Source organism: Phaseolus vulgaris, chromosome 10 (assembly GCF_051622355.1).
Source record: "Phaseolus vulgaris cultivar YP4 chromosome 10, ASM5162235v1, whole genome shotgun sequence".
In the NCBI taxonomy this organism is placed as follows: Eukaryota; Viridiplantae; Streptophyta; class Magnoliopsida; order Fabales; family Fabaceae; genus Phaseolus; species Phaseolus vulgaris.
The window spans coordinates 42,732,467-42,804,555 of record NC_143507.1 but is presented as its reverse complement, the minus strand read 5'-3'; the positions used below and the strand labels follow the sequence as shown (position 1 = coordinate 42,804,555).

General features: G+C 28.8%; 6 protein-coding genes and 2 pseudogenes across 23 annotated transcripts; 3 read left to right on the top strand and 5 right to left on the bottom strand.

Moving 5' to 3' along the window:
* The first annotated feature begins 23,835 nt into the window (after positions 1-23,835).
* On the top strand, positions 23,836-25,793 carry LOC150024829 (disease resistance protein RPV1-like; annotated as a pseudogene).
* A 1,700-nt stretch (positions 25,794-27,493) lies between these two features.
* LOC150024828 (uncharacterized) lies at positions 27,494-29,297 on the top strand (annotated as a pseudogene).
* Positions 29,298-32,403: 3,106 nt separating this feature from the next.
* LOC150024827 (toll/interleukin-1 receptor-like protein) lies at positions 32,404-34,388 on the bottom strand. Its single transcript, XM_090296187.1, has 3 exons — positions 33,805-34,388; positions 33,586-33,678; positions 32,404-32,545 (listed from the first exon to the last, which is right to left on the bottom strand). The coding sequence occupies exons 1-3, from the start codon at positions 34,386-34,388 to the stop codon at positions 32,404-32,406; spliced, it is 819 nt and encodes a 272-aa protein (XP_090152313.1).
* Positions 34,389-37,576: 3,188 nt separating this feature from the next.
* LOC137819713 (disease resistance protein RPS6) lies at positions 37,577-43,276 on the bottom strand. Of its 2 annotated transcripts, XM_068623658.2 has the most exons (6): positions 43,101-43,276; positions 41,421-41,814; positions 40,529-41,130; positions 39,927-40,379; positions 39,652-39,800; positions 37,577-38,363 (listed from the first exon to the last, which is right to left on the bottom strand). In XM_068623658.2, exons 3-6 carry the CDS (start codon positions 41,104-41,106, stop codon positions 38,191-38,193), a joined length of 1,353 nt encoding a protein of 450 aa, XP_068479759.2. In that variant the 5' UTR covers positions 41,107-41,130; positions 41,421-41,814; positions 43,101-43,276; the 3' UTR covers positions 37,577-38,190. The 2 variants fall into 2 exon arrangements, with proteins under 2 accessions (XP_068479759.2, XP_068479757.2); XM_068623656.2 differs by lacking the exon at positions 41,421-41,814.
* Positions 43,277-47,242: 3,966 nt separating this feature from the next.
* On the top strand, positions 47,243-52,002 carry LOC137819709 (disease resistance-like protein DSC1). 17 transcript variants are annotated; one of them, XM_090296694.1, is made up of 8 exons: positions 47,243-47,428; positions 47,520-47,550; positions 47,743-47,828; positions 47,892-47,961; positions 48,128-48,754; positions 48,829-49,927; positions 50,024-50,335; positions 50,571-52,002. In XM_090296694.1, exons 5-8 carry the CDS (start codon positions 48,171-48,173, stop codon positions 51,822-51,824), a joined length of 3,249 nt encoding a protein of 1,082 aa, XP_090152820.1. In that variant the 5' UTR covers positions 47,243-47,428; positions 47,520-47,550; positions 47,743-47,828; positions 47,892-47,961; positions 48,128-48,170; the 3' UTR covers positions 51,825-52,002. The 17 variants fall into 17 exon arrangements, with proteins under 17 accessions (XP_090152820.1, XP_068479752.2, XP_068479751.2 ...); XM_068623651.2 differs by having other exon boundaries at positions 48,122-48,754; XM_068623650.2 differs by lacking the exon at positions 47,520-47,550 and having other exon boundaries at positions 48,122-48,754.
* Positions 52,003-52,316: 314 nt separating this feature from the next.
* LOC137819711 (disease resistance-like protein DSC1) lies at positions 52,317-56,285 on the bottom strand. The gene is made up of 4 exons (XM_090296695.1): positions 55,366-56,285; positions 54,081-55,170; positions 53,683-53,997; positions 52,317-53,588 (listed from the first exon to the last, which is right to left on the bottom strand). Exons 1-4 carry the CDS (start codon positions 55,920-55,922, stop codon positions 52,377-52,379), a joined length of 3,174 nt encoding a protein of 1,057 aa, XP_090152821.1. The 5' UTR covers positions 55,923-56,285; the 3' UTR covers positions 52,317-52,376.
* Positions 56,286-60,409: 4,124 nt separating this feature from the next.
* LOC150024826 (uncharacterized) lies at positions 60,410-62,942 on the bottom strand. The gene is made up of 4 exons (XM_090296698.1): positions 62,804-62,942; positions 61,349-61,983; positions 60,766-61,221; positions 60,410-60,637 (listed from the first exon to the last, which is right to left on the bottom strand). Exons 2-4 carry the CDS (start codon positions 61,957-61,959, stop codon positions 60,547-60,549), a joined length of 1,158 nt encoding a protein of 385 aa, XP_090152824.1. The 5' UTR covers positions 61,960-61,983; positions 62,804-62,942; the 3' UTR covers positions 60,410-60,546.
* A 3,657-nt stretch (positions 62,943-66,599) lies between these two features.
* On the bottom strand, positions 66,600-67,826 carry LOC150024825 (toll/interleukin-1 receptor-like protein). Its single transcript, XM_090296186.1, has 4 exons — positions 67,816-67,826; positions 67,286-67,741; positions 67,050-67,157; positions 66,600-66,660 (listed from the first exon to the last, which is right to left on the bottom strand). Exons 1-4 carry the CDS (start codon positions 67,824-67,826, stop codon positions 66,600-66,602), a joined length of 636 nt encoding a protein of 211 aa, XP_090152312.1.
* Positions 67,827-72,089: the final 4,263 nt, after the last annotated feature.

Genomic DNA, 72,089 nt, shown 5'->3' with positions numbered 1-72,089 from the left:
ATAAATAAAATACCTAAATTATTTAAAATTATAAATAAATACAAATCCTAAATTATTAAATGTTATACTTAAATAAAAATTTACTATAAATAAAATCTTAAATTATTTAAAACTATTAACAAATACAAATCCTAAATTATTGAATGTCATACTTAAATAAAAATTTACAATAAATAAAATTTATAAATTATTTAAAATTTTAAACAAATACAAATCCTAAATTATTTAATGTCCTACTTAAATAAAATATCTAAAATAAATTAAATTCTTAAATTATTCAAAATTTTAATTCAACATAAATAGAAAATTAGAAAATATTTTATTTCCTATTTAAATAAAAATATTAAATAAATAAAAATTTTAAGTTTTTCAAAATCCTAAATAAATAAAAATCCAAAGATTTGTAATATCATTTGAAAATCAATAAAAAATATTAAATTAATCAAAATTAGAAATAAGTCCATATCCTAAATTATTAATTTCATTAGATAAAAATCTAAAATTAATAAATTTCTAAGTTTTTTAAAATCCTAAATTATTTTATTTCCTACCTAAATAATAATCTCAAAGAAATAAAATTTCTAAAATTACTTATTGTATATATTAATTTTATTTCTTATATATTAATATTTGCATTTTAATTTTATTTTTGTTTTCTTATTTTCTTATTTGCACACATATAATTATATAAATTATATTTTATACAAAAAAGTGAAAGAAATTGCGCAAAATAAATCAATAAAACTTAGAGCGGAATGAAATAACTTTATGTTAAATGACTTCAAAGAAGATAATAACATTGTTTTTGAAGCAGATGTTAACATAATAAATAATGAAATTTGACTTTTAGGAAGAGTGTTTTTTTACATAACTGCTTATTGTAATTACTTTCCTTTAAATTTGGTTTGTTTGTTATACTTACATTATTAATATTTGATTTGTATTTTATACTTATATTATATTAACTGACTGTTTATCGTTACTTATTTTCTTCAAACTTTGTGTCAATTTGTTGATACTTTAATAATTTATTTATTTATGGTGTATTATTTATGTTTATGCATTGTTTATATTAATTTTAGTATGTTGATTTTTATTTCTTATATACTAATATTTGTTTTGTAATTTTTTATTTACATTTACACTTATATATAAGTTTATATTTAATATTTAACTATGTAAATTATATTTTTTATACAAAATAGTGTAAGAAAAATCATAAAATAAATCAACAAAACTTAGAATGAGATGAAAGATTTTTTGTATGTTAAATTACTTCAAAAAAGTCATTACAGATGTTAACATTTAAAATAATAAATTCCTAAATTATTTAAAATCCTAAATAAATACAAATCCTAAATTATTTAATTTCATACTAAAATAAAAAAATCACAATAAAAAATTATTTAATATTCTAAACAAATACAATCCTAAATTATTAAATATAGTACTTAAATAAAAATTTAAAACAAATAAAATACTTAATTTATTTAAAATTATAAATAAATACAAATACTAAATTATTGAATGTCATACTTAAATAAAAATGTACAAATAAATAATTTTTTTAAATTATTCAAAAGAAAATTCCTAAATTATTCAAAATTTTAAACAAATAAAAATCTTAAATTATATAATGTCTTACTTAAATAAAATATCTAAAATAAATATAATTCTTAAATTATTCAAAATATAAATAGATAATAATTCTAAATTATTTAATGGCCTGCTTAAATGAAATTTTGAAATAAAATAAATTTTATAAATTATCCAAAATCTTAAATAAAATTTCTAAATTAATCAAAATTCTAAATAAATTCATATCCTAAATTATTTAATTTCATTCTTAGAAATCTAAAATTAATAAATTTCTACGTTTTCTAAAATTTTAAATAAATACAAATCCTAAATTATTTTATTTTCTTTTAAATAATAATCTCAAAGAAATAAAATTTCTAAAATTACTTATTTATATATGCTCATTTTTTCTTATATAATAATATTTTCATTGTAATTTTTTTTTATTTTCTTATATATATATATATAACTATATAAATTATATTTTTATAAAAAAAAAGCGAAAGAAAACACGCTATATAAATAATAAAACTTGGAGTGTGATGAAATAATTTTATGTTAAATGACTTCAAAGAAGAAAATAAAATTGTTTTCTAGAGATTAACTTAACCAATAATGAACACTGGTGCAGATAGACAAAATCTGTAAGGATCTAGAAAATAACCTTAGAGTAGAAGTGGTATATTTTAAATGATACCTGAATATTTTATTAATAAAATGAAAATGACATATAAATAGAAAATTCAGTTATTCACCATCTTTTCCTTTCTCTCCCTTCTCTCTAAGATTCTGATCTCCTCGCTCTAAAATTCAGTTTGACGATCAGAGTATACCGTTAGACTCCTGGCAGCGAAGACTACAAGACTGCCCGATCAGAATAAGTTCAGTTTTGTTCCTCTTCTTCCTTTTCTCCCTTTCCTGTAAGATTCTGTTATAGAGTCTGCCGTTGGACTCCTGTTAGTGAACCTATAAGTTTGCCGGATCAAAATATCATAGATAGAGTAAGTTCCTTCTTGGCCCCTTTTTCTTTTGAGTTAATTTTGATCTTATTAGATTTTGTACAGGTTAATTTTAGATTTTGTACGGGTTAATCTCTGTTAGTGAGCATTAAAGTTTAGGTAAGGGAAGCTAGTCTTATCATTGTTTTTGCTTGCAGGATTGTCTTTTTTGAAGAGTAAAGTAATATATTGACTGAAATGGTTGATTTTGAATCTTTTATATTGATGTTAAGGTGAATAATTTGTTGAAACTGTTTGTGATTGAGAATTGAAAGTGTTTGAATGATAATATAAATGAGTTGAACTGTTCTTTTTGAATGTTTTGTTGAATTACTCTGATGAGAAGTGGTTGTGTGATTTCAGATGATGATTGATTTAAAGAGCATATATTTTGAATATTTAATGATGATTCAGTTTATGAACTAAAATTGTCTGTGACAATTTTTAAAGTAAATTATGAGTTGATTATTTTGAGAGCTATGTTGATTGTAATCTGAATTCTAGTGTTTTTGAGATAAGTGATCAAACTTTAATTTTCATGTTGTGGCTTCCTCATCCTTTTTATTAAATACTGTTGGATATAGTTGTAGTTGGAATAGTTGTAGTTGGAAGATAATTTTATTTCATTATCCTTTTATTGTCTCTCTTTTGGATAGTAAAACTTGATGTGATTTAGATACACTTTGGAATCCTTTTGATTCAAGACATTTATATGATTAGTGAATGAATTGTTGGGTGTTTTGGAAATTCTAAATTGTGGAATGATTTGATTGTTTGATGGGGGAGATTTTAATGTTTAGAATATATTTTTAATCAAAACATAGTATTTTCAGAAAAAAAAATACCGTGTTAAGATTGTTTAGGATGTGCATTGACTAGGGATTCGTCTAGAAGGAGATATCCTGACTCTCCTGAGATAATGAAATCATATAGATGAAGTTATTCAAGTAGTGAGAGTCGAAGGGGAGGTTCATATGAATGGGTAAGTTGTTTGAAAGATAACTAACTTGACCTGTTATATGAGTTAACCCTGTCATACTAGGAGAGATATGATATTGAGATTCTTTATGCGCATAACTGTGTGGATTTCACAGTGAGATAGTATGACAGGTGCAGACCTCTGAGTTTAAGTCAACGCACGAGTCTTCCGGAAGTAGAGTCAAGAGTCTATGTGTTATGAGTCAGTAGAAGTCCGACATATGAAATATGAATTTTATGAATGTAATAAACACTTGATGGTTTGAGAAATCGTATGAGAATTGATGAATTATGCTTATTAATTTGAAATTTGAATTATATCACAACTTTTTATATAGATAGCTTACCCTGTTATTTGTTTGTGTTTGTTTCTTTATTTGTGATGATCGTGTTTTACACGGGAGCATATGAGAGCTCCTTAGTGAGCAGCTGGAGAATGAGATAGTTCTATTTGAATGCTTTGTTTTGTTGTTAAAACTTTTGATGTATATATTAAATCTCTATGAAGAGAGATATTTCTTTTGAGATACACATATGAGAAAGTAGTATATATATTATTCGTAATTAGATATTGCTTGTTTTACTTTTATTTGATTATATATGGGTAAAATTTAGGATGTTACAAAATCACTACGGTTATTTTGTATTTATAAAAACGGCTAATGTGGCTATATAGTAATGTTTTTTCAAAATTCTAAATAAATAAAAATCCAAAAATTTGTAATGTCGATAAACATCAAAAATCAATAAAAAATTTTAAATTAATCAAAATTTTAAATAAATTCATATCTTATATGATTTAATGTCATTAGATAAAATCTAAAATTAATAAATTTCTAAGTTTTCCAAAATTTTAAATTATTTTATTTCCTGCTTAAATAATAATCTTAAAGAAATAAATTTTTAAAATTAGTAATGCAAATGTCTATTTCTTATATATTAATATTTATTTGGTAATTTTATTTATTTATTTTGTCATTTACATTTATATTTATATATATATATATAGTTATATAAATTTTATTTTTATATATGAAGGAAAACGTGTCAATTAAATCAACAAATCTTATAGCGGAATGAAAGAATTTTTGTAGGTTAAATGATTTCAAAGAAGACAATAAGATTGTTTTTAAAATAGATGTTAACATACCAAATAATCAAATTAAAGCTACTTGTCTCTTAGAATAAATTACTTTTTTATATAACTGTTTATTATTACATACTCCCCTCAAAGTTTATGTCAGTTTATTAATACCTTAACAATTTTTAAGTGTATTATTTATCTTTATGCATTATTTATATTAATATGTTTAATTTATTTATTTATTCGTATGATGTTTATTTTTTATATAATAGTATTTGATTTATAATTTATTTATTTATTTTCTTTGAAAGAATGCGTTCAGACAAAAAAAAATAAAAAATCATCATTTACATACTATTCATTTATATTGACAGGAATTATTGTAACTTGTACAGGGCTAGTATATATATATATACCCGTACATATATATCCATATATATATATATATATATATATATATATCCAATCTATTTCAAGAATTAACACTATTTTTAACTTAAAACATGAAGCTTAGGTATTAAGTTTGTGAATTTTTTTTTATATATTTCCTCTTTTTAATTTCTACAAATACATAAATATATACATTTATTAAGTTGCATATATATACATACATATACATCCATATGTCATCGCTGAAGATTGGTTTCCAAAGGCACACAACCTCACTGTACCTAGAGGGACTAGTCATTTAACCTTGGTTCAATGTTGAGACTGTTATAGTGAGAACAGATTTTGTTGTAATTTAAATACACATGGTGTCTGATTTAGTACCATGATGTTGGTCTATCCAAGGACACATATTCTTGCTACCTTCACCCACTTCTTCACCTCCAATAATACTAATTCCAAACCCTAACCCTTTTTTTTACTACCTAAGTACAATCCAAAAACAGCAAGAAGTAGCTGAAAAACATCTTTTTATCAACATATATTTGGATCCCCCAAGCAGTGCTGAAAACTGCAATTATTCTGCAATTTCTCCAGCACTATATAAATTCCCTCTTAGCAGCTGATATGCTCTTGCTACTACCTCAAGCTCCCAAAACCTTTCCCTTAAAGACCTCTATTGATGCTCACAAATCCCTTCAGAACTACTAAAAACTTCTGCATAACCTTCATCAGTGGCAGCACATCTGTATGGGACTTCTGAAACAATGAAGTAAAAAATGAAAGCCAAACATCAATTGTCATGTACTCACAGTGGCCTACTTGATTCACTTTCTTTGGTAACACTCACAGTGGACTATAGAAGTTGGGACTATAGATGTTTGGACTATGGGTTGGGAAGAGAGAAACAATAGAAGAAATGTGATAATATTAGAAACGCGAGAAGAATAGCAGTAAGGCATTGTTGATCCTTCTTCACCTCTGAACCTTAGCTATAAGGGTTGTGGTGTGGAAGGTTGGGTTGAAGTGTTCCTTGCTCACTCACTTGCTCACTCACTTGACCTAAACCCACACACATACCACTCTTCACTCTCTCTCTCTCTCTCTCTCTCTCTCAACACACAATTAATTGTGAAATTAAATTATATAATATTGCAATTAAAAAAGAAGAAAAAAACCAATCCACTCTGTTCAATTTCATTCCCCTTTTACGTATCAAGAAATTTCTAACTCACCATTCCCTTTTACAGTATAATTTTAATATATTTTAAACAAAATAAAAATATTACAGATAACAATAGAAAAGATGAAAATCTATTTTTTTAAGAAGATAATTAACTTGATTTTTATTATGTAAAATTCATTTTAAATTAATCAAATTTCTTTTAGTAAAAATGTGTGTTTGGTATACTGTGTGATAGTAATAAGGTGTTATACAATTTTTTATGGCAACCAAGTGTGACAAGGACATTTGGTCGTTTGGTGTATCATTGTGTTATGACACTAGCCCCACTCAAGTCTCACATGCAAAAACTACTTAATAGAAAAGCAAAACTTTTCTATGTATGAAAGATAGAAGCAAAAACTATTTAATAGAAAAGCAAAATATTTTATGTTTGAAAGATAGAAAAACAATGATTTGTGCAGAAAGTAGTAAAATGAGTCCCTTGGTAGGTCTTTCCCTTATTTTATCTTATTCCTTTCTTTTGTCCATTTCTCACTTGGATACAGTTGCCAGGTACAAGTGAACCCTCATTATTATCTTGGACCTCTGCAACGGTCTTTGACACATCAATCAATAACTATGAACACCAATTCACTTCTAATTACTTTTCTCATCTTTCTTAAGTTCTTAGTTTGGATTAAGGCTGGAGTTTTCTTTTATTTATATTGCTATAATAATATCAAACTCATCAAAAATGGTTTTCGTTTTACTTCTCAAAATAAATATTTTATAAGATCAAAAGAATAAATAATTTTAGGACAACCTAATAATAATTTAGTAAAAAGCTTTACTTTTTAAGCCATTTTTAATTTCAAAATTAGTTTTCATTCACTTATGTTCCTTTCAAACATGTAGGGTGATTTTCTTTATCTCTTCTTTATCTAATTACAAATTTATCTTTAATTATATATTTTTTTTAATAACTTGTCAAACTATCCAGAATTAGGGTTGCAAAGACACATGTTATACATGAAAGAGAGAAAGAGAGAAAGAGAGCCAAATTAGTCTGTGCGCCAATGAGACTTGGTGGATCCCACCGTTTTCATTACGTGTCCTCTCTCGTTGTGCCTTTGCCGCCGCCAATCACGCTCTCTCTCCACTGAGGCTCTTTCTTAAGTTAGTATGCAATATAATATAGACATCATATGTCATCGCTGAAGGTTGGATTCCAAAGACACACATCCTTATAAATGATTCGGATGTGTGGTACATTACAGAGATCTTAAAACAGATTGCATAATTATAGTAATATAGCTAGAAGTAAAAAAAAAAAAAACATAGTCTAGTGGCTTTAAAAGAAGCTACAAAACACTCAATTCCAACCAACTCAAACCCAGATAAAAGAAAGTTCATCATCTCACTTTAATCTTCAGTTTCAACCTTGGTTCAATGTTGAGACTGTTAATTATAGTGAGAACAGATCTTGTTGTACTTTAAATACACATTGTGTCTGATTTAGTACCATGATGTTGGTCTATCCAAGGACACATATTCTTGCTACCTTCACCCTCTTCTTCACCTCCAACAATACTAATTCCAAACCCTAACCCTTTTTTTTACTACCTAAGTGCAATCCAAAAACAGCAAAAAGTAGCTGAAAAACAAATCTTCTTTTTATCAACATATATTTGGATCCCCCAAGCAGTGCTGAAAACTGCAATTATTCTGCAATTTCTCCAGCACTATAGAAGTTGTTGCAGAAGGGTTTGGACTATAGACTCCTTGTTATTCCATCACTTTGGGACTATGAGTTGGGCTATATATAGAAAAAAAGAACATCTGAAGCACTAAACTTATAAGAGTGAAGAGTGGTATTGAGAGAGAGAGAGTGAAGAGTGGTATTGAGGAGAGAGAGAGTGAAGAGTGGTATGTCACAGAGAGAGTGAAGAGTGAAGAGAAAAGAGAGAAGAGAGAGAAGAGAGTGAAGAGAGAAGAGTTACTATATATAGAAAAAAGAAGGTTTTTTTTTTTCAATCAGCAATAGTAATAAAGAATAATATAAATGGGAATTGGAGTGGGCAGGTGAGTTGAGTTTCGGATCCCAAAGAGAATAATAATAATTTCAATTTCAATCATCTTTAAATTTAGTAATGTACAAAATAATAGATAAAATTTATTTCTTGATGGTAAAATGATTTTTTTGAACTGGATGTCAAATTCCATAATAATATTTAACAATTTGTTCTTTAGAACAGTATTTTGAATTTTGTTTGAGTACTTACTTCAAAGACATTTGTTTCTATAACTAATAATGAACTTTGAGAATATGAAATTCTTAAGTATAATAATTTGTTTTTTAAATTTATTTGATTTAAATTACTTCAGTCAGCTCAACATCCATGGAGGAATTTCTTTTTTCTTAATCTTCTATATCCATGTTTAAAATAAAATCTATTACATAACTAAGACATCCTAAACATAGATTTATGTAATAGATTTTATTTTAAACATAGATTTATGTTTCCTTATATAGAAGATTAAGAAAAAAAAATCCTACAAATAAAATATGAAAGAGACTGAAAGAAAAAAAATTAAAGAGACTGTGAAATAAATATGAAAGAATTAAAGAGAAAATAAAACTTCTAGAAAGAGACTGAAAGAAAAAAAAAATTCTAGTATTAAAAGCCTTTATCAAAGTATTAAAATGGATATAATTAAGGCAACGACTAGTCATAAATTTGACATAAATTTGATTTAGTTAAAATATTACATGAGGCAAAGAAAAAGACACCCTTATAATATCTTTTAAGCACAGTGAATGGAACATAATTTCATTAAGCTTAAAAAATGCACCTAATTAATGAATTCTAAAATATTATGAATGATATTTTTATTCAATATAAGTATTTTTCTGTAGTACATTTAGGTCATTTATGCAAAAGAGATTAAGAAAATTTCAAAGGTTACATTTTTAGGATATGCAATAAATATATATTTATATATATATATATATATATAACAGTTCAGTAACTCCTATCAAGAGGTATTTAGAATTTGTGGAAAAGTCTTTCCTAATGGAATTAAAGATAAAAAACAATGAAAAAGATGTTTTGGATGTCTTAATTATGTAATAGATTTTACTTTAAACATAGATTTATCTTTCCTTATATAGAAGATTAAGAGAAAAAACTTGTGTTAATTGTACATTATTGTTATTATTATTCTCTTTAGGAATCCAAACTCAACTCAGTTGCTCCTCTTATTCCTCTCTTTGGGATTAAAAAATAAAACCTGCTCCCTCTTCAGCCTACCACAGCATGATGGAAAAGTAAACCTAAACCCCACACACTCCTTCTTCTTTCACACTCTCTCTTCATTCTTCACACTCTCTCTTCATCTCTCTCTCTTCATTCTTGACACTCTCTCTTCATCTCTCTTTTCACTCTTCACACTCTCTCTTCATCTCTCTCTTCACTCTGCACACTCTCTCTTCGTCTCTCTCTTCACTCTCTCTGTGACATACCACTCTTCACTCTCTCTCTCTCTCAATACCACTCTTCACTCTTATAAGTTTAGTGCTTCAGATGATCCTTCCCTCTTCTTCTTTCTATATATAGTCCCAACCCATAGTCCAAAGTGCTGGAATAACAAGGAGTCCATAACCCCAACCCTTGTAAAGTTTCCTTTCCGACTTTTCCTTTGTATACTGCCCTTCTTTTCTTCACCACCTACTAACTATTTCAGAATTGCCTCTTTTGGCTAATCATCATTTTTATATTGTTAGTTCTGTGTGAAGAAAGATCACCAATGCCTTACAGTTACTCTTCTCGCGTTCTAATATATTTTTATATTGTTAGCTTTCAACCTGGCTACATCAATCAATAATTATGAACACCACTCGTCTTTCTTAAGTTGTTAGTTTGGAGTTATTTAAGTAGCTTTATTAATCATAATAATATCAAACTCATCATAATATGTTAATCTATCGTGGATCTTTTCCAAAACACAGGGATAGTGGAAATGAGTTATGAATGATAAGAACAGCTTGAGATTTTTTTTAACATGCAATCAAACAACATGTCCTTATTACTTTTCCACCTTGCAATTCAATAATTGTCTTAGTCTCCCTTTTCTACTCAGAAAACAAGTCTCTCTACTAAACTAAAACTAAAACAGACTCTTGCAGTCACAACACAACATTGAAGCTCTTTCAAGGAATTACACAGTACAAGTTAATGAACCTGGCAATAAGATAAAAGAAGTAAAACTCTGAACCAAACACAAAACAAAAACATAGTCTAGTTGCTTTAGTGGCTTTAGGAGAAGCTACAAAAATTACACCAGCACTCCATTCCAACGAACTAAAACCCACATAAGAAAGTTCATCATCTCACTTTAATCTTCAGTTTCAACTTTGGTTGAATGTTGAGACTGTTATAGTGAGAACAGATTTTGTTGTACTTTAAATACACATGGTGTCTGATTTAATACCATGATGTTGTTCTATCCAAGGACACATATTCTTGCTACCTTCACCCTCTTCTTCACCTCCAACAATAGTAATTCCAAACCCTAACCCTTTTTTTTACTACCCAAGTACAATCCAAAAACAGCAAAAAGTAGCTGAAAAACATCTTTTTATCAACATATATTTGGATCCCCCAAGCAGTGATGAAAACTGCAATTTCTGCAATTTTGTCCAGCACTATAGGCAACCAAGAACAGCAATTATGCAGCCAAAAACAAATTTTCCAGCACTATATAAATTCCCTCTTAGCAGCTGATATGCTCATGCTACTACCTCAAGCTCCCAAAACCTTTCCCTTAAAGACCTCTATTGATGCTCACCTTCAGAACTACTAAAAGCTTCTGCATAACCTTCATCAGTGGCAGCACAGCTCTATGGGACTTCTGAAACAACGAAGTAAAAAATGAAAGCCAAAAATCAATTGTCATGTACTCACACTACACTCCTGGTATTGCATTTTAATTTTATTTAAAGGCATTCAAATTCAAAATTTATAAGGATTCATCAATGTTTAATTCTCCACCTTTATTAGTATCAAACACTCTACAAAACAAATGTTTTAAAGTCTACAAAAAAATTTATCAGATAAAAAAACACAATTGTTATATATTTCTGCGAGGATTATCTTACCAATACATCCAATAACTGGAAGATCTTCGGACTCTAATTGTAGCAATGATTCTGCATGTTGAAACTGTGTACCAATTTCATACGCCTCTTTAGAATTAACTTTATGTCTGAGATTCAACACCATTGACGACACACATTTAACAATCTCTTTAACAAGCTTAGCATCATCCCTGCAAAATTCAAATAATATATATCAACTACACCTCAATTATAATTATTTTGAAAGTTCAAGTTCGAACTATACAAAGAAAGAAACATAAAAAGTTAGACATTTTTTATTGAGGAAAAAACTAACCGAAAAGTAGATGAATGAAATCCTGCTAGATTAGCAGATTCCTTCAAAGCAAATCTCCAGGTTTGTACAGTGGTCACATTGTATTTTCTTTCATGAGCAACAAAGGCCTCTCCATAACTTCCCCTCTGATGTCGTACATCTGAAGGATCTACTTTGTAGAAAATAGGTAGCAACATGTGTCCATATTTTCTACTACACTCAACAATTTTCTCAAGTTCTAACAAACACCAGCTCGAAGAAGCATAGTTTTCTGAAAATATAATCAAATAAATAGAGGATACTTCAATTGCTCTTAGAAGTGCATCAGATATTTGATGTCCTTTGGGAATGTTGTAATCTACAAAGGAAGAAATCTGGTTTAGAGAAAGGGCCTCGATCAAATGGCTAAGAAAACCTTCACGAACATCTGGACCTCTAAAGCTAACAAAGACATCGTACTTTGATTGAAGGGTGTCACTGGAACAAGCAGAAGATGTCAGTGGACACCACAAACTATTTTCTACTGTTGCCTTTGCCGGGAAGAGAGAAACAAATAGAAGAAATGCTATTATATTAGAAACGTGAGAAGAATAACTGTAAGGCATTGGTGATCTTTCTTCACACTGAACTAACAATATCAAAATTATGATCAGTCAGAAGAGGCAATTCTGAAATAGTTAGTAGGTGGTGAAGAAAAGAAGGTCAGTATACAAAGGAAAAGTCGGAAAGGAAACTTTACAAGGGTTGGGGTTATGGACTCCTTGTTATTCCAGCACTTTGGACTATGGGTTGGGACTATATATAGAAAGAAGAAGAGGGAAGGATCATCTGAAGCACTAAACTTATAAGAGTGAAGAGTGGTATTGAGAGAGAGAGAGAGTGGGTTGGGACTATATATTGAAAAATACTTATATTGAATAAAAATATCATTCATAATATTTTAGAATTCATTAATTAGGTGCATTTTTTAAGCTTAATGAAATTATGTTCCATTCACTGTGCTTAAAAGATATTATAAGGGCAAATTTATATGTATTTTTCTTGCCTCATGTAATATTTTAACTAAATCAAATTTATGTCAAATTTATGAGTAGTCGTTGCCTTAATTATATCCATTTTAATACTTTGATAAAGGCTTTTAATACTATAAGTTTTTTTTTTCTTTCAATCTCTTTTTAGAAGTTTTATTTTAAATGGATGAAAGTTTTTCTAAGGCGGCATCCAATGTTAATGAAATGGAAGAATCTCAATAATGTTTATGTTTAATGTTTTTGAATTAATGTTTATGTTTATGTTTAATGTTTTTGAATTAGGTATTTTTAATGTTTTGAAAGAGGAAGAATAGTGATATTTGATATTTATCTTAATGTTTAATGTTTTGATATTTGAAAAGGAAGAAAAAAAAAATTAGGTTTGATAGTAACAAATATATAAGTTTAATTTGACAATTTTTTAAAAACAAAATATAAAAAAAAAATGCGGGCCAGCTCTTATGCGAGGCGGGTCGGAAATTCTAGCCCGCAATAACTTTGCGGGATGGGCCAACCCGCCCCACATTTTTGCGGGCCAAACGCAGGGCGGGCTGGCCCACTTTGCCACCCTATTGATAAGGACTTTTAATACTAGAAGTTTTATTTTCTCTTTAATTCTTTCATATTTATTTTTATTATATTTATATATTTTTTAATTAAGTTTACTTTGGTTTTAGAGACTTCTTGTAATAAGTTTAATTATTTTAATTTGAGGGTATAATAAAATCAAAGTATATATCTCTTTCTTGACTTTATAATTTACTGTATATTTCTTTCATGTTTATTAGTTATATTGCTTGCCCTATTTTATTTATCATTTTGAACAAACTCATTTAATAGTTATAAAAAATCATTTTTTAACAGTGATTCTTCCAATTTATCCAATATGAAAATTAATGTAGAGATTTGTTCCCTAATTAACATGCTAAACGTTTCAAGATCTGATCAATCATATAAGTTAAGACTTGCACAATAATTTTTGTCTTTACTGTTTTTATTATCTTCAAAAGTAAAATTATGTAATTAAAAAATCACTTCAATTCTCTGGAAATTTGTAAGATGTTTCTTTTAAACCATAATTGATTGACCCATTTAAAATATTTTTTATTTTATTTTATTTTATTATAGCTAATTTTTTGTTGTTGTAACCTAAATTTAGCTATTGTACATATATATTAAAGTTGCTACAACAATTTGTTCTTGAGTTGTAATTTCAACAATATTTAAGACTAATTAATTTTCTTCTAAATTACAGAAATTATACCATCAATCCTTTAATTGACCCATTAAATATTATACTTATGGTTGTATATCAACCTAAACATGTTTTAGCTTTTGTAGGCACCCAGACATGTAAAATTGCTAGATATAATATACCACTACAAGAAAATAATGAAATAGAAACCAATTTTTTAGAGATCAAAATAATTAGTTACAATAGTAACTAAATTAAAGACCATTTTGGAAACTAAAACAAAAATTGGTTTCTAAATTAGTTTCTATTATTTTCTATTTCATCAATTTTCTTGTAGTGTACCTTGTTAAAAATCTTTTTTTTTCTATTTGAATGATATGATAAGTGGGTCTTGGATAATAACTTTTTAATTTTGGTAATTTTTATTTTGAAAATTTATTTTATTTACATATAATTCCATTTTTTCTAAGGTGTTCACAAATAATTATAATAAACTTAAATTTTCTAAACTTCTTTTAATATTTTCAATGTCTAATTCAACATATCAATCCTAATGTTAGGCTTATAGCACTTTCGGGAAACATACTTTAGTTTATATATTGGTTTAAGGAGACATTAATGTCATTTAATTTTTGAAAAACTCGATATATCTAAGCAATTTTTTATTTTCTATTTTATTTAACTCTTTTTTACATAAGGCCTAAAACATTATTCGAATAATTTAGTTATTGATGCAATTTTTTGGTATATTTTTTGTTTACAACTTTTTGTTCTCCACCTATATGTTTAAAAGGGTTGTTCCTATAAAGGATGATGATATCTCTTTATTATTTTACTGTTCAAAGTTTTCTAAAGTGTTAAAATTTTGTTCCTATAAATGATGATACTTTTCTATTATTTTATTGTTCAGAGTTTTCCAAAGTGTTAATTCTAAAGAGTTTATTCTTTTTCATTATTAATAGGTTGATTAAATTATTTATTGTACAACAATCTAAAAACCAGTCAAAATAATACATGTTATTTTTCTTTTCTCCTTAAGTCTTGATAAAATATCTTAAGATTAAGAAAAACTATTTTTTTTTGGTCTTTGTTATATTAAACTTCAAAACTATCTGTGTTTCATTCTTTATCTATAAGTTGGTATCTAGCAAGAGTATTTGTGAAATAGTGGATAAATAAATAAGGAAGAAATTCCATTTTACTAAGCACTTGAAATCTAGATTTACTTAGTTTATTTTTTGGTAATGGACTTATAGCCTTAAAAGATTAATTAATTTTTTTATACACAATAATAAATTAATATAAATAATTTGAAAGAGTCCAATTCTATCATCTAAAGTTTGGTCAAAATATTTTATATTTAGTTTTATTGGTTTGAAAGTGTAGTCTTCAATGTCATAATTTATTATTAAGATGAAACTTCAAATCTGGTCAGAAAATAACAGCAATAATACCTATAGTCCTACATCTAAGTTTTATCCATAGTTATCACAGTGAAACACTAAAAAAAAATTCATTAAATAAATTATTTAAAAAAAAATAAAAATAATTAATTATATTTTTATTATTGTTAAATAATTTTTAATTGGTATCTAATTAATTACCAGTTATTTAGATCTTAAATTTAATAAAAAAAAATTAATAGTTAATTAAATATTAATTTAAAAATTATTTAATAATAATAAAAATTAATTTAAATACCAAAAATTTTAATTTTTAAAATATCTATAATTTAATCAATATAAATATAATGAATAATTATTTTTATTTTTAAAATTAGTTTTTATTCCATTTTTTTTTTAATGAAAATAATGTAAAATTTTAAGATGCAATGCCCGTTTCCTCCTTTACTTTCTTCTGTTCAAGTCATAGATGCACACTTCACAGCTGAGATAAAAAAAGGGCAATTTCTCCCTGCACCACATCAATTCCAACATACACCTAACCTGTCTCTCCGAAATGACGAAAATAATTTTAAATGAAAAAGGGTGTAAATAAAAATTACTCCCAGAAGAACCTGTTATCCAGAATATTCTAGATTTGGATATCTAAAACACATTTTTGAATTCTGAAAATTTTTATTCAAAATGTATTTTTAATTTTGTGTTCCAGATTTTTTCGTCTGGAATGTTTTTTTTAATTATATTTTTTATTCTGGATTTTTAAATCTAGAATAAAAGTAATTTTGGAAATTAAAAAAATGATAGGGTATAGGTAAGAATTGATCTGGTGGTGCAGGGAAGAAATTGTCTAAAAGAAACTATTATTTGGAGGTGGGATTGTTACAACAGTTGGGTGACAAAAAACATAGGTGCTCCACTTGTAAGTGATCAATCCTATGTTGCTTTTGGATGTTTCATCAACTCTGCTCATTTTTCCCATTCAACAGGAAAATCAATGAAATCACAGGTAGTGTCTTCTAACAAATTTTGTCTTCAGTGGTGCCTTCTTCTCTCTGTCAGATATCCGAGCAGGTGCATTGGAATGTGATTTGAATCACACACACAATCTCTCAACATGGCATATGTAACAGAGAATATGAACAATGTTGATGTATCAGTCAGACAGCAGAAATCAAGAAGAAAGGTGGGTTTTCTGACCTTTTTCTTAACCACATCTTCATCACGAAGATTATGACTAAGACCGCAATGTTGTGGGTAGTGCCTTGCACTAGTGCCCCAGACCAGAACATACTTGACATCCTTTACCAAACTTCTGTGAATATGGTTGCAGAAATCTTCTGCAGTGCAGCCTCCTCTATCCTAAAACATATTTTGCAAGAGAAAGTGATATCTCTATTATATATTGTAGGATTAAAAAACAAAGAAGCCAAAGGTTTTCAAGCTAGCTATAAATAGAATAAGGGACACAGATTATGCAACATACAGCAGAAAGAACCACAGGATCAGAGAAATCAGGCTGCTGGCCTTGTGGTTTAGTGTAAATTCTAACCAGACCCATTTCGTCCCACATCCTTGCAAGTAGTCTGTCTAAGTTCAGCTGACAAAAAGACAAATTTGTGTTACAAACATTAGTAGCAACATGCAATAAAATGGTGAAAAAAAAAACAGAATTGCTAAAGCCTTATGGTGTCTCATTCTTCTTCGGACAGTGAAAATAGTGAGCAGACACACTAGCATTGTGGTATGCTGGTGTACCCTTTGCATGGTAGGAGGCCTTTTAAAGGAGTGAAAAGAAAAGGGAAAAATGAGAATATGTAAAACTCACATTTATTATTTATTCTGTGGAACACAGGGTAGGAAACACTATGGATTAATATTATCTGATGTAATAGGATAGAAGAGATGTGCAAGTGACAGTGAGAAAAATTGAATAATGAAAAAGGCAACTAGTTTAGTTCTAGGAGGCCTGTTGGTTGTTTTTTTTTATCAGAAAAAATAAATAAATTAAAATAAAGGGTGTCATAATCCTTATACATAAACCTACTCCTACTAGATCTAGCTTACAGCTACAAAAACACAACAATCTACTTCCAAAAAAAACTCTTGATTGCTGCCTGCAAAATTGATCCCATTATTATACACTGAGTGCCAACCCCTCTTGGGAGTAACCTTGTAGCTTGTCCACGGCTTGATATACCAGCACCATCACTTGTATTGGTTCCACAAACATTTCACAATTCTGCCCACTAGCGAGCCATTACCTCCTGCTTCCTCTACGAGGCTTTTGATTTTCTCTTCCTAAGGATCCAAACTGCAGTGACTTTGAGCATTTGAAAGAGTAGTAGCTGCTGTATTAGCTTATGACCAAGCGATCCAACATCATGCAGCAGCTACTCAAAGATTAAACACCAATGCCTAAGCTCCTCCATTGTACCTCAGATAAGCAACTGATACACAGCTCTTAGTTATGGCACCTTAATGCACGAATATTATGCTTATTTGTGGCTGAGCCTAATCCTGAACTGGGAATGATCTGCTTCTCAGAAATTGGGAAGCGCAGGCTTACTCCCTAGAGAAGATGCACCAGAAGGTCCAAACCTCTAGCTCCCAATCCATGAAGCACTTCACTAGTCACCTGTTCAGACCTGAATTAAATCTTCCATCTCCAGCAAAATCCTGTTCAAACCTCTATATATATTTCTGATCTTCCTTCACCAGCAGTTTCCTACTCAGTCTTCTAACAGGCTAAGTACTCAGTTAGTTATTATCAGAAGCTGTTGGGTGTCTTAAATGATAATGTTTGAGCCAACACATTCTTAGCTACTTATTATCTATAGCTTAAATAATAATTTACTGCATTGACAAACATGTCACTTTATCAACTAGAAATACTACGAAGAGTGAGAGACGGCATTAGGAAATTTAAAAGAAACTTACTTTGGAGGGATTTTGATCATGGGTTATTTTTTTTCTTTTTACTGGGATCCGTTTACAAAAATAAATTTATGCAAGTTGTGTCAATTCGGCACGACTTAATATGCACAAATTGTCCTAATTAGACACGACTTCTGTCATGTCATATTAAGTTGTGCCAACTTGACACGACTTCTGCCACTTTTTTTTTTAAATTTTATTGTTTATATTGGATAATAAGTTATGTAATGTTAGAAAATAATTTGATACATAATTTTCTAAAAGTGTCAGTTTTAAGGAATAACAAACTGGATTATTGGTCTACTTACATGAGACCAAATTTCTTACTTGACCCCATCATGCATCGACATCAATCAGGAAGACCTAACACTCAACGCATTCGTAATGAAATGAATGATTCAATTCCAAATAAGCAAAAAATGTAATGGAAGGTCACAATAGAAGCAATTGTCCGCATAGACAAGCTTAATAATAAAATTCAATTCAAGTTTGATTATTAGTTTCCTCATTTTCTTTATCTATGTATTTATTCATTCATAACACTCTTAGAACAATCATTTTTTTTATCTATGTATTTATTCATTCATAACACTCTTAGAACAATATTTTTTTTTATCTATAAAATATTTATTCATTCAATTTAAACATGATCCATACACTATTGTTTATTTATATGAATGTACTATTCAAACATCTCAAAAGCGATAGTTTTGAAATATTGACTTAGAATCCACGTACAAAATTCGATTCAGATTTGTTAGCAAGGACATCAACCTTTTACATTTTATTAATATTTATAAAAAAAATTAAAAGGATCATATATATAAACATTGAGGAGACTTTTATTTATTTGTTAATTGTTTATTTCCTATAATTTTATATAAAATAAAAATCATGTGAATAATCCTATATAGAAAAATTTCACTTTGAAACACTGATACTTTTTTATTATTTTAATATATTTTAAACAAAATAAAAATATTATCGATAATTATCTTTTTAAGAAGATAGTTAACTTGATTTTTATTATCACTAGAAGAAAATCATTAGTGATAATTTTAAAGACTAAAAAAATTATTAGTAAATTAGTTTTTATTATTGATAAATAGTTTATAAATTAGTATCTAATTAGCTAACAAGATTTTAACTACCAATTATTTTAAATGTTAAATCTGGTAACAAAATCTTTGATAGCTAATTAGATACCGATTTAAAAATCACTTATTAATAATAGAAACTAATTTAAAAATCAATAATTTTTTTAGTTTTTAAAATATCTTTAATTTAGTTAATATAACAACTAATTGTTTTTTTTATCTAAAATTTGTTTTTATTCAATAATTTTCTTGTGTATGTAAAATTCATTTTAAATTAATAAAAGAAAGTAAGAAAAGTAACCCACCTCATAAATATTAGAACTAACGCAATGGTCAATAAATTAAAAAAAAAATGAGAGGAAACAATAGCCTCAAACTTTTTTATTTTTTTTAAATAACAATATCTTGAGATAATAAGTTTGCATGAGGATATTTAAGCTTTGAAAATATTTTTGGAGTATTCATGCCGAAAAGATTGCTAATGATGAATGGTCTAACAATAGTTTTGTTATTATCCAAAAATATCACAAGCTTTATTAAAAAAAATAACAACATTCAGCTATTGTTTTGTGCAAAAGTATAATCAAGAAAATTCATAGTTTGAGATGTTCAAGAGATATCTTTCCCTATCTTGATCGTGTTGTATACATTTAGGTTAAATGATTGGTAGTGTGATTGTGGACACTTTCGAGTTTTTTACTTTCTTATCCTCAAGTTATAGTTGTTTATTCATTTTATCATTTATAGCTAATAACATTTGCTGACCCCTATATACAATCTCTACAACATTCAAAATACTTGAAAATTCAATTTTATATAGTTCGAAATGATGATTATTAGTCTATTCATACGAGACAAAATTCATACTTGACTCACACATGCAGTGCAAAGAGTCAAGAAGATTATCCCCTATTCATTCCTAGAATAAATTGGATAAACCAATTCAGAACAAGTCAAAAAAAATCTTCTTATAACAATGAAGGTCACAATAAAAGAAATTATTCATTAAAATAATAATATTTATTTAATAACATTATCCACTTTCTTACTTCAGTCATTATTTATCACTATAACATAATCATACATATAATATATTCCATTCCATGATATACATAAAAAAGAAAAGTTCATACAAAATAATTACTATATTATTATTTTTTTAAAATAGATTCAAACACATTACAATTTTTTATAAAACAACCAAACTTATTATTCTAAAATTGACTACATAAATTTAATTCATATTTATAAACTATCTACGATATTGTATTATTACATTTACTTTTTAATTATTAACTCATATTAGTTACTATTTTACTATATAAAAAAAAGTATCCAAACGCATTATTAAATTATTTGCTAAACAAATAAAACACATTACTAAAAAATTGTACACATTATTTTTTTAAACAACTCACTATTTTTAATTCTCATCATCATGTTTGTCATTGTTAATATATTATAATAATCAAATTATTAAACCATATTTTAAATTAATTAAACAATTTATTCTAATAATTACCATTTTCTCAATAAATAGTAATACTTTTTTTTCATCATCTTTTGTACATTTTTTATTTTTTAAATAAAAAATTATCAATATAAAATAAATTTTTAAAAAATTAACCGAAATTGTTAAAAAATATAGATTTTAGTGGAAAAATAATACACAAAATCATCATACCTATATACTTGTATTATTCATACACCAAAGTCATCATATATCTGACAATTTTAGTTTTTTTTAAAAAAAAAAAATAGTTTAGGTAATTGATTAACTAAAATAAAAGCTGTCCTCGGTTAGCACAATTTCTTCAATTCATTTTTCACAACCAAAGTTGTCATTGTCTTTGACTATTTCTTTGTTTTGTTTTTTTTGTTAATGAATTCATGATCTATAGTATAGTGATGTTTTCTGAAAATGAAGTTGTAATACTTAAACACAACTTATACAATTTTATAACTTTTTTTTTTTAAAAAAATTTGTCAATTATCATAAATTTAATACAAAATTATACACCATTCTTATAAAAAAAAATTATAATTAATGTTGAATACATCTTGCTACTAAATTAAATTATTCTCAAGAGATAATAGTGCATTAAAACTTTAATCTAAGATTGTAATTATATTGATCATTTGAAAATTTTGAAAAAGTTCAAGCAGACAGAATTTCTTTTAAATAATATAAGAAAATAAAAAAATTCAAAATATTTAGCGATTACTTATTACACGTTTATTATATCATCAATCTTAAAGTGCCATTCATGCTAATTCAGTAAAAAAAATTATACATTTGAGATCAGCAACACAAGACATAAAAAAGGACGTAATACAACCCAAAAGTAGAAGACATTTAGTTTTGGTGAAGCTCATTTGATCCTTATAACGTTATTTTCGTAAATTTATTTTTATTTTTTTAAAATATCTAAATATGTTTTATATTTATGTAAATAGTTTTTATTTTAATTATTGTGTTTATTTTTTCCACTTTTAAGTCTTGCAATGTTTATTGTGAACTAAATTTGATTTGAGTGCTTGAAACCAAACAAATTATCAAGTCAAATCGATTAAATAATTATATATGTAAATAAAGGTTGCTATATTTTTTATTTTATGAGAAAAATATTCATTAAATTTATTGATAATTATTTTCTGAAAACATAATAATCAATCACCTTTTATTGGAATTTTTTCACCATTGCATTTTTTCAATTTAAATACGAAACTTTGTATTAGAAATTGAGCCGATCTCAATCAATTACCTCGAGGTAAAAGTTGTTATATTTATATAATCTAAGAAAAGAAAATTGTTTTATTTATTGTTACATAAAACATGTTATTTCTATTGAATGAAGGCGAAAACTATATTATGAATTTTAAAGCATGAATATGACTTTCAAAATAGTTTGCTTTGTAAACTAATTAAAAAAAATTATGCATATAACTTTAAAGTGATGTAATATATACTTTTCATGATATTATTATAGTTTGGTACTAATTTTCTGAATATATTAATTATGTTTTTTACTCTTGATCACTGTAGTTGAAGTTCTGGCTTTGGCCTTTGTTAAAATGTGATAGTATAAAAAAACTAGTGAAAGTTTAGCTAATATGTATAAAAATAAAAATTATAAAAAGTTAATGAACTAGAATAAAAAGTTGTAAAAATGCATTCTATAAAAAAACCTGTTTATCTTGAAATATTCAGAGTTTACTATTTGAAATATCAAATAAATAATAATTACATTATTTTAATTATTTACATCAAAGTAGTTATAAAAACATAAAATATTTAAGCACGAGCAAAATTCACGGTAAGATGCAATCGTGACAACTTCTTCATCAAAATAAGTGCAATTCATTTTACAAATCTAGTATGTTCCAATCAAATCTAAATGGAAAAGATTTTACTGACATCTAAAAAGTAAAATACATATATTTTACAAACTATTATAATAATATAATAATATTTTAAATTAAAAATCAAATTAAATATAATTAAATATTAAATTATTTGTTTGCCAAGTGTATGTTAAATACTGTATATGATGTCAAGATATCATTGTCCAATTTAGCATATGATTATATATTAAATTTTATTTATCTGACTCAATTACCGACCTAAGCACCATGCCGGTTCTAAAAGCATTAATTTAAGACTCGGTCAGCATGGCGTGTGAAGCTGCTTCCATGGATTCATGATGTTCTTGTAAGCACCGGAAAAGTCTTGTCTTGATAGCTCTTTCGTCTTAGGTTTTGGCATATAACGGGATATCTCTAAAAGGGTTTTTGGTCCAAGTTATTAGGTTTTGGTATTAAGAGATTTAGGATAGTTAATATTATGAAATATAGCAGAGGTGCGTGTAGGGATACATCACGATTGTGACATAGATGTTAAATAAAACAATTTCTAACGTATTCTTTTCATCTTCATAGTTAATTAAAGATACCATGATACTAATAGTTTTAGACATTCTTTATGTTAAAGTCAAACTAAATATTGAATTCTCCACGTTATGTGTAAAAAAACTGAAGCACCACAGGCCTACAACATGTTAAATTATATATTATTGAATATAAGAGTACGCGGTAGTTTAGTTTTAAATTGCAACAAAAATTCCAAGGGGAATGTGAGGACAGAAGATCAAAGCAGCGTCAACTCCTCCTACATTGCTGAATCCATCCTAAGGAAGAAGCTCTTTCAATTCATCTGAGAGCTGCGGTGATGCAGAACCAAAAAAAAAAGACCAAAATCAGTAATCCCCTAACTATTGCTACAAGCTAGAACTGGTACAAAACCGGAATCAAAACCATCCAGCTTAAAGACACTGCTTAGCTGTGTTCGGTCATAACTATTGGGCAGAACACCACCTGTGTTGGATCCATTGATGAGACAGAACAACTGCTGCATAATTTAACCAAACCATAGATAGAACAGAACATCTGCTGTATCGAGCTACATAACAGCTGCTGTAGGTGATCCAATTGGTCTACTACATAAGTGTACCTGATTTTCTTTTGACAGCACCAGCAGCAGTAGAATAAGCTTCATGATGGTAATCCAAGTGGTCTATCACACAAGTGTACCTGATTTTCTGTTTTTCTTTTGATAGCAACAGCAGCAAGATTATAGACTCCAATCACAAGTAAATCCCCAACCTGTGAGGGAGTTGACCACGGCACTGTCCAGTTACAATCTCACCAAGGCCATCAGGTGCTTTCAGTTTCTCCAAGATCATCATATATGGCTAGTATTGCATTGATGTCTCTGCCAGCACAGAATTTCCTTCATACGTAGGTCTGGTGCATTTTTGGTGCTGATCTTACGCTCCTAATGTTGTTTTTTGGCTAACATAAGAGAAGAATCGGGAAGACTTGGAATAATCTCTTTGAAGAAGAAGCTTGTCTCAACATTATTAGGAAGAGAAGATTTGAAAATTGACGCACCCAATGGATTGCCTCAATATATTGAGAGAAGGCTTAGTCGTATGAAAGTTCTCATCATTCTTGATGATGTCAATGATTCAGATCAACTGGAAATTTAGCCGGAACATATGATTGGTTTGGATCAGGTAGCAGAATCATCATAACAACCAGAGATAAGCAAGTACTAGCTAAAGAGTTTGCTAATATATATGAGGTTGAGGCATTAAACTTTGATGAATCCTTGAGGCTTTTCAATTTGAATGCCTTTAAGCAAAATCATCTTCAAAATGAGTACCATGAGCTTTCAACGAAAGTGGTCAACTATGCCAAGGGGATTCCACGAGTTCTTAAGTTTTGGGTCACCTCCTTCATGGAACAGATAAAGAAACTAGGCAAAGCAAATTAGAAAGACTCAAAAAAGTGAAAAACAGAAAGGCCCATGATATTATTAAATTGAGTTACAATGATCTCGATCAGGATGAAAAGAAGATAATTTTAGATATTGCATGTCTTTTCTATGGACTAAATCTGAAAGTAAAGTATATAATTTTTTATTGAAAGACCATGATTATTCAGCGGTTGCCGGCTTAGAAAGATTGAAAGATAAAGCTCTTATCAGTGTTACTCAAGAAACAGCTTGGCAGATTGCTCGAGAAGAATCAATTGAAGATCCTAGAATTCAAGTTCGACTATTGGATCCTGAGGACGTTTATCAAGTACTAAACTATGATAAGGTAAAAGATAAATATACTAAAACAATGTTTTATTTTTTTTAGGAAAATAGTTTATAACGATGTTTCAAAATTTTCTACTACTTTTTTGCAGGGTGACGAGGCTATCAGAAGCATAGTCATCAACTTGTCAAGAATCAAAGAAGTGCAATTAAACCCTCAAGTATTTGCAAGGATGAACAAACTACATTTTCTAGATTTTTATAGTAAAGGGTCTTGCAGTTCCCTCAGGGATCAAGGAGGCTTGTATCTTTGGCAAGAAGCACCAGTAAGTATTTTGTACCTCTACTTTATTTTGAGCTTGAACTTAAATTCATTGAATCCAACAGATTTAACTTACTTCCTGCCACACAAATTGGTTTAGGAACTTCTGGTATATATAAGAACTAAAATTTAAAACGAGAACAAGGACCAAATCATTATGTTAACCATGGTTATCAAACTCTAGGGTTAACCTGTAAACCCTTATGAGTTAGTTTAAGAGTCTACCGGTTCCGGTAGGTCACGAGTGAACTTATGAGTAAACTCGTTTTTGGGCAAATTCGGATTAGACTCGGAACAATTCGGTTCCGGTGTAAACTCGCGGAGTTCGAGTGAACGAGTTAGGAAAAAAAAAGTTGAAAACGACCCACTAATGGGTCGTTTCGCTTAGTGTCGAGATTTGTAGGGTTCGTTCCAACCTGGATTCATCGTGGTCGGCTCGCCTCGTCGTTGTCTGGTTGTGCCTCACCGTGGTTGGCGTTGATAACTTTGTCTCGCCTTCCCTCGTCATCGCCTTCGTCTCGCTGCCGGCCGTCGTCGTCGTCGCGTTTTGCCTTCATTTTGATGTAGGCTCTGGTTCGCGAGTTTGATTTGCGATTGGGGTTTTGTTGTGGGTTTCGTGAATGGGGTTGGTTGGGTTGGGTTGGGAAAATCTGAAATTGAAAATGAAATATTTGGGTTTATTTCTTTTGGAGTTATCATGCGGTTCTGGAAAGAAAAATGTTTTTTTACATCCAATTTTTTCTTTCCTCCAAATTATACATTCTTCTTTTAAGTGTTTAACTAAGAATATTTTTGTAAAATAATAAGGTATAAGATGAATGTCATTTGGAATATTAGGTGTCAAATTATCAGTATTCTTTAAAAAAAAAGTACTCACAACTAAAAATACTACGAAAAAATAATAAATATTGGACGGAATAATGGAATTATTGTTCTAGAGAATAAAGAAAATGTAGAATATTAGTCTATTTTATGAATCTATTAATTTTAATATTGTAAAATTAGTATCAGAAATATTTATTTATTTTTATTAAACTTTTTTATAAAATAGATTTTATGAGTTTATTTATCTCTTTCGGATCTCTCTTAGAAATCCTGAGAAATTGGATCGAGGTGGCTGCATTTCCGCTAGAAGCCTTCTAAGCAATGTCCATTCTTTGTTATCTCTCCTTTATGACACTTCAACTTGTTTGGTTGGAAATTAATTTTGTTTGTTTGGATTGGATAATGGAAAGTTGAGGTTGGTGAAATTTGAGAATTTGATGAAGTAATGTGAAAAAAGTTTAATATATGTTAAAATAGATTTATAGATTTTTTTTATTGAAAATTAGTGATATGATAATTGTGAATTTTTTTTTATAAATATGTAAAATATAAATTTACAAATTTATTTTTTTATATAAATTTAAATTAACTAATATTTTATAAAATTATTTTCAGTAGTATGGTTGAATAATTATATACAAAAGTACAAGTCCCTTTAGAACAAAAAAATTATAAATAATGTGAAGATTGTAATTGAAATTTTAATTTTTAATTAAAAACTAAAATTAAAATTTATTTAATATATAAAATTAAAATTAATTATTTTATATAGTTTTTTATATAATTAATATTATTTATTATTATATAATTTTTTATATAAATAATTATAATTATAATTATTTTTATTTTTATTATTATTAATAATATTATTAAGTATTTGATACAAATAAAATAAAATAAAAACAATTAATAATAATGATAATAATATCATTTATTAAAAATATTTAATTTACATTTATTGTCATGATTTTAAAATTTATTTTAATTAACATTATTATTTATAATTTTGTTATTATTATATAAATTAATTTTAAATATTGTTATTATTTTAATATTTATATTAATAATATACTTTATTGTTATAAATATATAAAAATATTTATATTATTATTATTTAATTTATTATATAAATTTTATAATATAATTAATTATTTTTATTAATTTATGTATAATATAATATATTTTATTTTATTAAAATTATATTTAACATTTAATATTTATTTTTATTTTTATTATAAATATATTAAATATTTTTGAGTATCTAAAGTCTATTTGTCTATTTGAGATAAAATTAAAATAAATTGAAATGGTTTTAATTATTTTTTATTATTGAAGGTAAAAATATAAGTGTGTAGGACTTATTTAACTTTTTCAACACACATAAAAATCATTCATTTTTTTTATTTTTTTTACACTCTTCCTTTCTCATGTTTCAAACACGGGTATACTTTCAAATCCGTCTATGAACAAAGATTTATCAGTGTCCTCAAAGAATATGGTAAAGTTGAATTTAGAACTCATTAGGATCAAACAACTACCTTCATCCTTTGGACTTCAAAGCAACTTCCAAAAGCTTTCTCCATCACTTGAAAATAGATCTCTGTATCAGTGTCACTTGAGACTCTAATGTTCCCTTCCACTGCTTCTGAACAACTGAAGGAAAATAAGAAAAGAGTTGCTTTCTGAAACTGCTTGAAATTGGATGAACATTCTCTCACGGCTATTGAGTTGGATGCACAAATTAACATGATGGAATTTGCACACCAACACTTTTCCCAATTTGGTGATGCTCAAAGTACCTATGTGTATCCTTGAAGTAAAGTTCCTGAATGACTGGTGCATAAAACAACACATCATTTTTTATATTTTTTTTCAACAATGAATTAATAAATTAAAAGAGACACTTAATGGATGTATCAACCTTTTTACACACTAATCTTTATCTTAAAGAAAACAACAACAGAATTATTACACATTAGGACCAATCCTAACAGTTTTGCTTGTTATAACTAAACCCGCATACAATTTTGCTTGTTATAACTAAACCCGCATACAATAAAGAGACTAAATGTTTATAACAACAACCAAATGCTTTATACCAGCTACACTCAACATTTTTTTTTATCGGCAAAAAATAAAATAAATTAAAGGAATATTTTAGGGATATCCCAAACCGTATAGAAGAAAAAATCGCTTTTGAGCTTAAAACAAAGCACAAATATCCTAAAACCCCTCCAACCAATTTAAGTTTTACACAGTAATTCCCTTAAACCACAAAGAGAAGACCAAAAAAGTGAAGGAACACTTAAATCCAAACTCCACTTCATAAAAAGCTTCCTCATACCTCCACCTGCACACTTATCCTACATGAATTCAACACATCCCCTAAGATATATTTCTAAACGAGATTAAAACCCCTTGAACTAGTATCCACTGTACCACACCACATTGAGAATTTTTCATTCCAACACCATTGGGAGATGACTTTGAGTGTGGTGCAGACCTCAACAATCCAGCAGCTTATGCTCCCTGCAGTCTCAGCAGCTTGACAATGATATTGAGTGAAGCTTGAACTAGAAAGCTTTGTGTAATGTGCTTTAGCTTCGTGAGGATTTGGCACTGCAGTCCCATTCTCCGCCCTCACAAAAACTGCACCCAAGGATGCACTCTTGAAAGAACCAACACCACCTATACCAGCACCTACATGGTTCTACTGTACTTTTCCCATGTTCACATCTTCAGCACCTACACTGCAACATATAATATTTCCTTCCATTCCATCCTGTCATCACCTGCAAAGCTCATTGGCTTAAATACATCTAGCTAAACCAGCAAATCAACCTTCGTCCCTGCTTATAATTCTATGTTTGGACCAGCTTGAAAGTTCAGTAATGAAACATGCAAGTACTAATAATTCCCCTCAAGAGCCAAGGTTTGCTGCTAGCCTCATGCTGACCTCCTTGCAATTATTGTTACCCTGGAACATCTTCTTACAGCTACTTATAAAAACCTGCACCAAGACAAACACCTTCCACATAAAACAACACATGATGACTAAGTGATTAATGATTTCTCTTCTGTTCTTTCTCATAATTCCTCACACGTAGACTTCATTTTTGGCTTTGTTGTTCCGGAAGTCCCATTTGGAGGTTTGGTTCTGGAATTTAAGATTAGTACTGTGTTGAAGGGGTGAAACTATCCATATCAATGTGTACATGAGCAAACCACTTCATGTATTAAATCAGATCATGTGTATCTAATGTATAACCAGACATGTTCTTGGTATCTGTCATGTCAAACATGAGCCAAGGTTGAAAATTAAGGTTGCCACGAACCCTCACATCCAAGTACATACCTTAATAACTAAGAATTTTTGGGATCGATCAGATTAATATTAAGACTTTCACAATTCTGTTCAAAAACCAAAATTTGGTGATAGTATTTGAAATGTCACAATTTTATTAAGTTTTTTTTTACTTCCTGCATTCTTGTTTTTGTTGGGAATTTTAATATTTAGATTTTAAATTTGATGGTAAAAACTTTGTAACTAATTGGATATCAATTTATAAATTATTTATTAATAATAGAAACTAATTTAAAAATCAATAATTTTTTAGTCTCTAAAATGGTATCTAATTTAGTTATTATAACAATTTATTATTATTTTTTCTAAAATTATTTTTATTTAATAATTTTATTGTAGTATAAATTGACCGATTTCACATATCTATTTTGCTCATCTTACATATAATCTTAAAATTATTGGTCTCATTTTATTTTTTTAATAAAACCTTTTACCTGGGGAGTTAAGATTCCATACAATATAAAAAAAATCATGAAATAAAAACTAATTTTAGAGAAAGAAAAATAATTAGTTGTTACAGTGACTAAATTAGAGACCATTTTATAACCTAAACAAAATTTTGGTTTCTAAATTAGTTTCTATTATTGTTAAATAGTTTCTAAATTAGTTTATATTTTTGTTAAATAGTTTTTAAATTGGTATCTAATTAACTACCAAAGTTTTAACTACCAATTATTTAGATTTTAAATTTAGTAGCAAAAACCTTTGTTGATAATTAGATACTAATTTAGAAACCATTTAATAATAATAAAAACTATTTTTTTTTTATTTCTAAAATATCTCTAATTTACTTACTATAGCAACTAATTATTTTTTATCTTAAAATTTGTTTATTTTTCATGATTTTCTTGTAGTGATAATTATAAATTAAAATTTTGATTTAATATATAATGGGTGAAGAATTAATGAATTAAAAACACATTAACTCTTTAATCTATTGCTGATTAAAAAAACTCTTTAATCCTTATAAACTAAATATTTAATATATCCCAGTAAAAACAACCATGCAGAAAGTCCAGAAACTAACTATTATTAATTATTAGCCAATTCACATTTTTATTAGATTAAAAGATATATAATTTTATTATTTTTATGAATAATTAATAAAAAATTTATTTTTTAAAATAATATTCAATTATTTATTATAAATTTAAAAATACAATTTTACATTTCAAGTTTTTGAAGCAAAACTATATGTTTACAAATTGGTAAAAAAGTAAAAAATAAAATAAAATTTGAACATTTAAAATTAAAATAAAATTTACACAATATTCTAATATCTAATGAATGGAACAACAACAACCACTACAAGAAAATCATGAAATAGAAACCAATTTTTAGATACAAAAATAATTAGTTGCAATAGTAACTAAATTAGAGACCATTTTAGAAACTAAAAAAAATTATTTCTAAATTAATTTTTATTATTGTTAAATAGTTTCTAAATTAGTATCTAATAAGCAACCAAGGTTTCAACTACCAATTATTTAGTTTCTAAATTTGGTATCTAAAACCTTGGTTGCTAATTAGATACTAATTTAGAAACTATTTAACAATAATATAAACTAATTTAAAAAAAAATTCTAAAATTGTTTATAGTTTAGTTACTATTGCAACTAATAATTTTGGTCTCTAAAAATTGATTTTTATTTTATAATTTTCTGGTAGTGAACTCTTATTACTTTATTGGGTTTGTATGTTTGACTGAGAAATGACTGCTTAAGTATTGTAATGAGAAATTATTCTGTGATTTTTCTTTTTATTATCAAATAACTAATTAATTTAAAGTAACCCTTATAAAAAAAATCAACAATCTTACCATAATCGCTACAAGAAAATAATAAAATAGAAACCAATTTATAGAAACCAAAATAATTAGTTGTAATAGTAACAAAATTAGAGACCATTTTAGAAACTAAAAAGAAATTTGGTTTCTAAATTAGTTTATATTATTTTATATTATTGTTAAATAGTTTCTAAATTTATATCTAATTTGCAACCAAGGTTTTTGCTACCAAATTTAGAAACTAAATAATTGGTAGTTAAAACCTTAGTTGCTAATTAGATACCAATTTAGAAACTATTTAACAATAATAGAAACTAATTTAGAAACCATTTTTTTTTTAGTTTCTAAAATAGTCTCTATTTTAGTTCTTTTGTAACTAATTATTTTGGTCTGTAAAAATTGGTTTCTATTTCATGATTTTTTTTTTGGTAGTGCATGTTACAATTCAAGGTGCAGAATAAAGCATAAAATTCTGCAGTATTCTACATTTCAAATATGCAGAAATTGTTCTGTGATATTCTTTATTTTCTTTGAATAATATGAACAACTTTTATGGAGGAATGAAAAAGAAGGGAGGAGGAGGAATAAATACAGTTAGTTATATAGAGTATCTGATGATTAGGCACAAGGAAGATAGTTTCATGTTTAGGGTTTAGGAGAGAGAAATCTGAGTTACAGGTAATCTCCAATCTCTTTAGGATCTTATTCATATTTTTTGTGTGTTTGTGTAATAAATTTTTATAAGTTTTTGTATATCAAGAATTTATATTAGCGATTTTTTATAATAATATTTTTATTGAAAAAAATTAATAACAAATTTGATAACACATTTCTTTCTTTTCTGTAGAATTTTTTTCTTTAATACTCTACTCATTCTTACAAGAACACAAACCTCAATAACAACAACTACTAAAACTAAAAAAAAAATAGGACATTTGGAATACTCATATCTCCCAATTCTATATACTTTGAACAAAATTGAGTTATTGTGTGGTTTTTAGGGTTTATTCTCCAGTATAAATTATTGGGATGTGTGTGTTCAACAGTACAAAGATCTTAAAACAGACTGCATAATTATAGTAACATCCAAAGAGCTAGAACTAAAACTCTGAAGCAAACAGAAAACAAAAAAAAACATAGTCTAGTGGCTTTAAGAAAAGCTACAAAAATTACACCAACACTCCATTATTCCAACCAACTGAAACCCAGATAAGAAAGTTCATCATCTCACTTTAATCTTCAATTTCAACCTTGGTTCAATGTTGAGACTGTTAATTATAGTGAGAACAGATTGTTGTCTACCTTCACCCTCTTCTTCACCTCCAATAATAGTAATTCCAAACCCTAATCCTTGTATGGGAGTTCTGAAACAACCAAGTAAAAAATGAAACCCAAAAATCAATTGTCATGTATGATTTACTTTCTTTGATAACACTCCTGGTATTGCATTTTTTATTTTATTTAAAGCCATTCAAATTCAAAATTTATAACATGTTTAATTCTCCACCTTTATTAGTATCAAACAGTTTACGGGTTATCATGGATAACAGCAGGGCAGGATTATCATCATTGGTTGGTTAGGTTTGTTTTGTAAGTTGAGATTGCTTTATAATATGTCTTAAGGTACTTGGCAAAGGTATTTATGCAGACCTTAATGCTGTCTAGGATGAATAATACATACGAAGACTAAGCTTACTCTATCTCTGATGGTTTTTTGTTTTGTAAGTTAGGTAGTAGGTTTTATTTAGTAGGGTTGAGACACCCAGTGTTCCTTTATATTTAGATAAAAAAAAAAGTTCACCGGGTTGCAGAAGAGTCCATTCTGCACAGAGGGTTTTCAAATAGGATGTCTTCAGAATTCAAGACTTAGAGGATAAATAGGGCTTGTTACTGCACTTTGCCGAGAGGAAGCATATGGTTTTCATGATGCAGCCCACGGTCATACGTTTTTAGCAGCACTATTGTCGGAACTTTGTATCAATAGTGCTACTTTTGGGAAGGGAAAGGGGGTTGTATATATAAGGAAAAGTAGTTATAGGTACTGTTTTGGTTTTGTCTCATAAATTGCCACTGCTGGAAAATAGTGCAGAATTTGCTGCATAGATTCATCTTGCAGGTGCAGTGCTGGGAGAGCTAGGCTTTTATGTTCTCTTATAATGCTTTTGGATATGTTGGATTGTAAGTTTGGTGATGAGATTTTTTGGTATCTATAATGCTTTTGGACATGTTTTAAAGTTTAAGTACAGTGGATATAGAACATGTCTAGATTTTAGTTAGAAAATTAAATTAAGTTAAATTCACTTATAAGTTAAATTCAACTAGAGATTAAGAGAATATTACCAATACCTTTAATAACTGGAAGATCTTCTGAATTTATATGTAGCAATGGTTCTGCATGTGAAACTGTGTATCAATTTCAGAATTAACTTTATGTCTGAGATTGAACACCAATAACGACACATATGTAACAATCTCTTTAACAAGCTTAGCATCATTCCTGCAAAATTCAAAATAATATATATCAACAACACCTCAATTATAATTATTTTGCAAGTTCAAGTTCGAACTATACACAGAAAGAAGCATAAAATACTAGACAATTTTGATTGAGGATAAAACTAACCGAAAAGTAGATGAATCAAATCCTGCTACATTTGCAGATTCCTTCAAAGCAAATCTCCATGTTTGCACAGTGGTTAGATTGTATTGTTTTTCATGAGCAACAAAGGCCTCTCCATAACTTCCCCTCTGATGTCGCACATCTGAGGGATCTACTTTGTAGAAAATAGGTAGCAAGATGTGTCCATATTTTCTACTACCCTCAACAATTTTCGCAAGTTCTGACAAACACCAGCTTGAAGAGGCATAGTTTTCTGAAAATATAATCAAATAAATAGATGATACCTCAATTGCTCTTAGAAGTGCATCAGATATTTGATGTCCTTTAGGAATGTTGTAATCTAAAAATGAAGAAATCTGGTTTAGAGAAAGGGCATCGATCAAATGGCTAAGGAAGCCTTCACGAACATCTGGACCTCTAAAGCTAACAAAAACATCGTAGTTTGATTGAAGGGTGTCACTAGAACAAGCAGAAGATGTCAGTGGACACCAGGAACTATTTTCTACTGATGGAATTGCCAGGAAGAGAGGAACAAATAGAAGAAATACGATTATATTAGAAACACTAAAAGAACAAATGAAAGGCATTGTTGATCTTTCTTCACCTCTGAACCCTAACAGCACATATAAAAAAGATGATATTAGCTACAAGATATCTCATAGAATTCAGAGAGATATGTTGCAAGTGGTGACTGCACAGAAAATAAATATATATTTAACAAAGCTGGTAATGAATGATGACATTTTGGAGTTGATATAGGAAAATGATGGTTTGAAATATTGTTACACTTTACATCCCACTAAATATTAATATTTTAATTTTTTTAATTTCTTTTAATTTTAAAAATTATTTTAACATTTTATATTTTATCTAATATTTTATTAAAGATATTTTTTTATTTTTAATTTTTTTTATTATAAATATTAATATTTTAATGTAGGTGTAAACTTGATATATTAACACTGTTTACTCACCCAACCTACCTCGACTCTAAACGGTCAAACTAGACATTTTACATCATAATAAATCAATATTTTATTTATTTTTATTTTAAATTTTAATTTAAAAGTATTATTATATTATTATAAAAAATATCAAATGTATGTGTTTTTTTGCCGTATTCATAGTGTCCCAAAACAAAACAAAACATTTCTAGAACGTATATATTCGTCTCAGCAATGACCCCCTCTTTTAATTAATTAATTCTTTGCGAAGGCAAAGTCCAAATTTTGAATAAAAGAGTTTTGTTAACAATGCAACAACAGTAGATAATACTATTAAATAACCCTTTATTAAAAATTTATTTGTTTGTTAAGTATATGTTTATACTCTTTCAAGGTATAAGGGTCCATTTTAAATTAGTCAAAAACTATGATCTTAATATATATATATATATATATATATATATATATATATATATTTTTTTTTTTTCATATTTAACAAGAATTTTTGTTTTTAATATAGAGTAATATTATTGAAACTAACAATGTATTATATTTAGTCCCATCAATAAATATAAATTTATATATTTATTTTTATCTATATAAATAAATTTTGAGCTAAAGTGTGATTGAGTTCATAAAAAACAATTTAATTAAAAAGGTGAAACTTCAAACTATTGAAAAAAACATGTTAAGCATAATAGACTAATTATTTAAGTAAATATAAACAATATTTTATTTATTCTATTATAATTTTATTAAATATATATAATGTATTATATTTATATATTTATTTATTTTTGTTAATTTTTAATTTATAAAGTTATTCAAAAATAAAATTGTATATCAATTATGGTTTGTACGCTATATTCAATAATATGAGTTATATTCAAAAATATTTTTTAAATAAATATTTTGTACGCTATATTATATATCTTTAGACTGAATATTGAAGAATCACACTCAAATATATATGTATAATATATGAGAAATTGTAATAAAATGTGGTATTACAAAAATATATTTTTAAAGAAGAAAATATATTTTCATCTTAAACATAAAATATATACAAAGTATATATATATATATATAATTCAAAATAATGAAATATAAGATTTAGAAATACATAAAAGAGAAATATGAAATATAGTATAATATTAAATGTGGATAGAACAAGATTTAAACATTCCATTATCATTTTATATCTGATTCAAAGTTTAAATGAATTCAAATTAGAGTTGAGTCCTGCTGAAAGAAGTATTTTATAGATGTATTTTATTTATTTTCAAACTAATTTAGAAGATTCTGAAACCATGAAAATAGGAAACTCTTTTCTACATGTAAAAAAAAATGTGAAAAAAAATTAAAGATGACAAGAATATGATTTACAGCAAATATTAATAGTAATATTCTTCATATTCGTGTTTTTAAAATAGAGTAAAGTATATTAATTTTGTTTTTAATTTTAACAATAATACATTCTATACTCCTTTGATTTGAAATAATATTTTTCAGCAAAGTTTGAAATAATTTTTTACTCTCTTGAAGTAATGGTGTTAAGTGGTGTTAATAATTTTAATAGTAATGATGAAAGAATTTCAAGTTATTTTATTTGTTAAGTTAATAAATAACGTGGTAAAAACTTAAATGTTAGAAAATATGTTGATTTAAGTTTGAAAGGTGAGACTTTCATATTATGATCCAATGCAATACAATAAAATCATCAAATAGAAACCAATTTTTAGAGATCAAAATAATTAGTTACAATAGTAACTAAATTAGACTATTTTAAAACTAAAAAAAAATTGATTTCTAAATTAGTTTTTATTATTGTTAAATAGTTTTTAAATTGGTATCTAATTAGCTACCAAATTTTTAACTACCAATTATTTAAATTTTAAATTTGGTAACAAAAACTTTACTTACTAATTATATAACAATTTAGAAATCATTTAATAATAATAGAAACTAATTTAGAAAAAAAATTTATTTAATAAATGATCTCTAATTTAGTCACCATAATAATTAATTATTTTTTATGTTTAGAATTAGTTTTTATTTTGTAATTACTAATAGAGAAGCAATATAAAAGTAAAAGTATGAAATTTTTCAACAGAGAGTACGTAAGGCTATCAACATGATAAGGTTATATGATGAAAGTTCCATGGTGATCTTTAACGTATTAAAAAATATAGTTAGAACGCTATTTTATTTACATAAAACAAAGTCAAAGTGCAGGTGAATCCAGGGAATGTGCTTGCAAGTGTGAAACTTCCGTACACTTTCCTCTTCTTCAAAACTTGTGAAGCAGATAACATCTGCAGCCTTGTAGTGGAAGGCAATCAGAATGAGACTCCAAACTCATACAAGTAGAGAAGATAATAAATACATTAATTTGTCACTAATAATTCTATTAATACTAAAAAAAAATATTATATACGGAATAATTCTGTATATGTCCATCATTCCCTCTCGTAAAGCGAAATTATGACAATTTTTTTTTAATCATGTTATAATTATTATTATATTTATTTGTTATAATTTATTTTTTATAATATTTTAATAAAATTTTATATTTTTATTTTTTAAATAAATTTATATTTTTTTATTTTAATAAATGAGGTTATATTTTTATATATTTTTAATCAAGTAATACTTAATTATCTTATTTTATTTAACAATGATTATATATTAACTTAAATATAATTATATTTATATTTTATTATTTATTTAAATATATTATAAGGTTCATAATTACAATTAAATAATTGTATACTATATGATGTTAATGACAAACTTCACTGCATATTTTTGTAAGACAACATTGATAAATCTAATTTCAAAGAGAATAATTGCATTTTTCTCTTAATAAGCTTAAATACTAACATGGGATATTTGGAAATATACCTTCTTTCAACATATGTGGAGAACAATACATGATAACTAATTTTGTTATAAACTGACTAAATTATAAGTTTCAAACTTATTTTTGAGTATTGTAACCAGTTATAACTAAAAGCTTACAAATAGATATTGATTCATTATCCTCTATATTTATGCATTTATACATAATACCAAAATAATTAGTCACTATTTAATTAAAGTAGAAACCATTTTATAAACTAAAAATATTATTGGTATCTAAAATAGTTTATATTATCAATAAAAATTTATAAAATAATTTTTAAATTGGTGTCTAACCATTAGCTACCAAGGTTTTAATTACTTACTACTTTATATTCTAAATTAGTTTCTATTAATCTTTTAGAGACTAATTTAGAATCTAAAATATTAGTAGCTAAAATCTTGGTACCTAATTTAGATACCAATTTAGAAATCGTTTTATAAATTTTTATTAATAATAAAAACTAATATACAAATCAATAATTTTTTTTTTCTAAAATCGTATCTAATTTAGTTAATATAGTGACTAATTATTTTTTTATCTCTAAATTTTATTGTTATTTAATGATTTTTTTTTTAAGTACATGTACATTTCTATGCTTTTGCACTGCCAAAACCTTTCCCTTAAAGACCTCTCTTGATGCTCACAAATCGCTTCAGAACTTCCAAAAACTTCTGCATAACCTTCATCAGTGGCAGCACAGCTGTCTGGGTCTTCTGAAACAACGAAGTAAAAAATGAAAGCCAAAAATCAATTGTCATGTACTCAGAGTGGCCTACTTGATCCACTTTCTTTGATAACACTCTTGGTATTGCATTTTTATTTTATTTAAAGGCATTCAAATTCAAAATTTATAAGGATTCATCAATGTTTAATTCAGGACCTTTATTAGTATCAAACAGTTTACGGGTTATAATGGATAACAGCAGGGCAGGATTATCATGGGTGGTTAGGTTTGTTTTGTAAATTGAGATTGCTTTATAATATGTCTTAAGGGTACTTGGCAAAGGTATTTATACAAACCTTGCTGCTTTCTAGGATAAATAATACATAGGAAGACTAAGCTTACTGTATCCGATGGTTTTCTGTTTTGTAAGCTAGGTAATAGGTTTTATTTGGTTCTTATATAAGAGACATCCTTAAAATGTTTTTTTATATTTATTTTACTTTTTTTTATAAAAAGAAAAGAATAGTAGATGCTTTTGAGAATGTCCTCAATCATGCAGAAGAGTCCATTCTGCACAAAGGGTTTTCAAATAGGATGTCTTCAGAATTCAAGACTCAGAGGATAAATTGAGATTTTTTTTCTCAGTAAAAAATTAATTAATTTAAAAGGATATTTAAGGTGTCCCAATCCTATAAAAAAAACAACAATCCAACCCTCATACTTACTAATAATATTGAAGAATTAAGCATAAAAAACTCAATATAAAAAAGTGCATAAAAAAGATAGTTGGTTACAAAAAGTGCATAATTAGGGTTGTTTCTGTACTTTGCCGAGTTCTATTTCGTGATTTTTTTTAGTGTATGGTTTCATGATGCAGCCCACGGTCATACGTTTTTAGCAGCACTATTGTGGGAACTTTGTATCAATAGTGCTACTTTTGGGAAGGGAAATGGGGAAATGGGGTTGTATATATAAGGAAAAGTAGGTTATAGGTGCTGTTCTGGTTTTGTCTCATAAATTGCCACTGCTGGAAAATAGTGCAGAATTTGCTGCATATATTCATCTTGCAGGTGCAGTGCTGGGACTGCTAGGCTTTTATGTTATCTTATAATGCTTTTGGATATGTTGGATTGGTGCAGTGCTGGGAGATATATCTGAAATGTTTATTTGAATTCATTTATTCATTTGTTGATAAAATAAAAACAGTTTACAAAACACATGTTTTAAAGTTATAGTGGATATAGAACATGTCTAGATTTTAGTTAGAAAATTAAATCAAGTTAAATTCACTTATAAGTGAAAATGAAAATAATTATTGTAAATCAAGAGAATCTTACCAATAACCGGAAGATCTTCTGATTTTATTTGTAGCAATGGTTCTGCATGTGGAAACTGTGTACCAATTTCATAAGCCTCTTTAGAATTAACTTTATGTCTGAGATTCAACACAGATTTAACAATCTCTTTAACAAGCTTAGCATCATTCCTGCAAAATTCAAAATAATATATATCAACAACACCTCAATTATAATTATTTTGCAAGTTCAAGTTCGAACTATACACAGAAAGAAGCATAAAATGTTAGACAATTTTGACTGAGGAAAAAACTAACCGAAAAGTTGATGAATGAAATCCTGCTACATTTGCAGATTCCTTCAAAGCAAATCTCCAGGTTTGCACTGTGGTCGGATTGTATTGTCTTTCATGAGCAACAAAGGCCTCCCCATAACTTCCCCTCTGATGTCGCACATCTGAGGGATCTACTTTGTAGAAAATAGGTAGCAAGATGTGTCCATTTCTACTACACTCAACAATTTTCACAAGTTCTAACAAACACCAGCTTGAAGAGGCATAGTTTTCTGAAAATATAATCAAATAAATAGATGACACCTCAATTGCTCTTAGAAGTACATCAGATATTTTATGTCCTTTAGGAATGTTGTCATCTCCAAAGGAAGCAATCTGGTTTAGAGAAAATGCCTCAATTAAATGGCTAAGGAAACCTTCACGAACATCTGAACCTCTAAAGCTAACAAAGACATCGTAATCTGGTTGAAGGGAGTAACTGGAAGAAGCAGAAGATGTCAGTGGACACCACAAACTATTTTCTACTGTTGGCTTTGCCGGAAGAGACAAACAAATACAAGATATGCCATTATAATAAAAACGCGAGAAAAATAACAGTAAGACAATTATAAGGAGCAAAAAACTCACTAAACAAAAGAATGAAATTCTGATAGATCAGCAGATTCACTCCAAGCAGATCTCCAGCTTTGCACAGTAGTGAAGGAATAGTTTCTTTCATGTTTAACAAAGGCATCTCCATAACTCCTCCTTTGATGCCGTACGTCTGAAGGATCTAATTCGTAGAAAATAGGCTTTACAATTTGTCCATTCTTTCTCCTGCACTCATAAATTTTCTCAAGTTCTAACAAACACCATCTTGAAGAAGCATAGTTTTCTGAAAATATAACCAAAGAAATTAATGATTCTTCTATGGCTCCAAATAGTGCTTCAGATAGTTCTTCCCCTGTCTGAATGTTATCAACTGCGAAGAAAGCCATTTGCTTCTGAGAAAATTCCTCAATCAAATGGCGACGAACATCTACACCTCTCAAGCTAAGGAAACCTCGACGAACATATATACCTCTGAAGCTAACAAATACATCGTACATTATTTGAGAAGTTTCATTGGGACAAGTAGAAAATGTTACAAACACCAGACAAAGGATGAAAACATATTTGATTCTATGAGAAACTCGGAAACACATTGGATTGACTACACTCTGCATCTTAATTTCTTCTTCTCTCTACACCTTTGCAATATAAAAAAAACAATTATCAGCCACAGTATATTTAAAAGAAAAAAACAAATTTATGTAAAATAATGTAATTTTAAAATGGCAAATTCTCCCATCACCCAATCAAAAATGACGGGCACCCAATTACTTTTGTGAAAAGACTAGACTAACCTTAATGAAATGAAAATTAGTGTGTTTTTTAGTCTTTTAGTTTCCCCTGCACCCAACATATTGTAACCCCTTCGTTTTCAATATTTTTGCCGCTTTTTTCTCTGTGTCGTTTTCCGTTCAGTAGCAGCGTTTACCTGTGTCGAAGACCAACTGAACGGCGACGTCGATTGTGGTGGTGTTGGTCAGTGAGGCGGCATCGAATGTGACGGAGTTGGACGACGAGAGAGAACGAAGCTACCGAGAGAGACGACACACAAAAAAGTGAGTTTTCTCATTGACATTACCTTCCGGATATAGCGGAATGCCTTTATGCGTTGCAGATAATTTGATATAGAATTGTTTTTTTTTGTTTTTGTTCTGGATGTGGATTATCGGAAGTGTGAGTTTGTGCTGCGAATGCCTATGTCTTGAAGTTTTGTCACTGTTTTGGATGTGGGTTATCCAGAAGTGCAACTTTGTGTTGTGGATGCATATGTTCGGAAGTTTTTCCAAAATTCTTAGTGTATTACACAGAAAACGGCACGTCCACTACCAGCACCAACCAAAAAGAAGAGGAAAATCAAGTTTTTTTTTTTACCCTACACCTTTATCAAAATAAAGAAAATAAGGGTAAAATTGGGTTTTAAAAAGTTCATCGGGTGCAGGAAGCAATTGATCGGGGTGCGGGAAGGAATTGCCTTTTAAAATTAGTCCATTTAAAAAAAACATATCAAACACCTTCCTCTTTTACTGGAAAAATATAAACAATCACTAATATAATTTTGTTGTTCGTTTATGTCATGAAAAAAGAAAATGAAAAAGTTAAAAATAAATAACATTATGGCATATAAAAAACAAATAATTATATCAGTATAATCATTTATCAGAAGAAAATAAGAATTTTGCAATCATGCAAAGAAAATGAGAATTTTTTGAACCTGCAATCAAACAATAAATGATTATGTCATGTCCTTACTTTTCCACCTTGCAATTCACTATTTGTCTTATTCTCCTTTTTCAATTCAGAAAACAAGTCTTTCTACTAAACTAAAACTAAAACAGACTCTTGCAGTCACAACACAGCATTGAAGCTCTTTCAAGGAATTACACAGCTTTCAGGCAAGAGACTAATCTCTCTTTTTTCCCTTTTCATTCACTTTGCATGCTGCTACTTCTCAAGGATCTGCTATTCTCATAATTTATATTTTCTCTCAATTTGGCTGAGAATAATCACAGCTTCTTGCAACTATTAAGTTGAGTCCTTTATGCGGTTAATTAAGAGAGATTTATGAGGATTTCTTGAGGTTAGACTTCCATAAGTATCTTCTTCATTCTCTTACTTCAGCTCAGTTACTCTATTTCTCTATTTCTTCTACTTATTCTTAATTATCAACAAAATATAAGCACACCTTCATTTTTTTCATTTTAAACTTAGTTGTATTAGTTACAACCTTTTACATAAAAAAACAAATGATGACATTTTTAGTGTTAATTATAAACTCCTCTGCTTCAGCATGCTTAATTGGTCAGAAATCAGAAGCACTTCAGAGGGTTTTCTTGATCTTTTAGTTGATCACTTAGTCAGTATAGTCCTATATATATATATATATATATATGAGCATTGATGAATGGTGAGATTCAAAAAGTTTTTCTGACCATACACACACAATATATTAAGGAAGAAATTTGATGTACTTGGTAGATCTACCTTTTTGTTTTCATCATGACTTTGTCCAACACTGAATGACTAATTTGAAGATAATGAGTTAACCAGAAAAGGAGGCGAAATTAAGAGAAAAGAGAAAGAGTGGATTAAAAACCTCATTATGACTGACCTGGAATGAGTATTTCTGAATTTTCAGCACTCGGATGAAGATTGTGTAGGTTCCTTTGAGGGAAGATGAGTTGAAAGAGCTTCTTCCTTAGGATGGATTCAGCAAAACAGGTTTTGTAGGAGGAGTTGACTGACTCTGCTTTCGTCTTCTGTCCTCATCCACACACACGTCTTGATATTTTGTTGCAATTTAAAACTAAATTACCACATACTCTTATATTCAATAATATATAATTTAACATTTTCAATTATTACAAATAAATTTAAAGTCGTCATCCTACTACAAGAAAATTATTAAATAAAAAGTAATTTTAGATATAAAAAATAATTAGTTGTTATATTGACAAAATTATATGTTATTTTATAAATTAAAAAAATTATTGATATCTAAATTAGTTTTTATTATTGATTAATAGTTTCTAAATTAGTATCTAATTATCTAGATTATAGCTATCAATTATTTAGATTTTAAAGTTGGTATCTAAAATCTTGTATCTAATAAATGCAACACTATTTCACTCTTACATTTTCCTAACTGTAAAGTCAATTCACAATTCACATCTTTTCATGGTTGAATATAAGCCAAGATAGAAAATGTTAATATTCAAATAAAATGAGAACAGACATAATAATTTAACCTTTTTTTTTAAACTTTTTGCATTAGTCTTCGGATGGACAAATTCAAGTAATAGGAAGCAATAATAGAATATACAAATATGCATATATTTAAATAATAACACAAAACACAATTTATTAAACCACTTAAATAATTTAATGGACATAAAGTTAAAATGCTTTGAAAGAGTCAAGAAGATTATCCACTACTCATTCCTATAATAAAATGGATAAGTCAATTCAGAACAAGTAAAAAAAAATCTTCTTAAGATCACAACAACAAAAAATTATCCATTAAAATAATAATATTTATTTAATAACATTATCCATTTTTTTACTTCATCACTAGTCATTCTTTATCACTATAAGTATTATCAACATAATCATACATGTAATATATTCCACAATTTAAATGATATACATAAATAAGAAAAGTTCATACAAAATAATTACTATATTATTATTTTTTTTAAAATAGATTCAAACACATTGAAAATTTTTATAAAACAACCAAACTTATTATTCAAGAATTGACTACATAAATTTAATTCATATTTATAAACCATCTACCATATTGTAATATTACATTTACTTTTTAATTATTAACTCATATTAGTTTTAATGGACTATTATCTTAGATAAAAAAAAATAAAAATAAAATAAAAAAGATAATAGTCCATTAAAACTTTAATCTAAGATTGAAATTATATTGATAATTTAAAAAGAATTTAAATTCATAAAATTTCTTTTAAATAACACACTATCAGAAAATCATGAAATAAAAATCAATTTTAGATAAAAAAATAATTAGTTAATATAGTGACTAAATTAGAGACCATTTTAGAGACTATTTAACAATAATATAAACTAGTTTAGAAACTACAATTTTTTTAGTTTATAGAATAGTCTCTAATTTAATCATTATAGCAACTAATTATTATTTTTTCTAAAATTGATTTTTATTTTATGATTTTTTTTTAGTGATATAAGTAAATAAATAATTCAAAATATTTAGTAATTACTTATTATACGTTTATTATATCATCAGAAAGTTTGAGAGTGTCATTCATGCTAATTCAACACTTCAGTAAATAAAATTATAAATCAGCAACACAAGACATAAAAAAGGACGTAATAACCCAAAAGTAGAAGACATTTAGTTTTGGTGAAGATCATTTGATCCTTATAACATTATTTTCGTAAAGTTTAATCTAAATATATTTTATATTTATGTAAATAGTGTTTATTTTAACTATTGCATTTATTTTTTCCACTTTTAAACCTTGCAATGTTTATTGTGAACTAAATTTGATTTGAGTGCTTGAAACCAAACAAATTATCAAGTCAAATCGAAGGCGAAAACTATATTATGAATTTTAAAGCATGCATATAACTTTAAAGTGATCTAATATATACTTTTCATGATATTATTATAGTTTGGTACTAATTTTCTGAATATATTAATTATGTTTCTTATTCTTGATCGTTGAAGTTCTGGCTTTGGACTTTGTCAACATGTGATAGTATAAAAAACTAGTCAAAGTTTAGCTAATATGTATAAAAATAAAAATTACAAAGTTAATGAACTAGAATAAAAAGTTGTAAAAATGCATTCTATAAAAAACCTGTTTATCTTGAAATATTCAGAGTTTACTATTTGAAATATCAAATAAATAATAATTACATTATTTTAATTATTTACATCAAAGTAGTTATAGAAACATAAAATATTTAAACATGAGCAAAGTTTGCTTGGAAGGACGAAATTTCAGAGGATCTGAAACACGGTAAGGCGCAATCGTGACAACTTCTTGGTCAAAATCAAGTTCTATTCATTATACAAATCTAATATGTTCCAATCAAATCTAAATGTTAGCATGTGATTATATATTAAATTTTATTTATCTGATTCAATTACCGACCCTAACCACCAAGCTGGTTCTAAAAGCATTAATTTAAGGCTTGGTCAGCATGGCGTATGAAGCTACTTCCATAGATTCATAATGTTCTTGTAAGACCGGAAAAGTTTTGACTTCTATTTCATCTCGGTAGTTGACACCTAAAATATTAAAAAGTGGACATTGAAGTTTTCACCTATTTATTTATTTTCCATCAATTAAAAATTAAAGCATTTCATAGTATATAAGTGGTACAAACTTCATTCATATAAACTTCTTGATATGATATCATAGTTATTTAGAACATATTCTAATTGAATATAGAGTGTTCTTTAATTTATTTAATTCTTTGCCGAAAAAAAAAAATCCTAATTGAATATAAATGGATTTACTTCTCACTTTATAAGTCGATTTTAAGTGAATATAGGTGGATTTTATCAGTTTATTACAAAGTGGATTTTAAACCTAACGCAACTCCATAAAACCGACTCATGAGGTGAGGTTTACATCCACTTATATACAATGAAATGTCAACAATCTCTAGTCGGTGTGGGATCTCCAACACACCTCTCATGTCGAGAGTGACAGCTTGTGTGTGGGATAATATATTATGAGTGGTCCGATAACGGTCCGATAGCGGGTGACTTGATAAGCTCAACAAACACTCGCTAGGATAGGCTCGAAATGGTTCTGATACCATATTACAGTCAATAAAGATGAATATTCTTTGTCTGATGTGGTGCATCAAATGGAGCGCACGTAATAGCAATGGAGAAAGGAGTTTCTGATGAATCCTAATTGCAAATGAAAAAAGAGACAATTACTTAAACATAAAAGTGTGAAAAGAAAATACAAAAGAAATTTTTACTTACTTATGTATATGAGAATAAAATACATGGTGTATAAGAAAAAGACTAAGACTAGAGGGGTCAAACAAACAAACATGTTAAACTTATTTATGGAGTAGAGTTGAACTTTTGGAAGTGTTATTTTTTATTATTAAATGATGTTTTAATTTAGCTATAAACATGTTGGGTCACGTATGTTCGGCCGGTTGTGAGGTACACTGTGTGGACGTGTACCTTTCTGTCATACAGTACAGATAGCATGCTAGAACCCTAATTGTTTTTTTTTTAGTGGTAGTAGTAATTGACCAAACATTTGTTTTTCAAATGCAGTGTAACATTAAATAGATATTTTATTTTTGTATTTGCACACTCCTAATTGCTTTCTCTGGCCACAACCTCATTGAATACATAATTTAGATTATTTGATGAAACTTTGAGTGATTAATATGTCCCATCTTCTAAGACGAAATGGGAATGAAGACTTATGTTAACGAATATAGCAGAGGTGCGTGTAGGGAGACATCACGATTGTGACATAGATGTTAAATAAAACAATTTCTAACGTATTCTTTTCATTTTCATAGTTAATTAAAGATACCATGATGTAATGAAACGAGGAGTTTGAGACATTCTCTTTCTTAACAAAATCAAACTATAGTATTTAGTTTGAATGGATGGGTAAGATATAATACAAAATGGGTGAATTCTCATGTGTAAAAAACTGAAGCACCACATGGCTACAACATGTTAAATTATATATTGTTGAATATAAGGGTACGCGGTAGTTTAGTTTTTAATTGCAACAAAGTTTCCAAGGCGCGTGTGGAGACTTTCACTGTGTGTAAGGACAGAAGACCAAAGCAGAGTTCGTCAACTCCTCCTACAAAAACTCCATTGCTGAATCCATCCTAAGGAGGAAGCTCTTTCAATTCATCTGAGTGCTGAAAATTCAGAAATAGTCATTCCAGGTCAGTCATAATGAGGTTGTTTAATCCACTTTTTTTTCTTAATTTCGCCTCCTTTTGTGGTTAACTCATTATCTTCAAATTAGTCATTCAGTTTTGGAGAAAGCCATGATGAAAACAAAAAGGTAGATCTACCAAGTACATCGAATTTTTTCCTTAATATATGGTGTGTATGGTCAGAAAAACTTTTAGAATCTCACCATTCATCAATGCTCATATATATATATAAGACTATACTGACAAAGTGATCAATTAAAAGATCAAGAAAACCCTCTGAAGTGCTTCTGATTTCTGACCAATTAAGCATGCTGAAGCAGGAGTTTAATGGTTTGATTTCAATCTGTCACGGATTCCAGCCAATTAAAAGCAAGAAGAGGCTTAATTTGGAATCTTGCTGGTGCAGGTATTTTCATATGATATATGGTTTTCTCTTCATTTGGCAGAGAATAATTCGAGTTTGTTGCAGATTTTAAGTCCATTTCTTTAAGCTGTTAGGAGTGATTTAAGCAGTGGATTAATGCATTCACCTGTTTGAGGTTGGAGCTGCATAACTCTTCGTCTTTTATTCTTTACTCTTGTACTAGATTCTTATTCTTCCTGTACCTATTCTCAATAACCTTTTTGCTTTAGGAAAAAGCTTTTGATCTTTCCATTTGTGGATTTATCTTGTTGCTGATCACTTTTCTTTTTATAAAGGTGTAGAGTAGACAGGAAGAAAGATCCAGCGTATATTCGATCCAATCAAATGACATATTCTTATTCTTCCCGAGTTTTTGATAAAATCCAACGTGTTGTATTTGTTTGTCTCTTGCTGGCAGCGTTAGACAATAATAATAACTCTTCATATCCAGTGACAGATTTTGCTTATCCCAATGACTCCCCTCAGATAAAGTACGATGTGTTTGTTAGCTTTAGAGGCACAGATATCAGGCAAGATTTCCTTAGCCATTTGATTGAGGCGTTTTCTCGAATGCATATTAATGCGTTTGTAGATAACAAGATTGTCAAAGGAGATGGACTGTCTGAAGCACTTGTTCATGCAATTGAAGGATCACCAATTTCATTGATTATATTTTCACAAGACTACGCTTCTTCACATTGGTGTTTGTCAGAGCTTGTGAAAATTGTGGAGTGCAGAAAAAAAAATGGCCAGATTGTACTACCTATCTTCTACAAAGTGGATCCTTCACATGTACGGTATCAGAAGGGGACTTATGAAGATGCCTTCGCTAAACATGAAATAAGATATAGTTTGACCACTACACAGACCTGGAGATCTGCTTTGACTGAATCTGCTACTATTTCAGGATTTCATTCATCAACTTTTCGGTATGTATTTGAGGTTATGCATTTTATCAACTTTTCTGTATGTGTTTGATATTTACACATTTTTTATCACACAGGGACGAAGCTGAGTTTATCAAAGAGATAGTTAAATGTGTGTTGATGAGGTTGAATCAAGTGCAACAAGTTAACTCAAAAGGGCTTGTTGGAGTTGGTAAACGAATTGCACATGTTGAATCATTGCTACAATCAGAAGGGCCTGATGTACGAATTATTGGAATATGGGGCATGGGTGGTATTGGTAAAACAACCATTGCGCAAGAAGTATATAATAAGTTGTGTTTTGAATACGAAGGTTGTTGTTTTTTGGCTAACATAAGAGAAGAATCGGGAAGACTTGGAATGATCTCTTTGAAGAAGAAGCTTTTCTCAACATTATTAGGAGGAGAAGATTTGAAAATTGACACACCCAATGGATTGCCTCAATATATTGAGAGAAGGCTTCGTCGTATGAAAGTTCTCATCATTCTTGATGATGTCAATGATTCAGATCAACTGGAAATTTTAGCTGGAACATATGATTGGTTTGGATCAGGTAGCAGAATCATCATAACAACCAGAGATAAGCAGGTACTAGCTAAAGAGTTTGCTAATATATATGAGGTTGAGGCATTAAACTTTGATGAATCCTTAAGGCTTTTCAATTTGAATGCCTTTAAGCAAAACCATCTTGAAAGTGAGTACCATGAGCTTTCAAAGAAAGTGGTCAACTATGCCAAAGGGATTCCACTAGTTCTTAAAGTTTTGGGTCACCTCCTTCATGGAAAAGATAAAGAAACTTGGGAAAGCCAATTAGAAAGACTCAAAAAAGTGCAAAACAGAAAGGTCCATGATATTATTAAATTGAGTTACAATGATCTTGATCAGGATGAAAAGAAGATATTTTTAGATATTGCATGCTTTTTCGATGGACTGAATCTGAAAGTAAAGCATATAAATTTTTTATTGAAAGACCATGATTATTCAGTGATTGCCGGATTAGAAAGGTTGAAAGATAAAGCTCTTATCAGTGTTTCTCAAGAAAATGGTGTATCGATGCACAACATTATACAAGAAACAGCTTGGCAGATTTCTCGAGAAGAATCAATTGAAGATCCTAGAAGTCAAGTTCGACTGTTGGATCCAGAGGACGTTTATCACGTACTAAACTATGATAAGGTAAAAGATAAAATCATATACTAAAACAATCTTTTATTTTTTTTTTAGGAAAATAGTTTATGACAATGTTTCAAAATTTCTACTACTTTTTTGCAGGGTGACGAGGCTATCAGAAGCATAGTCATCAACTTGTCAAAAATCAAAGAACTGCAATTAAACCCTCAAGTATTTGCAAGGATGAGCAAACTACATTTTCTAGATTTTTATAGTAAAGGGTCTTGTAGTTCCCTCTGGGATCAAGGAGGCTTGTATCTTCCCCAAGGGCTTGAATCTTTATCAAATGAACTAAGATATCTTCGTTGGACCCATTATCCTTTGGAATATTTGCCTTCAAAGTTTTCTGCTGAAAATCTTGTTGAATTGAACTTGCCATATAGCAGACTGAAAAAACTTTGGCAAGAAGCACCTGTAAGTATTTTGTACCATTACTTTATTTTGAGCTTTAACTTAAATTCATTGAATCCAACAGATTTAACTTACTTACTGCCACAAAAATTGGTTTAGGGACTTCTGGTATATATAAGAAACTAAAATTTAAAACGAGAACAAGTAGAAGGACCAAATCATTAATGTTAACTAATCCAAAATTTCCCACTTTCATTAGCTCATGCAATATTGTCTTCATTTGGTTTAATTGCTACAGAATCTTGTTAACTTAAGGGTCCTTATACTTCATTCATCAACAAGACTAAAAGAGCTACCAAACTTTTCAAAGGCCACAAATCTTAGAGGGATAGATCTCCGATTTTGTGTAGGGCTGACAAGTGTGCATTCATCAGTTTTCTCTCTCAGAAATCTTGAGAAGTTGAATCTAGGTGGCTGCATTTCCCTTAGAAGCCTTCGAAGCAATGTCCATTTGGACTCCCTTCGTTATCTCTCCCTCTATGGATGCATGACACTAAAGGATTTCTCAGTGACCTCAAAGAATATGGTAAAGTTGAATTTAGAACTCACTAGTATCAAGCAACTACCTTCATCCTTTGGACTTCAAAGCAACCTCCAAAAGCTTCGTTTGGCATACACTTACATTGACCACTTGCCACCAAGTATGAAGCATCTTACAAGGCTGCGACATCTAGATCTAAGACATTGCAGAAAGCTTCGAACTCTACCAGAGCTTCCCCCATCACTTGAAACACTAGATGCCCGTGGATGCGTGTCACTTGAGACTGTAATGTTCCCTTCTACTGCTTGTGAACAACTGATGGAAAATAAGAAAAGAGTTGCTTTTTGGAACTGCTTGAAATTGGATGAACAATCTCTCACGGCTATTGAGTTGAATGCACAAATTAACATGATGAAATTTGCACACCAACATTTTTCCCGACTTGGTGATGCTCAAAGTACCTATGTGTATCCTGGAAGTAAAGTTCCAGAATGGCTGGTGCATAAGACAACACATGATGACTACGTGATTATTGATCTCTCTTCTGTTCTTTCTCATAACTCCTCACAAGTAGGCTTCATTTTTGGCTTTGTTGTTCCAGAAGTTCCATTTGGGGGTTTGGTTCTGGAATTTAAGATTAGTACTGGTGGTGAAGCTAGCCATATCAATGTGTACATGGACAGACCTCGTCATGTTATTACATCAGATCATGTGTATCTAATGTATGACCAGGCATGTTCTCGCTACCTAAACAGTCGTGCCAAACATGAGCCAAGGTTGAAAATTAAGGTTGCATTGGCATCGCGAACGCTCACATCCAAATACGTACCATTACAGCTAAGAGCTTTTGGAATCAGCATGATCAATACTTCAGACTTTCACAATTTTGTTCAAAAAGTAAAATTTGGTGATAGTATACCAAATGTCCCAATTCTATTAAGATTTTTCTGTACTTTCGGCATTCTTGTTTTGATTGGGACTTATAATATTTATGTCAGAAGATTGGTGTAGAAAAAGAATGTCCCTCTAACAATAACTTTGAAAAGAGAATATAACACTAGCATATTTTGGGATGAGAATAGAGAAGGATTAACAGCAGCTTTTTTACTTCACTTTATTTTGTGAGAGTACAAGTTAATGTATCTTTTGAATTTTCTGAACTATTTTTCTTACTTTCTTCAGACATTCATTCATATCTCTGAAATGTTTATTTATTAAATTAAGAGGTTTTATAATTTATAATGCATTTTAACGAGCAAGCATTCTTTAATTATATTGAATTCAACAAATGTTTGAATATTTTCAATTTCAAAACAAACCCATATGAAGTTTACTGAGTAGCACAGTAAAGTTTTTAAATTCATATAAAATTTAAACTTATCAATTAAAAAACTATATATGTATAATATATCCGAGTAAAAATGTCACATTAACTCTTTAATCCTTATAAACTAAATATTTAATATATCCCAGTAAAAACAACCATGCAGAAAGTCCAGAAACTATAAGAAGAATCCTAGCATTTGGAAATCAATGATATATACATTCTCTCTTCCCTCTCTCTCACCTGTTCCACACAGAAACAGGGTGGACTTCATAAAGTTCCTTTGGAATTCCAGCATCACCCAATTCTTGTTTCTGAAGAAAATTGCAGATTGTGCTCACCCCAAACCCTCTTAACTGCACCTGTATGTATTCGGATGAGAGTGCTAGTGATGCTACTGTAACCTTAATTTTCAACATTGCTTGATGTTTGGCACGACTTTGTAGAAAGCGAGAACATGCTTGGTTGTACATCAGATACACGTGATTCAACTTAATCCCATGATGTGGTCTATCCAAGTACACAATCATACTGTCATCTTCACCTTCACCTTCCCCTTCATCTTCACCTTCACCTTCATCTTCAGTACTAATCTTTAATTTCAAGACCCTTTCCCCATACGGCACTTCCGGTAAAATGAAGCAAAAGATGTAGCCCAAGTGAGAAGAATGTGGAGCAATAGTTATGTAATCATCATGTGTGGCCTTATGCATCAACCAATCTGGAACTTGGCTTCCTGGATACACATAAATACCTTGAGCATCACCAGATGTAGACAAATGCTGGTGTGCAAATTTCACCATGTTGATTTCAGCATTCCTCTCAATAGCCGTGAGAGAATGCTCATCCAATTTAAAGCAGTTCCAAAAGACAACCTTTTTCTTATTTTCCTTCCATTGTTCAGCAATAGGAGGGAACGTTACACTCTCCAGTGATACGCATTCACGGACATCTAGTGTTTCAACTGATGGAGGAAGCTTTGGTAGGGACCTAAGCTTCTCACAGTATCGTAGATCTAGATGTCGCAACCCTTCAAGATTTTTTATGCTTTCAGGCAAGCTCTCAATGTAAGTGAATGCAAGATTTAACTTTTCAAGCTTGCTTTGAGATCCAATAGACGAAGGGAGTTGCCTGATACTGGTGCGTTCTAAATTCAACCTTATCATATTCTTTGAGGTCACTGAGAAATCCTTTAGTTCCATGCAGCTGTAGAGGGAGAGATAACGAAGAGAGTCCAAATGGATATTGCTTCGAAGGCTTGTGAGGGACGTGCATCCATCCAAATCTAACTTCTCGAGATTTTTGAGAGAGAAAATTGATGGATGAACACTGGTCAACCCTACACAGAATCGAAGGTCTATTACTTCAAGGTTTGGGGCCTTTGAAAAGTCTAGCAGCTCCTTTATGTTTGAGGATGACTGCAGGATAAGGACCTTTAAATTCACAAGATCCTGTAGCAGCAGTCAAAACAAACAGATTATTGAAGACACTGCATGGACTAATGTTAATTTTAGATTAAAAGGTACATAAGTATATAATATTTACCGGCACTTCTTGCCATAGTTTTTTCACCCGGCTATATGGCAAATGCAACTCTACTAGATTTTCTGCAGAAAACTTTGAAGGCAAATATTCCAAAGGATAATTCGTCCAACCAAGATATCTTAGCTCATTTGGCAGAGATTCAAGCCCTTGAGGAAGATACAAGCCCCACGGTTCACAGAAGAGACTATCACGAGTTCCTGCAGTGTACAAATTTAGAAAGTGGAGCTTCCTCATCTTAGTAAATACTTGTGGCTTTAGATGTAGTTGCTTCATTCTCAGCAAGTTGATGACTATGCTTCTGATAGCCTCGTTACCCTGCAAGCAAAGTAGTAGAAAAAATTTAAACATCAAAATAATCTACTTTTCCTAAAAATATCCAATTCTTCTCTGTCTATTACCTTGTTGTGTGTTAGTACTTCATAAACGCCATCAGGGTCAAATAGTCGCCTCTGGCTTCTGGGGTCTTCAATAGATTCTTGACCTGCAATCTGCCTAGCAGTTTCTTGTATAATGTCATGCATTGATACAGTATTTTCTTGAGAAATACTGATAAGAGCTTTATCCTTCAACCTTTCCAATCCCGCAACCACTGAATAATCACGATCTTTCAATAAAAAATCTATGTACTTTACCTCCAGTTGCAGCCCATAAAAAAAACATGCAATATCCAAAAAAATCCTCTTTTCATCCTCCTCAAGATCATTGTAACTCAATTTAATAATATCATGAACCTTTTTGTTGTGCATTTGTCCTTCTAATTGACTTTCCCATATCTCTTTATCTTTCCCATGAAGACGGTGACCCAAAAGTTTAAGAACAAACGGAATGCCTTTGGCATAATCAACCACTTTCTCTGACAGTTCCTGGTACTCTGCTTGCAGATGTTTTCGCTTAAAGGCATTTAAATTGAAAAGTCGCATAGATTCATCAAAGTTTAAGGCCTCAACTTGGTATACATCAGCAAACTCTTTAGCAAGAACCTGTTTATCTCTGGTTGTCACAATGATTCTACTACCAGATCCAAACCAAGTTGTTCTAGCTAAGATTTCTAGTTGCTCTGAGTCATCGACATCATCGAGAATAATAAGAACCTTCAAGCGATGGAGTCTTCTCTCAACTAACTTCTGCCACCCATTTGATATGTCAATTTTCAAATGTTCTTCTCCTAATAATGTTGAAAAAAGCTTTTTCTTCAAAGAGATTATTCCATGTCTTCCTGACTCTTCCCTTATGTTAGCCAGAAAACAACAACTATCATATTCAAAACACAGTTTATTATATACTTCTTGTGCAATAGTTGTCTTACCAATACCACCCATGCCCCAAATTCCAATCATGCGAACATCTGTTGCTTCTAATTGCAGCAATGATTCAACATGAGCAATCCGTCTACCAATTCCAACAAGCCCTTTGGAGTTAACTTGGTGAACATGATTCAACGTCCTCCACACAAATTTAACTGTCTTTTTAACAAGTTCAGCATCATCTCTGTGCAGCAAAAGAAGTAATGAGAAACTCAGAAAAGAATCAAGCATATTTGGATATATAAAACAAAGGAAGAACAAGAGAAAGAGAAACAAAAACAAGAACAAAAAAACTATCTTCTGTAAATATAAAATATTTTGCTTCAAATAGAATTTTTCTTTAGATATCTTCAACAATTATAAGGAGCCAAAAACTCACTGAAAAATTGATGAATGAAATCCTGATAGATTAGCAGATTCAGTCAAAGCAGATCGCCAGCTTTGCACAGTAGTGAAGGAATAGTTTCTTTCATGTTTAACAAAGGCATCTCCATAAGTCCTCCTTTGGTGCCGTACCTCTGAAGGATCTACTTCGTAGAAAATAGGCATTACAATTTGTCCATTTTTTCTCCTGCACTCCAAAATTTTCTCAAGTTCTAACAAACACCATCTTGAAGAAGCATAATTTTCTGAAAATATAACCAAAGAAATTAATGATTCTTCAATGGCTCCTAATAGTGCTTCAGATAGTTCTTCCCCTTTCTGAATGTTATCATCTACGAAGAAAGCAATTTGCTTCTGAGAAAATGCCTCAATCAAATGGCTAAGGAAACCTCGACGGACATCTACACCTCTGAAGCTAACAAATACATCGTACTTGATTTGAGTAGTGTGATTGGAACAAGTAGAAGATGTTACCAACACCAGACAAATGAATACAACATATTTGATTCTATGAGAAACTCGGAAACACATTGGGTTGACTATACCCTGCATCTTATTCTTCTTCTCTCTACACCTTTGCAATATAAAAAAACAATTATGAGCCGCAATATAAGGAACATGTTACTTTGAGAGTTCTCAAGGATCATGTTAGTTTGACAATTTGATAACAAGACAGTTAAAAAAACACCAACTTACAATTATGATGTGACCCAATATAATTTAAATATTTTAAAATGAATTCATTTAAAAAAAAAAATATCAAATCCCTTCCTCTTTTACCGAAAAATAGAAATTATATGAGAATACACCAAGATCCTTGAGAAGTAGCAGCATTTGAAGTGAAAGAAAGGGAGAAAAAGAGAGATTAGTCTCTTGCCTGAAAGCTGTGTAATTCCTTGAAAGAGCTTCAATGTTGTGTTGTTGAGACTGCAAGAGTCTGTTTTAGTTTAGTAGAGAGACTTGTTTTCTGAATTGAAAAAGGAGAATAAGACAATTAATAAATTGCAAGGTGGAAAAATAAGTACATGACATAATCATTTATTGTTTGATTGCATGTTCAAAAAGTTCTCATGCTGTTCTTATCATTCACAACTCATTGAAAGGAACAGAAGTGAATGAAAATAACTTTTGAAATTAAAAAATGACTTAAGAAGTTAAGCTTTTTACTAAATTATTTTTAGGTTGTCCTAAGATTATTTTATTATTTTGATCTTATAAAGTATTTATTTTGAGAAGTTAAACGAAAAAGCGTTTTTGATGAGTTTCATATTATTATAGCAATATAAATAAAAGAACACTCCGACCTTAAACCACTTTTTTTTTTATTACTTAAATCACTCCAAACTAACAACTTAAGAAAGAAGAGACGAGAAATTAGAAGTGAATTGGTGTTAATAATTATTGATACTTTTTATATTTATATCAGACAACAAAATGTCCTTTTAATAATTGACGTTGATTGAAGAAAATAAATATGGGACAAAAAATTTCAAACCAATTGTTACGGATAATCCGCTGATGCGAAACAAAGAAAAAACTACGATAAATTTAAGAGTTATTCTTCATTCTTATCCACTTGAGACATGATAGGGTAAAAATACAAACGAATTAAACATCCGGTCAATATGGTGAATAAATAACTCATACAATGAAATCTCACATACAGTAAGGTCGGTCCATTTCTAAGACGAATCATATAAAGTCACAAGCTTTCCATTAGGGAGCCTATTCGGAAACTGGTCTAGCACATAAAAAATTTCTTTATTTCAGAGAGTCATCGAAGACCTCGGCCAAGAAACATATCTGGTTGGTGATTTGGTCCAATGAAAAGGAAATTTGGGTTTTCCTTCTTAATAATAGAGAAATAGTTTGTTGTCTGGTTCGACAAAAACTTTGAAATACCTCTTCTTGAAATGTCTTATAGGACAATGTGCAGGAGCAAAGAGAATACTCCCCGGTCGACTTGTCAAAGACAACTAACTCACTGGAGTACTCGATCGAGAGTTATAATAAAACATGAAAGATTGTGGGGTTAGTCTTAATCTAAAAATATCGCAAAGAATCCTAAATGCTTGGAGAGTCGCCCACGAATTAGGATACAATTGTGTGGGTGCAACATTAAGGATCCGAAGGACCCCATCGTGAATTTGTCAAAAGGTAGAGTGACATGCAAATTGTAAAAAAAGTTAATATATACAAAGAAGAAATCTTGTGGATCGTTCTCCCAATCGTGACAGACTCGGTCGGTGTGGCTGCAACTATCGGTCGCCACCACATCCGAGGGAGCGTCGAGTTTCTAAATAGATACTTTAGACAAAAAAAACGTCTAAAGCAGTAGGACCCCTGAAACAAGTAGAGACATCCAAGACGCGTGGATCAACCCACTCATAGTCCGGACAGTCAGACGTGAGGTCGACCACCGAACCACTCACGTCTCTCACACCACCAAATGTAGTGTGAGTGTGCTCAGAAGATGCAGAACTCAAAAGAACTTTAGAAGACCTAGTAAGAGAAGCCATTACTAACCTCAATGGAAGAACTAGCATAAGGAAGAAGTTTGAACATACGCTCGACACTCGGACCATGCTTGCTCAACTTAGAGACAGAGAAGAAGCAGTAAACGTTACAAGTTCATCTTGCACTTCTATTTATAGAACAACGGTGAAGAGAGAGAATAAGACATTCGCTCCGCGACACTGTTGGATCTCTTCCCATCCAAAGGCGTGCAGCGCTCGACATATGAAATGACATTGTTTGTCAACCCTTAGATCTATAGATCAAATAGTACACGACTTCAAACAGTAGGTTGAAGCGACGAGCGTCACGTCCTTGGTAAGCGCATTTAATGTTCCATCACATCTCACCTCGGGCACCCAACGATCACATCCTCGAGGCACCTAATGGTCACATTTCGACTCTTCAGAATCTAACGACTCTTCGAGCCTGGGGACAAGTGTACCAGTGGGTATCATTCGAGTTAGTTACTCGGTCTTAGTAACTGATCGACCACGTCAAAGCACACTTCAAGGCACTTAATAAATGACAGTAATGACACCTACAAGAGTTCTTTGTAATCACATCCTGGATTATGCGAATGACATCTTCGAAAAATCAGCTAAATACATATTAACTGAAAGATATTAAAGATATTCTTCAAATATACCAACATACAGTATACCTCCCTACAAATCAGGGATCACACCACACATTAGTGGACAACTGATATTCAGTCCATCATAACAAGGGTCCATGACTAACACTATAAATAAACCATTTACATATGTGTAAGGTACGTTTTAATTAGTTTACAAATATACACTCTTTACATTACTTACTTGATCGCCAGAGTACCTTTTTCAGGTCAACCCCGACCAAGCACCAACAATTAAGGAAGGAGCGTGGAGACCACCGACACGTCAACAATTGTACAACTAGTTTCAGGTACTATCTAGACCAACTTTACCTATACAGGTACATTATTAAATCAAATAAAAATATATTGAATAATTTATAATCATTAAAAATAATATTATATTATAATATAATTTATTTACTATAAATTTAAAAATACAATTTTACATTCAGTTTTTTAAGCAAAAGTCTGTTTACAAATTGGTCCAAAAACAAGAGGATTTTTTAACACTTGTTGGGTGGCTCCTAACCGAAAAGACAAGCATATGCACTTAAGTATTTTAGAGAACTCACTAGTAGATATTAAAACATTTCATAATAATAGATAAGTGAATGCAAATTTATCTTATAAATTAATTTTATAAGATTGATTTAAACTTAAAGTATATTTTTTTAATATGGTATTAGAGTTCTTTAGAGCATATCTTAGTGAGAATTTGTTAGATTTATTAGGTCACCTGCTATCGGGTCGTTATCGGATCACCCATAAATATATAGTACCTCGCACGAATTGATAGTCTCAACATAAGGAGGATACGTTGGAGATCTCACATAGAATAAAGTAGGACATTTGATAGTATATAAGTAGGTACAAACCTTACATATCAATCACTTTATAAATCAATTTATAAAATTGAGTTAAGATTTCAAAATGACAATATTCTTTGTAGGTAGATTATATGTTTATAACATGTCAGGATCTATCTTTATATGTTTCTAACTTTTAACTAATTTACACATATATTTACTGTAATACTTGAGTTGGAAACTTATTAACTATATATATATATATGTTTTGACTATATTTTTTTATATAATTGAATATTGCTTATCACTTTTAATATTATTTAATTTAATTTATTTTATTGAGTTTTGTTTTCTTAAACTAGATTTTTGTAAGTAAATGAAACGAAGGAAATGATGATTTTTATTGTGCAAAATTATTCTGGAGAATTGTCTTATGACTTTGTTATGTTTTATAAATTATCTGTAATATTTAAATTTTGATTAAATTAATATATATTTTATATTGTAATTTGAATGCTATTAATTATGATTATTTTTATATACTGGACATTTGATTAAAAAAACATCAAGAACTATAATTGAAGATTGTTATTTAATTTTTTTTTCATTATGTTTTTTTTTAAGAGTTAGAAGAAACTATAGCATAATGTTTCACTAGTTTTAACCTTTAAACATTGTTGTGTATATTATTTTATCTTAAAGTTGTAGACTTTGTTACTTTTGTTACATCCAATTATAAATACCAAAATTTTTAAATCTTTGTCTATTATCATTTTATATCGCCCATTAAAAAAACAACAAATGAAATTAACAAGACGGATAAAAATAATGAATTTATGTATATTAAAAAAATACAATAAATTAAAAAAAATAAAAGATGAAATTAATGGTGTAATAAATTGTCCAAAGTAATTTAGAAATCGTTGAAAGTAAGGGGGATCTAAAAATCACTTTTAGTAATGAGGTTTGGAAACCGTCAGGTATTTCAAAACTGTTGGAAGCAACAAAGGTTAAAAAACTGTCAAAAAAATAATTGTTATTCCAGAAAATTTAGTAAATCATCAAAAAACAAATTGTGGATAACATAGAGGGGTAAAATATTCAAAAACACTAAATATAATCTCATTTAAAATAATTTTTCTTTAGTTATTATCTTGCCAATCCATCCTATAACTGAAAGATATTCTGACTTTAATTGTAGCCATGGTTCTGCATGTGGAAACTGTGTATCAATTTCTTAGGGCTCATTAGAATTAAATTGACATCTAAGATTCAACACTATTGACGACACACAGTTAACAATCTCTTTAACAAGCATAGCATCATCCCTGCAAAATTCAAAATAATATATATCAACAACACCTCAATTATAATTATTTTGAAACTTCAAGATCGAACTATAAACAGAAAGAAGTGCATAAAAAGTTAGACATTTTTTATTGAGGAAAAAACTAACCGAAAAGTAGATGAATTAAATCCTGCTACATTTGCAGATTCCTTCAAAGCAAATCTCCATGTTTGCACTGTGCTCAGATTGTATTCTCTTTCATGAGCAACAAAGGCTTCTACATAACTTCCCCTCTGATGTCGTACATCGGAAGGATCTACTTTGTAGAAAATAGGTAGCAAAATGTGTCCATATTTTTTACTACACTCAACAATTTTCACAAGTTCTAACAAACACCAGCTTGAAGAAGCATAGTTTTCTGAAAATATAATCAAATAAATAGATGATACTTGAATTGCTCTTAGAAGTACATCAGATATTTGATGTCCTTTGGGAATGTTGTAATCTACAAAGGAAGCAATCTGGTTTAGAGAAAGTGCCTCAATCAAATGGCTAAGGAAACCTTCACGAACATCTGAACCTCTGAAGCTAACAAAGACATCGTACTTTGATTCAAGGGTGTCACTGGAACAAGCACAAGATGTCAGTGGAAACCACAAACGGCAAGAGACAAACAAATACAAGGTATGCGATTATATTAAAATCGAGAGAAAAATAACAGTAAGACAATTATAAGGAGCAAAAAACTCACTGAAAAGTTGATGAATGAAATCCTGATAAATTAGCAGATTCAGGCAAAGCAGATCGCCAGCTTTGCACAGTAGTGAAGGAATAGTTTCTTTCATGTTTAACAAAGGCATCTCCATAACTCCTCCTTTGATGCCGTACGTCTGAAGGATCTAATTCGTAGAAAATAGGCTTTACAATTTGTCCATTCTTTCTCCTGCACTCATAAATTTTCTCAAGTTCTAACAAACACCATCTTGAAGAAGCATAGTTTTCTGAAAATATAACCAAAGAAATTAGTGATTCTTCTATGGCTCCAAATAGTGCTTCAGATAGTTCTTCCCCTGTCTGAATGTTATCATCTGCGAATACAGCCATTTGCTTCTGAGAAAATTCCTCAATCAAATGGCTAAGGAAACCTCGATGAACATCTACACCTCTTAATCTAAGGAAACCTCGACGAACATTTACACCTCTCAAACTAACAATTTCATCGCACATTATTATTTCAGCGTTGTAACAACAACAAAATGTTGCGTTGTAACAACGAGAAAATGTTACCAACAGATAAATGACTACAACATATTTGATTCTATGAGAAACTCGGAAACACATTGGATTGACTACACTCTGCATCTTACTTTCTTCTTCTTTCTACACCTTTGCAATATAAAAAACAATTATCAGCCACAATATATCTAAAAATCTAGAAATGGAAACAGATGAAAAATAAAATAAAATATCAAACACCTTACTTTTTTCACAGGAAAAATATAAACACTCACAGGAAAAATATAAACACTTACTAATATAATTTTGTTTATGTCTAATATGATTAGCTCTGTTGACAAACTTGGGATTTCCGGATCTCAAGTAAGATCGGTTCAGGATCATGGGATCCTTTTCTGATAGGAAGAGGTGTTTCACAAAATATACTTCTAAGTAATTGTTCCATAGATCCTATCTCTATGTATATGAAGAAGAAATCATGTGACGGGGATTCTTATTTATACAAATGGTAATTCCAACTTAGAACGAGAACGAGTATGAAGAAATTAATAAAAAGAAAATTAAAAACTAATAATTTTGAGAATAGGCTTTTTATAATTAAGACTAAAACATTTCATAATTTTTTTATGCAAAAGGTTGTAACTGATATAATTACGTTTAAAAGGAAAAAAAATGAAGGTGTGTTTATATTATGCTTATAATTAAGAATAAGTAGAAGAAATAGAGAAATAGAGTAACAGAGGTGAAGTAAGAGAATAAAGAAGAAAGTTATGGAAGTCTAAGCTCAAGAAATCCTCATAAATCTGTCTTAATTAACTGCATAAAGGACTGAACTTAATAGCTGCAAGAAGCTCTGATTATTCGCAGCCAAATTGAGAGAAAATAGAAATTATATGAGAATAGCAGATCCTTGAGAAGTAGCAGCATGCAAAGTGAATGAAAAGGGAAAAAAGAGAGCTTAGTCTCTTGCCTGAAAGCTGTGTAATTCCTTGAAAGAGCTTCAATGCTGTGTTGTGACTGCAAGACTTTGTTTTAGTTTTAGTTTAGTAGAGAGACTTTTTTTTTCTGAATTGCAAGGTGGAAAAGTAAGGACATGACATAATCATTTATTGTTTGATTGCGAAATTCTCATTTTCTTCTATTCACAACTCATTTCCACTATCCCTGTGTTTTGGGAAAGGTCTGTTAATAAATAGTATTAGTTTTTGTAATTAATAATATCAGTTTTTGTCATGGGCCCATTGGGTTCTTCTTATTGTACCCTTCTTTCTTCTTTGCTTTGGGCCCAATTATGTAAGGTCCAGCTCTCTTAGCAAGAGCTTCTTTTTAAACCCTCTTTTCTCTTGTAATCAAACGCACCATAATACAATTGACTTTACTTTTCTTCTTTTCTTTGTGCCTTTCTCGATTCTCTTTTTCTGTCACTTCGTGCTTCTCTGTCACAGATTGCTTTGCCTTCATTTAGCACAGCACCACATCAGTTTAGTTTGATTGTTTGAAAGTGGATATCGTATTACGGTCCACGATATATTAACATATTATTTATTTCTATATATTTTATAAGTCTAACATAAATAAATGATAGAGAACATTTCTTTTCTACTTTTTCTTAGGTAATTCTCTCATGATTTTTGGATATAACATTTTTTTTTAATTTTAAGTCGTTGAAGATTTCCTATCATTTAGATAAAAATATTTTATAATATATAATTAAATAAAGATAAAAATATTTTATAATATATTAATAAATAAAAATTTAATTTTATATATCGATTTTATAAAATTAAATTATATTTACAAATTTACTTCTTAATAAAAAAACAGGTCAAAATTAAGTCTTTTCAACATGTATTAGATTATTTTAATTGAAATTTACGTAATGTTTGTGAAAGGGGTTTGGGAGTTGTATTTGGGTTAAAAGTATGTGAAAAAATGTATTACCGGAGTAAAGGAAATAAAGAAAAGTTAAAGAAAATGAGTCTACGTGTTTGAAAGGAACAGAGAAGTAAATGAAAATAATTTTTTAACTTAGAAAATGACTTAAAAAGTTAAGCTTTTTACTAAATTATTTTTAGATTGTCCTAAAATTATTTATTATTTTGATCTTATAAAATATATATTTTGAGAAGTAAAAGGAAAAAGCGTTTTGATGAGTTTGATATTATTATAGCAATATAAATAAAAGAATAGTGGAACCTTAAACCACTTAAAACAGACTGCATATATAATTATAATTATAGTAAGATCCACAGAGCTAGAACTAAAACTCTGAACCAAACACAAAACAAAAATCATAGTCTAGTGGCTTTAAGAAAACCTACAAAAATTACACTCACACTCCATTCCAACCAACTCAAACTCAGATAAGAAAGTTCATCATCTCACTTTAATCTTCAGTTTCAACCTTGGTTGACTTAGTCAGAACAGATTTCTTGTACATTAAATACACATGGTTTCTGATTTAGTAGATGTCGGTCAATCCAAGGACACATATTCTTGCTCCTCTTCTTCACCTCCAATAATACTAATTCCAAACCCTAATCCTTGCATGGGGACTTCTGAAACAACCAAGTAAAAAATTAAACCCAAAAATCAATTCTCATGTATGATTCACTTTCTTTCATAACACTCCTGGTATTGCATTTTTATTTTATTTAAAGGGATTGAAAGTCAAAATTTATAAGGATTCATCGATGTTTTCATTATCGTGATGGGAAAAACGTATGCGGAAGGAACACATATAATTACGAATCAACTGCAGAAAATAAACAACACAGAATCTAACGTGGTTCGGTCGCCAACTGCAACCTACATCCACACAGGAAACTATTAGGTTTTCATTTTATCATATATATTACACATCAATTATAAGTACAATGATCTCTTTAAATAGAGATTATAAAATGAAAATTAAGCACACTCACTAAACATGGTGTCTAGTCAGCTCAACCCAATTGGTCCTGACTTCATACTCAACAATATTTCACTTGAAGTCACGGAACAATGTTCACCGGTGTACATGTTTAATATATGTTACTTAAATTATTCAATTTAAAAGATAATACTCGTAATATTTTTTAATATGTATATACAGTTATTGGCTGTTGAAAAATAAATTTATTTGATAATATTTTTTATATGTAGATTTATAAAAAAAAATAAGGAAATAAATTAATGTATCTACATATATTGATGTCTACAAGTATTAATTTTGTAGTAATATACTTATTTATTAATATATTTTAAATTAATTATATATTATTTATTCATTGAGTGTAATAAATACATATTTATTAACTCTTACATTTTCCTAAAAATAACTGTATAAGTCAAATCACTATTGACATCTTTTGATGGTTGAATCTAAGCCAAGATAGAAAATATTAATATTCAAATAATTTAACCTTTTTTAAATGATGTAGCACTGTTTGCTGATTGTGGAAAACATGTAGAAGGGGTTGGGGGATTGAGTGTACCCCACTGGACTCAGTCTCATGAATCTTCTCAATCGTAAGATTTCCTATATTAATTTAATACACATTCCACAAATGGTAATGACCAATAATACACGTTCCATAGGGTTGACGAGCCTTGAATTATATTTTTAAATTACGTAATTATTGGTAATTTATATTTTTTATTAACTCTTAATATTATTATTTTAATATTTATTATATTATTTATTTATTAATTATAAATTTATTTCTTACTATATATATTTATATCTAAATTTATCACATAAAAAAATTGTATATAACTCTCAAATTTTCGAATTATTGTTTTCCTTTTAGATTTATATAAGACAACAACATGCATGTCCTTTAAATAGACAAGAAATTGATTGAAGAAAATAAATGGGACACTACCATATATTTTTAAGAGTTATTCTTATTCCAAGCATTTTTAGGGAAAAAAATAATAATATTAATATTTTTAAAAATATTTTGTCTCTTTTAATATGTTATTTTAATTATTATTATTATTATTAGCCAATTCATATTTTTATTAGATTAAAAGATATATAATTTTATTATTTTTATGAATAATGAATTAAAAATTATTTTTTTAAATAATATTATAAAATTATATAACTATATAACTATTAAAAAAATTATTTAATTATTTTGACATAAAAATTTATTTAATTATTCATTATATTAAATAAATATATAATTATTTATTATTTATTAAAGAGTAAAAGTTTCCCATTAAAAAGTTACGAAACGGTTAGATTATTATTATTGTTATTAAAAAAATTGAAAAAATATCACATACAAAGAAGACTTTTTAATTATGTGATCTAACTTTTCTTACTTTAATGGAGAAAGAATGCATTGCGTCTAACTTGTAACAGCATGCATCCAAAAACTCACACTTTTGGTGTCGTTTTCGAGGTAGTTGAAAGGAATTTTTTTGTTTTGATGGAGTTGGTAGCCATTCACAAGATACTACAAAGACATGTTGGTGCATATGTCATCCAAATGGACGCGTGGCTGAATGCCAATCAAGAACTTTATCTAGCGGGTGGCAGTTCAAGGGGGATCATTAAGTTAATTAGAACTTAGAAGTTAGAAGGCAGTAGCAGGTTTTATGTTAGTAATTACCATATATTATACAACTAAATTCTTAAACTTAGAAGTTCTCACAAATTGCAAATTAACGGAGATCTTAAAACAGACTGCATAATTATAGTAACATCCATAATAGTGTATGATTTAGTACCATGATGTTGGACTATCCAAGTACACATATTCTTCTTGCTACCTTCACCCTTCTTCTTCACCTCCAATAATACTATTTCCAAACCTTAATCCTTGTATGGGACTTCTGAAACAACCAAGTAAAAAATGAAACCCAAAAATCAATTCTCATGTATGATTCACTTTCTTTCATAACACTTCTGGTATTGCATTTTTATTTTATTTAAAGCCATTCAAAGTCAAAATTTATAAGGATTCATCAATGTTTCATTCTCCTCCACCTTTATTAGTATCAAACAGTTTACAAAACACGTGTTTTAAAGTTTGAGTATAGTTGATATAGTACATGTCTAGATTTTAGTTACAAAATTAAATTAAGTTAAATTCACTCTTAAGTCTACAAAAACAATTTATTAGATAAAAAAAACACAATTGTTATATATTTCTGCAAGGATTATCTTACCAATAATACATCCAAGATCTTCTTACTTTATTTGTAACAATGTTTCCGCTTACTGTGTACCAATTTCATAAGGCTCTTTAGAATTAACTTTTCTATGTCTGAGATTCAACACCATTGACGACACACAATTAACAATCTCTTTAACAAGCTTAGCATCATCCCTGTAAAATTCAAAATAATATATATCAACAACACCTCAATTATAATTATTTTGAAACTTCAAGTTCGAACTATACACAGAAAGAAGCGCATAAAAATTTAGACATTTTTGATTGAGGAAAAAACTAACCGAAAAGTAGATGAATGAAATCCTGCTACATTAGCAGATTCCTTCAAAGCAAATCTACAGGTTTGCACTGTGCTCAGATTGTACTCTCTTTCATGAGCGACAAAGGCCTCTTCATAACTTCCTCTCTGATGTCGTACATCTGAAGGATCTACTTCGTAAAAAATAGGTACCACCATGCGTCCGTATTTTTTACTGCACTCAGCAATTTTCACAAGTTCTAACAAACACCAGCCTGAAGAAGCATAGTTTTTTGAAAATATAATCAAATAAATAGATGATACTTCGATTGCTCTTAGAAGTACATCAGATATTTGATGTCCTTTGGGAATGTTGTCATCTACAAAGGAAGCAATCTGGTTTAGGGATAGGGCCTCGTTCAAATGGCTAAGAAAGCCTTTACGAACATCTGAACCTCTGAAGCTAACAAAAACATCGTACTTTGATTGAAGTCTGTCACTGGAACAAGCAGAAGATGTCAATGGAAACAAATAAAAGAAATGCGATTACATTAGAAATGCGAGAAGAATTACCTGTAAGTCATTGTTGATCTTTCTTGACTGTTCTGAAATAGTTAGCAGATGGTGAAGATAAGAATGGCACTGTACATGTTTATCCCGAATAGAATTATATGTGAGTCTATATAAAAGAGAAAAGGGTGCTCAACCATTATTCCTCACTAAATATTAATATTGGTAGAACATCGAGACAAAAAGACAAAACACACATACATACTACTCTTCTCTCTCTTAACACATAATTAATTTGCGAAATTAAATTAAATAATATTGCAATTAAAAAAGAAAAAACCAATCCCCTGTGTTCAATTTCATTTCCCTTTTACGTGTCCAAAAAGTTTATAAGAGACGATTCCCTTTTACAATATAATTTTAATATATTAAAAAAAAATATTACAGATAGCAATAGAAAAAGATGAAAATCTATTTTTTTTTTAAGAAGATGGTTAATTTGATTTTTATTATGTAAAATTCATTTTAAATTAAGCAAATGAAAGTAAGAAAATTAACCCACCTCATAAATATTAGAACTAACGCAATGGTAAATACGTAAAAAAATGGAAACGAAACAACAACCTCAAACTTTCTTTTATATAACAATTTCTTGAAATTAGAAAAAAGAAAAAGAATAATAAAATAGATTTATGTCCCCAATCTTGCAAAATTTGAGCAGCCAATTAATTGAAAGAGTGTGAAAAATAAGGATTCTATATTTTTCACAAATAAAAATAAATTTTAGAGACAAAAAATAATTAGTTGTTATAGTGATTAAATTAGAGATCATTTTATAAACTAAAAAAAAATTGGTTTCTAAATTAGTTTATATTATTGTTAATTAGTTTTTAAATTGATATCTAATTAATTACTAAAATTTTAAATATCAATTATTTAAATTTTAAATTTAATAACAAAAATCTTAATTATTAATTAGATACTAATTTAAAATGAGATTAATCGAATTTGTCCGATGTAAAGATAATTAAGAAGGCTGCATAAGTAAATATATAATCTTCGGAAAAATGGACTATTCCAACTAGTCCAATCAATTTTTGTTGCGCCACTGAATATATAACCTACGGAAAAGTGGACTATTCCAACTAGTCCAACCAATTTTTGTTGCGCCACTGAATATATAACCTACGGAAAAGTGGACTAGTCCAACTAGTCCAAGCAATCTTTGTTGCGCCACTGGTTTATCTCTATCGAATGAAATTAGTCAAAATACCTTTTGGAGAAAAAGTGATTGAGAAAATGACAATGGGATTACGTGAGGATTACAGAAAACAAATTCTGTAATTAGTATAATATAGCAACCTGATGAGGATGCAAGAATAGGTAGTGAGTAGGTTTTCTAAAGTTGAAAAATTCATGAAGTGTTTTTATTTTATTTTTTAATTTAATTAATTATTTGTTGAAAAAAAAATATTAATTTAAAAATTATTTAATAATAATAGAACCAAAAATATTTTTAATCTTTAAAATAATCTTTAATTTAATTATTATAATAATTAATTATTTTTTTATCTAAAACTAGTTTCTATTTTATAATTTGTTGTAGTGTATAAAATTGTGCATGTACATAGATAGATACTTGTAAGTTATCCATGTCATATATAAGATACGACATAATGTGAGAAGGATTATAAAAGCAGTTCAATTATAAGCACAAAATAAAAATTATAAAAGTTTTTTTTTCATAAAAGTTTTATTAAATAAAAATATAAACTTATTTCACTAAAAGATTGTTATGCTTTTCTTTTTCCCTAAAAGTTCACTCTTAAGAGTTTTTAGTGTTGGTTAAAGTTTTTGAAGAAAAAAACAGAATATATAAAATATCTGATTTAAGTTTATTTGAAATGTTTTGAATAAAAAATAAGAGGTAGGATTGGACCATGAGGGTGAGTTGGGTTATTTGTGTAGAATAATTTTGAATAGGATATTTTACAGAACTATTTTTTGAAGATTTAGTTTTATTTTTTATGTGTGAAAACTTTCCTGTTAGGAAAAATTGGAAAATATATATATAAAAAAAACAGAAATTAGACTAAAATACGCGTGTAGGGAGAATGAAAAAGAATGGCAAAAAAGTGGCTCTAAAATACGCGTGTAGTGGAGAATGAAATAGAATGGCAAAAAATGGCAGCAATTAGACTAAAATAGGCATGTAGTGGAGAATGAAATAAAATGGCAAAAAATGGCAGCAATTAGACTAAAATATGCGTGTAGTGGATAATGAAATAGAATTGCAAAAAATGACAACAATTAGACTAAAATACGCGTGTAGTGTAGAATGAAATAAAATGGCAAAAAATGGTAGCAAAATATGGAAAAACAAATCTACTAATAAAAAAAGAGGAGAAAGAAGACTCGAATAATTAAAATGATACACGGTATTTCTTGGATTTTGAGACAAGTGTAAAAAATTATTATACCGTTTTAAAAACTAAAAAAAAAATTAATTTTTATTATTGTTAAATAGTTTTTAAATTGGTATTTAATTAGCAACTAAGATTTCTATTAGGTTTCTAGAATGATTTATAATTTAGTTATTATTGTAACTAATATGAAAAGAATCATTACCATATTATGTTTCTAGAATGATTTATAATTTAGTTATTATTGTAACTAATATGAAAAGAATCATTACCATATTATGTATCTAGAATAATTTATAATTTAGTTATTATTGTAACTAATAGAAAAGAATCATTGCTAAAGATTGAAAAAATATCCATTTGTAAAACATAATCTGAAATTCAAATTAGTAGAATGAGATAAATTACAAAACAAATATTTTTAATAAGTAATTATTATTTTTTAAATATAAACTTAAAATTCTAAAAATAATCATTAAATTAACAAATTTTAATAGATCTATTCTTGTTTTTCTTTTCTTATATATTTTTCATCTCTCGTCTATTGTTAAAATTTGATGTTTATATCACATTAATTTTATAAAAATTAAACAAAAATTAAATGTGAAATAAATTAATTATATGTCGAAATTGTTATCATTCAATTTTAATAACTGATATTCTTCTTGCGTTTAATATGATCGCATTTCTTAAATTTCTGTCTCTTGCCCGCAACGGTAGAGTTATAGATATTGGTGGGCCTTTCTCAATTTTCCATAAAAAATGGCAATTCTCCCTGCAGCATGTCAATTAAGACTGAATCCAATATCATTATTTGAAAAGATTATTTGTGAGTGTTAAAAAAAAAAAAATCACATCAAAATAAGAACTCAACTCACTTCTAGATATAAAAGTCCAGAATAATTCACTTTCAGATATAATCATCCAGAAATTTAAATGATAAATAAAAATGACCATTCAGATTTTTAAATCTGGAAGATGTGATAATGACTTCCAGATTTCTGCATCTGTAAGCATACATGAAGATTCTCGAATATCATAATCCGGTGACAGTTCAGCACAAACAAAAACACAAACAACATATCATGATCTACATTTGATAATTTTCTTGTAGTGTCAGATCATAAAAACCAATTTAATTAAAAAGGTGTAACTTCAAACTATTGAAAAATATATTAAGCATAATAGACTAATTATTTAAGTAAATATAAATAATATTTTATTTATTCTATTATAATTGTACTAAATATATATAATGTATATTATATTTATATATTTATTTATTATTGTTAATTGTTGAATAGCGTATCAAATTTATAAAGTTATTAACAAATAAACTTGTATATCATTTATGAGTTTTATTAAAAAATAAATTTTTAACTAAATATTTGTATGCTATATTATATATCATTAGACTGAATATTGAAGAATCACACAGAGATAAACATGTATAATATAAGAGAAAATTGTAATAAAATGTGGTATTACCAAAATATATTTTTACAAGAAGAAAACATAGTTTGATCTTAAACATAATAAATATATATATATATATATATATATATATATATATATATATATATATATAAAGGATGAAATATAAGATGTAAAAGTACATAAAAAAATTATGAAATATTAGCATAATAATAGATGTGGATAGAACAAGATTTAAAGATGTGTAAATGGGAACCACTTCAGGGGTGGTTCAACCCTTATACATAAATAACACTACCATTCTCATACCTAAAACCGTCTACCAGAATGCAAAAGACATTAACGGATCATCCTCATACAGTTCAAAGGATTTAGAACCCAATTTGAGTAAGGAAAGGGATCACAACTAGACTTTGCGTAAATCCAAGACCAAACCTTTACTTGCGCCAAAGCAAACACTTCTATCGCATCTGCCACTCC

Bases quoted from the DNA above. Each gene is read 5' to 3' on its own strand.
- LOC150024827 (XM_090296187.1), bottom strand. From the start codon at position 34,388: ATGCCTTTCATTTGTTCTTTTAGTGTTTCTAATATAATCGTATTTCTT. The intron at 33,679-33,804 runs GTTAGTTTTATC...TGAATTTTGCAG, and splicing joins TTTGATTCATCTACTTTTCG to GAATGATGCTAAGCTTGTTA. The intron at 32,546-33,585 runs GTTTCACATGCA...TGGTTGTTTCAG, and splicing joins AATTCTGAAATTGATACACA to AACTCCCATACAAGGATTAG.
- LOC137819713 (XM_068623658.2), bottom strand. From the start codon at position 41,106: ATGCAGAGTGTAGTCAATCCAATGTGTTTCCGAGTTTCTCATAGAATC. The intron at 40,380-40,528 runs GTGAGTTTTTTG...TGCTTCTTCCAG, and splicing joins GAATTTCATTCTTTTGTTTA to TTACTCCCTTCAACCAGATT. The intron at 38,364-39,651 runs GTAAGATTCTCT...TCGTTGTTTCAG, and splicing joins AGAAGATCTTCCGGTTATTG to AAGACCCAGACAGCTGTGCT.
- LOC137819709 (XM_090296684.1), top strand. From the start codon at position 47,731: ATGCTGAAGCAGGAGTTTAATGGTTTGATTTCAATCTGTCACGGATTC. The intron at 47,829-48,121 runs GTATTTTCATAT...CTTTTTATAAAG, and splicing joins TTGGAATCTTGCTGGTGCAG to GTGTAGAGTAGACAGGAAGA. The intron at 50,336-50,570 runs GTAAGTATTTTG...TAATTGCTACAG, and splicing joins AACTTTGGCAAGAAGCACCT to AATCTTGTTAACTTAAGGGT.
- LOC137819711 (XM_090296695.1), bottom strand. From the start codon at position 55,922: ATGCAGGGTATAGTCAACCCAATGTGTTTCCGAGTTTCTCATAGAATC. The intron at 55,171-55,365 runs GTGAGTTTTTGG...TTTGCTGCACAG, and splicing joins TTTCATTCATCAATTTTTCA to AGATGATGCTGAACTTGTTA. The intron at 53,589-53,682 runs GTAAATATTATA...CTGCTGCTACAG, and splicing joins AACTATGGCAAGAAGTGCCG to GATCTTGTGAATTTAAAGGT.
- LOC150024826 (XM_090296698.1), bottom strand. From the start codon at position 61,959: ATGCAGAGTGTAGTCAATCCAATGTGTTTCCGAGTTTCTCATAGAATC. The intron at 61,222-61,348 runs GTGAGTTTTTTG...TGCTTGTTCCAG, and splicing joins TTTCATTCATCAACTTTTCA to TGACACCCTTGAATCAAAGT. The intron at 60,638-60,765 runs GTTAGTTTTTTC...TGAATTTTGCAG, and splicing joins TTTAATTCATCTACTTTTCG to GGATGATGCTATGCTTGTTA.
- LOC150024825 (XM_090296186.1), bottom strand. The intron at 67,158-67,285 runs GTTAGTTTTTTC...TGAATTTTACAG, and splicing joins TTTCATTCATCTACTTTTCG to GGATGATGCTAAGCTTGTTA. The intron at 66,661-67,049 runs GTAAGCGGAAAC...TGGTTGTTTCAG, and splicing joins CCTTATGAAATTGGTACACA to AAGTCCCATACAAGGATTAA.